The 58,390-nt window shown below is 37.5% G+C and overlaps 1 protein-coding gene and 1 long non-coding RNA gene across 2 annotated transcripts; one reads left to right on the forward strand and one right to left on the reverse strand.

Annotated features, from left to right (window-relative positions):
• Nucleotides 1–17,683: 17,683 nt before the first annotated feature.
• Nucleotides 17,684–28,468, reverse strand: LOC109259084 (uncharacterized). The gene is made up of 3 exons (XR_002076552.2): nt 28,074–28,468; nt 24,798–24,884; nt 17,684–17,830 (listed from the first exon to the last, which is right to left on the reverse strand). It is a non-coding gene; the product is annotated as an uncharacterized LOC109259084 (long non-coding RNA).
• CD69 (CD69 molecule) lies at nt 27,535–36,029 on the forward strand. Its single transcript, XM_019436412.2, has 5 exons — nt 27,535–27,695; nt 31,847–31,969; nt 33,259–33,458; nt 33,800–33,903; nt 34,912–36,029. The coding sequence occupies exons 1-5, from the start codon at nt 27,632–27,634 to the stop codon at nt 35,018–35,020; spliced, it is 600 nt and encodes a 199-aa protein (XP_019291957.1). The 5' UTR covers nt 27,535–27,631; the 3' UTR covers nt 35,021–36,029.
• Nucleotides 36,030–58,390: the final 22,361 nt, after the last annotated feature.

The following is a 58,390-nucleotide window of genomic DNA, read 5'->3' on the forward strand; positions in this document are numbered from 1 at the left end:
GGCAAATGCAACTGCTGATAAGATGAAATATGAACCTACATACTCTGATCTCAGTAAATAGAACCATTTTCGCTTTCCTTTCGTAGGAGTAATTTTTGTGGCTTCTGCAAATATGATAGGTTTCATGCAAAAGATTCATTTCCATGTGTTTACTGAAGAGCCAAAATATTCGTTATAATTATCCCTCCAAAATGTCACAGTCAAGGAGGGAGTTGGAAAAGCGGCTGTTGTCAAGATAGAGGCTGCAGAAAAATTCTACATTTGCTCATTCCTTTGTAGCACTAGCTCCTAAGGAGTAAAGATTGCATGCATCATTCAAAAATTTAATAGATCAAGGATGGAACTCTACTTTTTTGCGAGGATATGTTCCTGCTATTTCTTCTGATTGTGGTGTAGGTAATGTTCCTCAAGAGCCAGACTCTCAGATAGGGGTGTGCATGCAGGGTGTTAATTAGGGAGGTATTTCAAAATCAAAACCTCTGTCTGGGCGGAGGAAACCTTTGAACTGCGATTCAGTCCCAACAAAAGCTTTAGCGGACACCACAGGGAACTCTGGAGCCGAGAGGCCCCTTTCAATTTGTCCCGGCATAAGGCGGGAGGTCCAAGCGTCTGTAGTCTCACATGAACCGGTCATTCGCTTCAGTCGGTCCTGACAGAGGGTATGACTTTGAGAAGGTGGGACCCTTTGACTGAAAGTCATACCACAGAGGTTCAGCTAAAGCCTTCAGTTGCCAACTCTTGGGCAGCGGAGGGAATGAGTGCCTTAGCCCAGAATGAAAATACACCACTGCATTCACTGCGGATGAAAAGTCACTTTCTAAACCAGAAGTTAGAGAAGACAGGCCCTTGCCCTTTTTTCTTTTTTTTTTTTAATTAAAATCCAAGTTAGCATACATAGTGTAATAATGATTTCGTATATAGTGTCATAATAATTGTCAAGAGTACAATTCAGTGATTCATCACTTGCATATAATATTCAGTGCTCATCCCAACAAGGGTCCTCCTTCACGCCCATCAACCATTTAGCCCACCCACCCACCAAAACCCCGCGAGCAACCCTCAGTTTGTTTTCTGTATTTAAGGGTCTGTTACCTTTTGTCTCCCTCTCTGTTTTTATATTATTTTTGCTTCCTTTCCCATACATTCTTGTTTTGTTTCTTAAATTCTATATATGAGTTAAATCATATGTGTCTTTCTCTGACTTATTTCGCTTAGTGTCATACACTCTAGTTCCATCCATGTTGTTACAAATGGCAAGATTTCATTCTTTTTCGTGGCTGAGTAATATTCCTGTGTTTATGTATGTGTGTGTGTGTCACTTCTTCTTCATCCATTCGCCTGTTGATGGACATTTGGGCTCTTTCCATACTTTGACTATTGTCAATAGGGCTGCTATAAACATTGGGGAGCCTGTGCCCCTTTCAATTAGCATTTTTATATCCTTTGGATAAATACCTAGTAGCACAATTGCTGGGTCATAGGGTAGTTGTATTTTCAATTTTCTGAGGAACCTCCATACTGTTTTCCAAAGTGATTACACCAGCTCAATTATTTATAGATTTTTGATACTAACTGTTTATCACTTATGTCATTTGTGAATATCTTCTCCCATTCAGTTGCCTTTTAGTTCTGCTGATCATTTCCTTTGCTGTGCGGAAGATTTTATCTTGATGAGGTGCCGGTAGTTCATTTTTGTTTTTGTTTCCATTGCCGCAGGAGACATGTCTAAGAAGTTTCTATGGCTGAGATCAAAGAGGTTGTTGCCTCTTTTCTCTAGGATTTTGATGGCTTCCTGTATTATGTTTAGGTCTTTCATCCATTTTGAGTTTATTTTTGTGTATGGTGTAAGAAAGCAGCCCAGGTTCATTCTTCTGCATGTTGCTGTCCAGTTTCTCCCAACACCATTTGCTGAAGACAATGTCTTTTTTCAACTGGATATTTTTTCCTGCTTTGTCAAAGATTAGTTAGCCATATGTATGTGGGTCCGTTTCTGGGTTTTCTCTTCTGTTCCCTTGATCTATTCTATGCGTCTGTTTCTGTGTCAGTACCATACTGTCTTGATGATTACAACTTTGTAATATGTCCTGAAGTCCAGAATTGTGATGCCTCCAGCTTTCGTTTTCTTTTTCAACATTATTTGGCTATTTGGGGGTTTTGTGGTTCCATACAAATTTTTGGATTGTTTGTTCTAGCTCTGTGAAAAATTCTGGTGTTATTTTGATAGGGATTGCATTGAATATGTAGATTGCTTTGGGTAGTATCAACATTTTAACAATAGTTTTTTTTCCAATCCAGGAGCATGGAATGTTTTTCCATTTCTTTGTGTCTTCTTCAATTTCTTTCACAAGCTTTCTGTAAATTTCAGTGTATAGATTTTTCACCTCTTTGGTTAGGTTTATTCCTAGTATTTTATAGTTTTTGGTGCAACTATAAATGGGACCGATTCCTTGATTTCTCTTTCTGCTGCTTCATTACTGATGTATAGAAATGCAACCAATTTCTGTACATTGATTTTGTACCCTGCAACTTTGAAGTCATGTAACAATTCTAGCGGTGTTTTGGTGGATTCTTTTGGGTTTTCCATGTAGAGTATCATGTCGTCCGCAAATAGTGAAAGTTTGACTTCCTCCTTGCCGATTTGGATGACTTTTATTTCTTTTTGTTGTCTGATTGCTGAGGCTAGGACTTCCAACACTATGTTGAATAACAGTGGACATCCCTGTCACGTTCCTGACTTTAGGGGGAAAGCTCTCAGGTTTTCGCCATTGATGATATTAGCTGTGGGTCTTTTGTATATAGCCTTTATGATGTTAAGTTATGGTCCTTCTATCCCTACTTTCTTGAGGGTTTTTATCAGGAACGAATGCTGTATTTTGTCAAATGCTTTTTCTGCATCTATTGGGAGGATCATGGTATTCTTATCCTTTCTCTTATCGATGTGGTGTATCACATTGTTTGATTTGCAGATATTGAACCAGTTCATGATCCCATTTGATCATGGTGAATAATTCTTTTAATGTATTGTTGGATCCACTTGGCTGGTATCTTGTAGAGAAATTTTGTGTCCCTGTTCATCAGGGAAATCTGTCTGTAGTTCTCCTTTTTAGTGATTTAGTGGTTTCTCCTTTTTTGTCTGGTTTTGGAATCAAGGTAATGCTGGACTCTTAAAATGAGTTTGGAAGTTTTCCTTCCATTTCTATTTTTTGGAACAGCCTCAAAAGAATAGGTGTTAACTCTTCTATAAATGTTTGGTAGAATTCCCCTGGAAAGCCATCCGGCCCTGGACTCTTGTTTCTAGGGAGATTTGTGATTACTGATTCAATTTCTTTACTGGTTACGGGTCTGTTCAAATTTTCTATTACTTCCTCTTTCTGTTTTGATAGTTTATATGTTTCTAGGAATTTGTACATTTCTTCCAGATTGCCCAATTTGTTGGCATATCATTGTTCATATTATTATTTTTGTATGTACTTCTGCAGTGTTGGTTGTGATCTCCTCTTTCATTTATGGTTTTATTTATCTGGGTCCTTTCCTTCTACTTTTTGATCAGTCTGGCTAGCGGTTTATCAATTTTATTAATTCTTTCAAAGAACCAGCTCCTAGTTTCATTGATCTGTTCTACTGTTTTTTTTTATTTCTCTATCACTGATTTCTTCTCCCATCTTCATTATTTGCCTCCTTTTGACAGTTTTGAGTTTTTGCTGTTTTTTTTCCAGCTCTTTTAAGTGTAAAGTTAGGTTGTGTATTTGAGACCTTACTTCTTTCTTTAGAAAGGCCTGGATTGCTATATACTTCCCTCTTATGACCACCTTTGTGATATCCCAGAGGTTTTGGGCTGTCGTGTTTTCATTTTCATTGGCTTTCTATGTACTTTTAAATTTCCTAACTTCTTGCTTAACCCATTCATTCTTTAGTAGGATGTTCTTTAATATCCAAGTATTCTTGGTCTTTCGACATTTTTTCTTGTGGTTGATTTTGAGTTTCATAGTGTAGTGGTCTGAAAGTGTGCAAGATATTATCTCAATCTTTTTATACTTGTTGAGGGCTGATTTTTGACCCAGTATGTGATCTGTTATGGAGAACGTTCCATGTGCACTTGAGAAGAACGTGTATTCTGCTGTTTTAGATGAAATGTTCTGAATATATCTGTTAAGTCCATCTGGTCCAGTGTGTCCTTCAAAGCCCTTGTTTCCTTGTTGATTTTCTGCTTAGATGATCTGTCCTTTGCTGCAAGGGGGGTGTTGAAGTCCCCTACTATAATGATATCATTATCAGTGAGTTTCTTTATGTTTGCGATTAATTGATTTATATATTTGGGTATTCCACCTGGGGGGGCATAAATATTTACAACTGTTAGATCTTCTTGGTGGATAGACCTCTTAATTATGATACAATGCCCTTCTCCATCTCTTGTTACAGTCTTGGTTTGAAAATCTACTTAGTCTGATATAAGTATGGTTACTCCAGCTTTCTTTGGATGATCACTAGCATGATAGGTGTCTCTCCATCCCCTTACTTTCAATATTCAGGTGTCTTTAGGTCTAAAATGACTCTCTTGTAAGTAGTGTACAGATGAGTCCTGGTTGCTTATCAATTCTGCTACCGTATTATCATTTTTGATTGGAGCATTTAGTCCATGTACATGTAGAGTGAGTACAGAAAGGTATGACTTTAGTAAGATGTCTATTTCCAAATATCTGTTAAAGTACTTGTTGAACCTTTATTCTCGACTCTATTTAAGGAATGCTACCCCGTGAATCAAAACATGGGGATGACTCCTGACTCTGACTCTGTACCTTCTCTCCTTAAATTCTCTCATCCAATCGATCAGACTACTTTTATCAACAGGTCGTTAATTCCATGACATTCCTTCATCTCTACTGCCACTGCACGAGTCTTGAATATAATAATCTCTCTATGGTAACAGCTCACTACAACCACACTGGATTAGTTAGCCTGCCTGAATGATACTTCTAAAAATGAATATCTGATCTCAGCCACCAGTTTATAGCATGTTAGAGACTTCCCACTACGGTTAGAATGATTCTAGATTATTTAGCAGTATTTATTTGGTTCTTTGTTTCTTGCTTCATGCTTGAGTCCTGCTTTCATCCAGATTCCTGAATTTTTGTCAGTTCCTTGACTGGACCATCCTTCCTCTCATCTATGAGACTTATACCAGCTGTCCCTATCTAAAAAGTTTTTGGGATACCTGGGTGGCTTGGTCAGTTAAGTGTCCAACTTCAGCTCAGGTCATGATCTCATGGTTTGGGGGTTTGAGTCCCACATTGGGGTCTGCACTAACAGTGTGGAGCATACTTGCGATTCTCTCTCCCCCTCTCTCTCTCTCTCCCTGCTCCTCCCCACTTACAGTTTTTCTCTTTCAAAAATAAATAAATAATTTTTTTTAAATAATGATAATAAAAAGGCTTTCTCCTGCCTTATTCACCTGGAAGCTTTCTGCTCATTTTTTTACTTTTCATATTAATGTTAATTTTTTCATAGAGCTACATTGACACTAAAGCACATTCCCAATATATGCTTCTATAGCTTTTTAAAATTTTTTCCTATCAAAATACTAAGCATATTTTATCATAATTATTTGTTTAATTTGTCTGGCCAGATATCAGCAGGGAGGGTGGCATTGAGACATACAGAAAGCTATCCCCTCACAAAATCAACAAGACCAATAACAAAATTTGTTACCAATACCAATTTTTTCAAGATGCTGGGAATTAACCAAAGAGTGACAAAAACCTAAAATAATTTACTCAAGGAAATAGATGAATCTCCTAAAGAACAGTGATATTTGGGGTGTTTTGATTTGTTCTTTTCCCATCTCTTTCTTCTCAGCCTCACAGTAATCTTGAAAACCAACAGTCTTTCAACTACAATAGCTGGGGAAAATAGTAGCCTAACAAGAACCAGAGGGGACAAGAAGAATTTGGAAGTCCTCAAAAGAAAACTTTCAGAGTAGTCATTCTTTGAACTATCAGGCATTTTTCTGGAAAGTCCTGCCTATAAGGCATGTCTTTATTTGACTTGCAATCATCACACAGAGCTTGCTTAGTGCAAGCAGATATTCTCCAGGGGCATTTGTCAAAAACCATTGAACCCAGTTGCTGAACATTGTTGCTGCCTGAGGTGGCAGTAAGAGTTAGGGCAAAGGAAAGATTGACAAAAAATTATGAGTGAAATTTGGGGGATAGAGGGTCTTGGAAAGGTCAAACACATTGCTAAAAACATAGAATTCTGTACACATGTGTAGGGTTGTGAAGACACCCAAGAAAGACCCAAGAAGACCCTAAATTCTTCCATCTGACTAAACTTAAGGCTCTGTGAAAGCAGAGATTAAGGGCAAACATTTTAGATCAGATGTTTTAAATATTTTCGAAGGAGAAAAGCAAACATATTTAAAGAAATAAAAGAATTTTGATTAGCTGGTTTCTCACTAGAAAACATGGAGGCCAGGGGTGCCTGGGTGCTTCAGTCCGTTAAGTGTCCGACTTCGGCTCAGGTCATGATCTTGCAGTTCGTGGGTTCTAGCCCCATGTCGGGCTCTGTGCTGACAGCTCAGAACCTGGAGCCTGCTTCAGATTCTGTGTTTCCTTCTCTCTCTGCCTCTTCCCTGCTCGCCCTCTGTCTCTCTTTGTCTCTCAAAAATGAATAAACATTAAAAAATTTAAAAAGAAATAAAAAAGGAAGAGAAAACATGTAGCCAGAAAAACAGTGCATGACATATTCAAAATCCAAAGTGCTAAAAGAAATTTCAACCAAGAATTCGATATCCATAAAAACTATCGTTCAAAAATAAAGGAGAGGAGGAAGACATTGCCAGATAAATAGAAAGTAAGAGAATTGGTTACTATCAGACTTGCCACACAAGGATGCTGAAGAGAGTCCTTCAGGCTAAAATGAAAAACACTAGATAGCAATTTGAATTCACACGAAAAAAATTAAGACCATTGGTAAAGGTAACTATATAGATAAATATAAAAGGCAGGGCATAAATATATTTTTATTATAATTCTATTTTCTCCTATCTGAAACAAAAGATTTGCATATACGTATAATTTGTAAATTTGTGCAGATGTGTAATGCATAGCGATGTAACTTTATGACAGTAGTACAAAGGGAGGGACAGGGAACAGAGCTATGTAAGAGCAAAGTTTATGGATCCTATTGAAAGTAAGTTTTTATTTATTTATTTATTTTTTATTTATTTATTTTTTTAACGTTTATTTATTTTTGAGACAGAGAGAGACAGAGCATGAACAGGGGAGGGTCAGAGAGAGGGAGACACAGAATCTGAAACAGGCTCCAGGCTCTGAGCTGTCAGCACAGAGCCCGACGCGGGGCTTGAACTCATAGACCGCGAGATCATGACCTGAGCCGAAGTCGGCCGCCTAATTGACTGGGCCACCCAGGCGCCCCGAAAGTAAGTTTTTATTAACTGGAACTGGATTGTCATTAGTCAGGATGTGAATAATAAGCCCCAGGGCAACCACTAAGAGAATTACTTGGAAAATGCACAGTAAAGTGAATCAAAATAATTAAATTGCACACTAGAAAATATCTGTTTAACGCAAAAGAAGACAGTAATGGAAAGTAGAAGTACGATAAGATCTGAGACACATAGAAAACAAATAGCAAAATAGGAGACCTAAACCCTAACAAACAAGTTATTACGTTAGATGTAGCTGGATTAATTAATAGTACTATATTGTATATTTGAAAGTTGCTAAGAGAGTGAATCTTAAATGTTCTCATCATAAGAAAACTAACAATTGTGTGGTGGTGATAAATGTTAACTAGATGTATAGAGATGATCATTTTGCAATATTTACAAATATCAAATCGTGATATATTCCTGAAACGAATATCATATTGTATGTCAATTATGTTTGAGTAAAATATTAATTCAGTGACAAAAATTGGAGATTTCAGTGTCTCAATTTCTGTAATAAATAAGACTAAACAGAATAACAACCAGACGGTGGAAGATTTAAACAACACTATAAGCCAGTTAGATTTAACAAACATCCATAGAACTTTTCACTTAATGACAAGAATTATTTTCAAGGGGACATATTCTCCATAATGACCATATGTTAGGTCAAAACACATTAAGACAAGTCTTAATTGATTTAAAATGACTAGAGTCGTATAAAGTATGTTGTCTGACCATAATGGGATGAAATTAACAATTAATAACAGAAGGAAATTTGGAAAATTCATAAATACGTATAAACTAAACAACACACTCCTAAATAACAATGGGTCAAAGAAGAAACCACGTGATGAGTTAGAAAATACTGTAATATGTACAAAAATAAACATACAACATCAAAAGGAAAAAAAAAACCCTTATAGGGTGCAGTGAAAGAATTTCCTAGAGGAAAATGTATTGCCATATAGCCAATAATTTAAAATAGGAAGTCCAGGGGCGCCTGGGTGGCTCAGTCGGTTAAGTGTCCGACTTCGGCTCAGGTCATGATCTCGTGGTTCGTGAGTTCAAGCCCCGCGTCAGGCTCTGTGCTGATGGCTCAGAGCCTGGAGCCTGTTTCAGATTCTGTGTCTCCCTCTCTCTCTGCCCCTCCCCCGTTCATGCTCTGTCTCTCTCTGTCTCAAAAATAAATAAACGTTAAAAAAAATTTTTTTTAAATAAAATAGGAAATCCAATCAACAACCTAGCTTTCTACCTTAACAAACTAGAAATAAAGGAGCCAACTAAACCTAAAATAAGAAGAGGCAAGGGAATAAAAAATTTGAGAGAAAAATAGAGAATAGACAAACAGTATAGAAAATCAGTAATATCACAGATTTGGTCGCTTTTTTGTGTTTTTTTTGTTTTTGTTTTTGTTTTTGTTTTGTAATCAACAAAATGTTAAACCTTTAGCTAGAATGACCAAGAGAAGAAAAAAGACTAAATTACTAATGGTCTGGTGTCCTTGCTAGACTGCACATTCCTTAAAAGCACAGATATCATGGTTGTTTTGTCCAGTTCTGTGGCTCCAGTACCTATGTCGGTGTTGGGCAGAGTGGTTGTCCGTTAAATATTTGTTAAATAAGTGAATGAATAAATGAATTAGTGGAATAGAACTATTTCCCAAAGTTTATACATCATGAGCAGTCAATCTTCACATCGCATCTATTTTTGATTTCCAACCCAGGATTTTACCACACGCATCACAAGATATGTAAAGCCTCTTCATTTCAAGTTTTTGCCACTGATGTGCACCGGATCTATTTTGTTTCCTTTTTATCTGATCTTGCTACTCCCCACGCACTTCTTTAAATTCTGTATCGTAGAAAACCTCTATGGTGTTGGACAATAGCACTTAATTCTTTTTTTTCAAATTACCTGATGTGGTTTTCAATTTCCTGTTAGGAGACTAAGATCAATGTAAGCTAGGGACATAAAGTTCCAGAGCTTGAATCTGAAGATCACTAACAAAGATTTCTTTTTAGCAAATCTTTTTAAATAATTGTTGCAGGTCATAATGATTTTCTACCCAGAAGGCAATTGCTCCCTGTTACTTTTCTAGTATGAATTAAGAGTCTGTTCAGGCATTCACTCTCTTCCATGTGGCCAAGGCATTTCAAGGATCAGTAAATACAATCATTTAACTGAGGAGATGAATCCCAATTGGTCTCAATAGTCATGGTAACATCAATTCTTTGCCAGCAATTGGGTTATGAAAACGAGTGAGTTGTAAAAGCTAACATTTGTTAAGTACCAACTTTCAGTCATGCACTATTTTAAGTGTTTCACACGTAGTGACTCATTAAACCTTTGCAACTACCTTATATTATAGTTACAATTATTTCCATTGTAAGTAATATAATTGAGGGACAGCTAGAATACCTTGATAATTATTCAGATGTGACAACCCTTAATAAAGAGGAATTGGGCAGATTACCTAAGTAAACTTTCTCAGACACATATAACATCTAGTCTAGAACTTTGGGATCACTAAAGGTTCTGGACCTGTGTAAATAGCTCAAGGGGAAATATGCTAAGAACTAGAATGTGAAGTGTCTCCAATCAGGAAGAAGAGTGTGAAACAGGAAGACGTGGAAAAGAAGGTTATTTCAAAGGCTATGGTATTAACAACAACCTGAGTGGTATGAGAATTTGATCAGACAGGAAAACAGAAATGCTTATAAATCCTTGTAATCTCTCATTGACAGACCACTGACACTTTATCCAACAGCATACGCAAAAGATCACATATTATAGAATATACACTCCTCGTCTCCACTGGTTGCCTTTATGTGTGTATGTGATCCTTGGAACAGATACAGCCATCTTGTGACCATTAGTGAAAATAATTCAACCTAATCCACAAAAATACCAAAACAGGTAGACTGCTCTTAATACTTGAACTACTGAAATTACCCTCTCTGAATCTACCTCCAGATAATGTTTAAGACATCTTGGGTCAAATTCCCTGTTATGTACATCCAGATGATTGTATTTAATACCGAAACCTTACCTCTGACTATCTTGTTTCAGGAGACACTGATTCTTAATTGTTTTAGTCAATGGACACATAGTTTTTGTTGTTTCTTGCAACTAAAGTCACCTTTGTTTTTCTTGGAATGTAAATTCAGAGATATTAAAGATGAAGGGTAAATAGACACAAAACCATCCTAAAGAGGAATCTCAATGTCTAAGAAGTGATAGGTTGAATATTTAGACATTTCTGCTTCCATTATGTTAATGTTACCCAATCCACCTCCCACACATACAGACCCATACTTTTGCTCATTAAATTATATGAACTGTACTAAATTTAAAAAAAAAAGGCTAAGTATCTATTAGAGTAATTAGTGGCGATCATACTGTGGAAATAAATCGCAGCTTGGAGAAGATACTAACATGAAGATGAGTTTCTCAATGTTATTATGGTTTTGTCTCTGGGCATGCAGCAGATTGTCCGGTATGGGTGATAATCCTAATAGAAATTATAGAATTTTTCTGATTAGAGGATCCAGGGAAAGTATGTTAGTTTGGCTAACAAATTCTTAGAAGCAAATTCTAAGGAAAAACTAGACACGTAATAGGTTTGTGAGAGAAAATGCAGGTAAAGACAAACAGGGAAGATCCAGGGAAAGACAGTAGGGTCATTATATTCTAGCATGTAAAGAAAAGAAGGAAGGAAAGTTGAGTGGAAAAAAGCTAAAGACTGTAGTATAGTTCAAAAAACTAAAACACAAAAAACCAAAAACAAAAATGAAACAGCAAGTCCACCCTGACCAGAATTCTTCAAAGCAAAGTTGTCTCTCAGAGAAATTCCACATCTCCTGGGAATACACTTCTTTCAGTATCTCTCTAAACTCATTCATTGGCTGAGAGAAGCCTGTGAGAAGTGTGGCTTTGGTATAAATGTGATGATAGATTTCAGAGGGGAAAATATGATGTCATCAAATGACTAAAGATGAAGATTTGAAAGGCCCACTTTTATGACTGCCACAGAAAGGAATCAAAGCAACTGTGGCTACGAGAGAGAGAGAGAGAGAGAGAGAGAAGGAAGAAGAAGAAGAAAGAAGAAGAAGAAGGAGGAGGAGGAGAAGGAGGAGGAGAAGGAGAAGGAGGAGAAGGAGGAGAAGGAGAAGGAGAAGGAGAAAGAAGGAGAAGGAGAAGGAGAAGGAGAAGGAGAAGGAGAAGGAGAAAGAGAAGAGAATCCCAGAAAGGAGAAAGCCAGAAAATGCTTTTTCATAATCTATGTATAAGCATCATAAAATACCCAGGCTGGTCCCTGAAATTGGCATGTGCAGGACATGTTTACATACTTTAAATATGAATGAGCTTAATAACATAGACAATTCAATAATCTTCACAAATAATTTCAACTTTCCTTCTATCAACAATTGATAGAACAGCTAGTCAAAACATCAATAAAACATTGGAGATTTGAACAAAACTATCAGCCACCTCGATCTGATAATTATAGAACCATGCATCTAACAATTTCAGAACACTCTTTTCCTCTTTCTTTCTTTCTTTCTTTCTTTCTTTCTTTCTTTCTTTCTTTCCTTCCTTCCTTCTTTCTTTTCTTTCTTTCTTTCTTTCTTTCTTTCTTTCTTTCTTTCTTTCTTCCTTTCTTTTAATGTTTATTTATTTTTGAGAGAGAGAGAGACACACACACAGAGTGCTAGTGGGGGAGAAGCAGAGAGACAGAGAGACATAAAATCTGAAGCAGGCTCCAGGCTCTGAGCTGTCAGCACAGAACTCTCCGCGGGGCTTGAACTCTCCAGGGGTGAGATCATGACCTGAGCTGAAGATGGGCATTCAACCTACTGAGACACCCAGGCACCCCAGAACACTCATTATTTTTTAATGCACATGGCACATTCACCAAGATATATCATATGTTGGGCAATAAACAAGTCTCAGTATCTCCCCTGCAAAGTGAAAAACCCATATTTGCAAATTTAACAACTTTCTTCTGGATAACAGATCGTCATAAAGCAGTTAAAAAATAGTTTTCCTTAAAATTGGGGAGATGGATTTAAAGTAATTTTTAGAGGTGGGGCAGCTGGGTGGTTCAGTTGGTTAAACTTCTGGCTCTGGATTTCAGCTCAGGTCATGATGTCACAGTTCATGAGTTTGAGCCCATGTTAGGCTCTGTGCTGGAACTGCAGAGCTTGTTTGTAATTCTCTCTTCTTCCTCTCTCTCTGCCCCTCCCCTCCTCATATTCTCTCTTTCTCTCAAAATAAACTTTAAAAAATAAAAATAAATAAAAATCAATTTTTAGAGGCAAATTTCTAATTTTAAATCAAACATCCACAAACTTTTTGGTATAAAAAGCCAGATAGTAAATATTTTAAATTTTGAAGGACATATAATCTTTGTCACAAAAATTCAGATTTGCCTTTCTAGCTCAAAAGCAGCCATAGATAATAGGTAAAAAGAGGGCATAACAGTATTTCAATAAAACGTCATTTATTAAATGAGGTATGAGATGGAATTTGGCCCACAGGCCACAGCTTGCCAGTCTCTACTTTGCGTATGATTATAAAGGAAGAAAATAATTCTATAATCAATGACCAAAAGTACTACCTTAATGAGCTAGAAAAATAAAAGCAAATTTAACTCTAAGTGTGTAGAAATAAGGAAATAATAAAAAGTAGAAATCAGCAAAACAGAGAAGAGAAAATTGACAATATAAAGACCTATTTATTTTTTTAAAGATAGGCAATTAGTTAGACTAATAAGAGTAATAAAAAAAAAAACGGAGAGAGAGAGAAATGAAGAGAGAACAGAAATCATCAGTATCCTGAGTGAAACAACTATTACTACCTATTATGTCAACATTAAAAGGATAATAAAAGCATATAATCATATAATCAACCAGCAAAGTCAACAACTTAAATGAAGTGGCCAAAAACTTGTTTGTTGTTTTTCTAAAGATTGCTTTGGCTATTCAAGGTCTTTTGTGGTTTCACACATATCTTAGGATAGTTTATTCTATTCCTGTGAAAAACGTCTGTAACTTGATAGGAATTGTATTGAATCTGTAGACTGCTTTACGTGGTAAAGACATTTTCACGTTATTAATTCTTCTGATCCAAGGCTATAAAATATCTTTCCGTTTATTCAAGATTTCTTTAATTTCTTTCATTAATGCCTAGTAGTTTTCAACGTACAGGTTTTTTTCTTGTAGTTTTCAATATATAGGCTTTTTACCTCTGTGGTTATATTTATTCTTTAGGTATTTCATTATTTTTGATATGATTGTACATAGGATTGTTTTCTTAATTTCTCTTTCTGATAATTCATTATCAGTGTAGAGAAATGCAATAGATTTTTGCCTATTGATTTTTATATGAGAAAAGACAATAGCTGCAATCACTATGATAAGAGAGAATAATCTTAAAGTTGTTAGATGCTAGAATTATCTGACAAGAAGTTTAAGGTAACCACCATACAAAATCTTCATCCAGTGATTATGGGCACATTTGAAACAAATGAATAAATGGAATGTCTCAGTAAATAAGATATAAAGAAGAAGTAAATGAAAATTTTAGAACTCAATATTACAATAACCAAAAAAAAAAGCTTTGTTTAAATGAATAAATAGGATCAACAGCAGAATGCAAAGGACAGTGGGAAAAAAAACAGTGAACTTAAAGACAGAAAAAGAGAAATTAAACTGAACAGAGAGAAAATAGACCAGGGGCATGGGGGAAAGCTTTAGAGATCTGTTGGGCCATAACAAATTGTGTAGCATCCATATCACTAGAGTTCCAGAAGGAGAGAAAAAAGGGTAGAGCTAAAAATGTATTCTAAAAATTAAAGGTTGAAATCTCAAATTTGGCGAAAAATAGAAACTTTCATATCCAGGAAACTGGGCAAACCCTAAAAAAAGGCAAATACAAAGAAATTCACAGCAAGACATATCATAGTCAAATTTCTAAAAATTAATACAAAAACAGATTTTGAAAGCAATGAGACAGAAACAAAACCTTACCCATAAGGAAGAAAACTTGAATGACAGGATATAGGACTACCATTATATTTTCCAAGTGCTGAAATAAAGGACAGAAAATTCAGAATCCTATACCTAATGAAAATATCCTTCAGGACAGAAAGGGAAATCTAGACATTCTCTGTTAAAGGTAAACTTTGAATTCGTCACCAAAAGACCTATCCTAAATAAGTAGAATAAGGAAAGAAGAATTAAAAGAATAGTTAAAGGAAGTTCTCTAAATAGAAAGGTAACACTTCAAGAAGGAACATTTGATCATAAGGCAGGAAGAAAGAACACAATAAGAAAAAAATATGGATAAATGCAATAGACTTGACTTCCCATCTTGTGTTTTCCAAATCACTTGATGGTTGATGTGGTACTAAATATATTTAGAGGGAACGTTTTTAAATTATATTTAATTAGGGGAGGACAAAGAGAAATAAAGGGAGGTACATTTTCTACACTTTACTCAAACTGGTATATCAACACCAGTAGATTGTGGTAAGTTGTGCATATAAAATGTAATACTTAGAGAAATCACTAAAAAACACATGCATTCAAAAATATTATAGAGAAACCAAAAGGCAATTCTAAAAAGAATGTTCAAGTCATCTACAAAAATACAAGAAAAAGAAAACAGGGAAACATAAAACAGGGAACAAACACATATCAAAAAATAAAGTGACAAAGCCCTAACATATCAGCAACTGCACTAAATGTATATGGTCTAAACACTTAGAAAATAGAGATTGACAGAGTGGATTAAAAACTATGACACAAATGGGGCACCTGGGTGGTTCAGTCACCCAGCTCAGGTCTTGATCTTCAGCTCAGGTCATGATCTCGCACTCCGTGACTCACTCTGTGAGTTCAAGCCCCGCGTCGGGCCCTGTGCTGACAGTTCAGAGCCTGGAACCTCTTTCAGATTCTGTGTCTCCCTGTCTCTCTGCCCCTCTCCCACTCATGCTCTGTCTCTCTCACTCTCAAAAATGAATAAATGTTAAAAAAAATTTTTTTAAAAACCGTGACACAAATATGCCGAGAAAAGTTAATTATTTTTAGTTATAATGTTACACCTAGGTTGAGAGAAAAAGAACAGTGTTAATAAAAAGAAAGCAAGGGCAGCTATTTAATAACAGGTAAAATAGCCTTATGAGTTGAAAAAATTATTGCCAGAAATAAGTTAATGATAAAAGTTAATTTACCAAGAAGACATAACAATCTTAAATATAAATGTTACAAAAACAGAGCTGTGAAATACGTGAAGCAAAATTTACAGACATGAAAGGAGATGAAAGCATATCTACAATCATAGTAGAAGATATTAACGCTTCTTTTTCAATAATTGGTAGAATAACTAAACATATAGTGAATGATAATATAGAAACACTCAACACCACCATCAACCAACAAGACCTAATAGACACTTATATAATACTCAACCTAACAAGACTAGGATATACTTCCTTTTCAAAAGCCTGATAAACATATATCAAAGTACACTATATCCTGGGCAAGTAAACAAACTTCAATAAATTGAAAAGTATGGAAACAGTACAAAATTTGCTCTGACCTCAATGGAATCAAACTAGAAGCTGATAATGGGAAGATAAGAAAACCTCCAGGTACTTACAAATGAAACAACATATTTCTAAATCATCCCTGGATCAAATAGAAAAAGAAAATGGGAAAAGATATTGGACAGAATAAATACAATCTATCCGTCTCTGTAGGATGCAGCTAAGGCAGTGGTAAGAGGGGGATTTATAGCACTAAATGCTTTTATTATAAAACAGAGAGAGTGAAATCAATGACCCAAACTCCTATCTCAAGAAATAGAAAACGAAGAGCAACATAAACCCACAACAAACAGAAGGAAGGACATAATAAATGTAAGATTAAAATTTAATGACATTGAGGGGTGCCAGGGTGGCTCATGCAGTTGACCATTTGACTCTTTATTTCAGCTTAGGTCGTGGTCCCAGGGTTGTAGAATCAAGCTCCACATAGGACTCCACATTGAGCATGGAGCCTGCTTCGGATTCTCTCTCTCTCTCTCTCTCTCTCTCTCTCTCTCTCTCTCTCCTTCTACTCTGTCTTATTCTTCCCCTCTCCCCCACTTGCACTCTTCTCTCTCTTTCTAAAAATAAAAATTTAAAAAAATTTAAAAATTAATGAAACTGAAATCAGAAAAATAATACACATTCAATAAAAATGGCAATTAAAACTATTGCTCTGTAAAAGACTCCATGAAGAATATGAAAAGGCAAACTGCAGAGTGGAAGTAAGGGTGTTAAAACTGGCTTGTGAGCATAATTGGCTCCAGAAACGTGCTTGTAATCCGAAGTGCTTGTATATCAAAGCAGATTTCCCCATAAGAAATGGTAGAAACTCAGATGATTCATTCCACAACCCCAAAATATTTATGTAAAAATGACTGTGATACTGGAATAGAATACAAAATAATAAAAGAAATACAAAATATAAAGAAAAATAAACAAGTTAACTGCACTTACCTTTGAAAAGCTTTGTGGCTGGTGTGAGCCTTCGTGACAAGGGAGGAGGGTTATCGTGTGGGACAATTTTCATTATCACTCGTAGAATCACTGCTATCTATTGGCTCAAGGGAATTTTTTTCCTGTCATGCAACTTTAACAAGAACCTATTCAACGACACTTGCTTTTGCCTCCTTTTGAGGATTTCGCAGAACTGTGACGTTGCATTGTCATTAAACCGATTCATCACTTGCACTGCTACTCTTTATTCAGGTGGTGCTTGTCTACAAAATTTTGCACTGTTTCCCACATTTGACACATCTCCCTAATGTCAGTTGAAGTGAAGGTGTCTTTTGCCTTTTTCTCCTCCTCATGTGCAGATGAGATGCAGACGTAGACTCCTTATGAAATCTTGCAATTTCGGCCACTTGCTTACCTCATTCATACTTCTTGCTGATATTCTTTTTAACCTCCACCGTAATCATATCCTTTTTCTTACTGCCTTTCTTTTCAACCTTTTTCTGCATGGGGGCCATTGTATGAACTTGTACGGATGTTGACCCCAGTACGGTATTAATAAACTCTTGTCATATACTGTATTTAATGTACCTGGCAATAAGGCAGCAGAGGAAAGGGTCTATATCTGCAGGTAGCCTGACCTCGAATGAAACAAAACATTCCTAAGCTTATTCTTGTATGGAAAAACAAAGGACTGTCCGTAGGTGCTTTGAAGTGACAAAAAATACACGAGTTCCGGTTGGGGTCACCTTCCAACGTTCTGAAATATCACTGATTTCTGGCAAACACCATAGCCTGACTGAGCATCCAAGCCTGGGAGAGGATCACCCACTGTCCTGAAGTGAGAGAGAGAGAGAGAGAGAGAGAGAGAGAGAAGAATCAGTGGCTCGGTTGTGAGCACGTGACATTCGGCATCCCGTGCTACTCACATTGCAAGATACGGCTTGTTTATCGAGTGAAAATTTATTAGAAATGTTTGCTCATCTTGCAGAACACTCGCAGAGCAAGCTACTCGCAATCCAAGGTTTTACTCTATTTGTAAACACGTTTCGAACAATCTAATGAGTTTGGGCAAAAGACACAGACATTTCATTGCAGAAGACATACAGGTGACAACTAAGCACTTGAAAAGATGTTCAACATCCTTAGCCATTAGGAAAATACAAATTAAAGTCACAATAAGATGTCATCGCATACCTATCAGTATGGCTAATGGAAATGTAAAACGCAGCGCTAATGGGAACATAAAATGGTGCAGCCACAGTAAAAGAGTTGGAGAATTTCTCAATAAGCCAACACACAACTACCAAACCATCCATTAACTGCATTTCTGGACATTTATTCCAGAGTGATGAAACCTTAACTTCATACAAGGCTGTATACACAAATGTTCATAGCAACAATTTTATTCATAACAGCCCCCAAACTGAAAACACACCAAATGTCTTTCAAAGAGTGAAGGGTTCGTCTGTGGTACATCTATACCATGAAATACTATTTAGCAATAAAGAAGAAACTATTGATGCTTGCACCTACTTGGATCAATTCACAGAGAATTATGCGGAGCAAAAAAAAAAAAAAAAAAAAGGCCAGCCCCCAGATGTTACGTACCATATGATTTCATTCCTATCACATTCTTGGAATGACAAAAACATAGAGATAAAGAATAGGTTAACGGTTGCCAGGGCTTATGGACAAGGGCAAGGGCAGATAGAAATAAGGGAGAGGCAGGAAGGAAATGCATTTGCCTCTAAAAGGACAACCAAAAACAAAACAAAACAAAAAAATCATAAGGTAATGGATTTGTTCTATATCTTAACTACATTTGGTGTCAACATCTTGGTTGTGATATTATATTATAGTTTTTCAAAATGTTGCTATTGGTATGAATTGGTTAAAGCTTACAACTGCATTTGAATTTAAAGTTATCTCAACATTTTAGAAAACTAATTAAAAATGTTTGACTCTTCAATTTTTACGTTTATTGTATATATTTATTTATTATTACTGCATTACTATATCATGTCTCATTTCTGATTTCACAGGAAATCTTGTCAATTATTTATCCTTTAGTATGATATTTGTAAATATCGTTCCTCTCTAATCCATACATTAAGGAGGCTCATATAATTCTTAGTATATTATAGGTATCAATCACAAATTTATGGTTAAAATTTCCGTTTTTAAATATATTTTTAATGTTTATTTATTTTTAAGAGAGAGACAGAATGTAAACAGGGGAAGGGGCAGAGAGAGAGAGAGAGACACAGAATCTGAAGCAGGCTCCAGGCTCTAAGCTGTCAGCACAGACCCTGATGTGGGGCTTGAACTCGCAAACTGCAAGATCATGACCTGAGCCAAAGTCGGACGCTTAACTGACTGGAGCCACCCAGGCGTCCCGTGGTTCAATTTTTCAAATACTTGATTTTATACTTTTTGAGTTAGTTTTTTTCCTTTTGATTTGTTAATGTGGTAAATTCAGTTGATTGATTTTTGAATGAAAAACTAGCATTGTTTTCCTGGGATGAAACCAATATTCTTGTGGTATATTATTTTTTACGTATCATGAGTTCAGTTTTCTAAGCTTATTTTTTAAAATTATTCATCTCTCTTCATGAGTAAGATTGACTGGCCAGGTTTTGATTAGTGTTTTCCTGATTTGATCTTTTTATCTTCTTTGGAAGAATTTGTAACTTCTTTCTTTCATATGTGTTTGGTAAATTGGAACACAAAATTATCTGGGCATGGAGTTTTTGTTGGTTTTGTTTTCATGATTTATTTATTTCCCAAAAGGATGTATTTAGTTATGGATTGAATTTATTTAATAGTTACAGAAGTATGCCAAGGTAGAAATATCTTCTTGTTCCAAGTTTGGAAGAGGTGTTTGTCTGGGATGTGTCCGTTTTACTTAAATTGTCAACTATGCTGGTCTTAAATTATTCGTAATACACTATTATGATTTTTCGCGTCTGCCTTGACTTCTCCTACTCTTGGCAAAATTCCCTTTTAGGGGCTCCATTTTCCTTTCCTAAGATCTTGCCTCAGTGAAGACCAATCCAATTCATCACAAATATTTCAACTTCAAAAAAAAATTACTTTATATATATATATAGAGAGAGAGAGAGCACAAGTGGAGGAGAGGAGCAGAAGAAGAGAGAGTAGGAGAGAAAGAGAGAGAGAATCTTAAGCAGGATCCACGTTCAGCCTAGAGCCCAACACAGGGCTCGATCCCACAACCCTGGGATCTTGCCTGGAGCAGAAATCAAGAGTTGGACGCTTGATGGACTGAGTCATCCACATGCCTCAGAAATATTTTAATGCATTTAAACTTCAAATTGATTGGGCAGAAGAATGTAATAATCCCTGAGCGTCTTCTACCTGGAGGCTCTTCTCTCAGTACATAAGTACGTGCAAATAGAGCCATAGGAGGAAGGATAAGCAGTTCTGTTCAAATTCCTTACGCATCTATCAAGATTCAAAGGCAAATGGATACATTTTAAATCACTCAGTGACCCGGGCCCTGGGCTGCCTAAAATTTCTATACGTTACATTTGGTATTTCCACACCATCGTCTTTGAGAATATTCCCCCCAAATGTTTGCTACATGTCAAGAAGCCTGGGATTAATTTCTGTAAAGTACCAAGGGATGGTGAAGCACTAGATCTCATCTTTGTTATCATTCTTCTACATCTTTTCCTTTCAAAAAGTGTCAGATTTTTCATAGTCCAGGTTTATGTATACGTGAACTCCGTATTTTACCTTCACTGTCTCAAGTCAGGGAGAAGAAACACAACAGCTCATACTTTCCAGACCAACTCATTTCTGGTGTTTAGGAGTTATTCCACCAGAGAAGAAAGGTAGAAAGTTCAAAGAGTAAATTCAAAGAGAAGAGCAGAAGGTTGGAAAGTGTTTAGAACGGGAAATTCCCCCACTTACTCATGGTTACCTGCGTTGACTCTGTAGAATAAGCAATCAGAAGGCACACACACATCTGTGACTTAAAAATAAATGTGACCAATTTGCATAATTTATACGAATTTGAGACCAAACAGTAAAAACTGAAGTTTTTGATTCCTGAGCAGATTAAAAGCCATTCAGAAACCTAATTCACCCATTGAAAGAAAAAAAAATGTTTCAGACAAAAAAAAAAAAAAAAAAGAAGAAGAAGAAGAAGACGAGGAAGAAAAAGGATGAACACTCTGTCTCCGGAAATTGTCTTAGGTCGGAAGTTTGCGGTCTCTGTGACCATGTGCTACCAAAAGCATCCTGCTGAGCTGCTGTCTGATAAGGACTGTATATCCTGTCTTCTCTGCATCACTTTGCATGTAGCTCACATTACTTCATTTCCTGTTGGGGACCTTGCCCCGGATTCTTCATATAAGGTCAAACACGACAGAGGCTCTGCTGCTCTGACTCCTGGTGTCCTGAGTGGCTTCTTCCAACTTTGCCCAGGCACTCCTTTCTCTAAGCCCCAGTCTATGAAATATTAATGACCATCTCTGCCTTCGGCGTGTATGTATGAAATAAGATATACAGCATCTCTGAGCGAGTATACACCATTATGTGTATTTTACTAAGAGGTTGAACAACGTTTAGTTGTGCTAGTTTGGTTGCTTTAGTTTCCTATGCGATGCTTTGCTTTAGAGAGTTGAATCCCTCGGGGCTGACCACACAGGAAGCTGGCTTCCATATTTAGATGAGTAAGGGGTAACTGAAAAACCTGACCCCAGAATCTCTCCCACACTTCATCCTGACCCTCTACACTTTGCTTTGTCTTCTTTCCTGCAATGCCACATACAGAGATGCCTTTCTTGGATTTACCAAATACTGATTAGCAATATGAGCATGTAATCTATTGTGTCTAGCAAGACCCTCTTGCAAGTGAAATGGCATGCCTTTTTAAATGTTTATTTATTTATTTTGAGACACACAGAGAGAGAGAGAGAGAGCAGAGTAGGGGCAGAGACAGGGGGAGAGAGAGAATCCCAAGAAGGCTTCGCGCTGGCAGCACAGAACCTGGTGCGGGACTCGATCCCATGAACCATGAGGTCATGACCTGAGCTGCAATCAAGAGTGAACACTCGGGGCGCCTGGGTAGCTTGGTCGGTTAAGCGTCCGACTTCGGCTCAGGTCATGATCTCACGGTCCTTGAGTTCGAGCCCCGAGTCGGGCTCTGTGCTGACAGCTCAGAGCCTGGAGCCTGTTTCGGATTCTGTGTCTCCCTGTCTCTCTGACCCTCTCCCGTTCATGCTCTGTCTCTCTCTGTCTCAGAAATAAATAAACATTAAAAAAATTAAAAAAAAAAAAAGAGTGAACACTCAACCAGCTGTGCCACCCAGGCACCCTGAGATGGCACACTTTTAATAATTACATCAGGACAAGTGTCAACCAGATCTTCAGGGCAAACCCTATTCACTGTTCTTTCACTCTTTTGCATACATTTAGGTTGACTGCTTCCTCAAACCTAAGGGAGATTTCTTACACTCAAAAAAACAAGGACTGTGGAAGCAGAGGAGGATTAATGGGACAATATTAATTTTGTAGTGAAGTTCAGGTTATTATAAAGGACTTGCTTAGCAGGAGGTCCAGTAAATACCTAGAAGGCCCACTGATGACATCCGTTCTCAGTAATCTGACTGGTTTTCATGTTTGCAGAGGCTGTCTGCTGTCACCTATATACTAAGTGCTGAACTCAACAGAATACTTGGGCTGCTCCCATAAAGACAGAGGCAAAATGACTCCAAAAAAGAAATAGCACAGGTCTTGATCATGGTTATAAGGTTTACAGATAATCTTTTTCCTCCTTTTTAAGTTTAGTTATTTATTTATTTGTAACCAATTGAGCCACCCAGGTGCCCCCAGATATTTATTTTCTGAAAATAAGATCTCTGGTTATCATTTCTTTTCTCTGTCCAATGGCCTACTTATAGATGCGTTACATAAAAATAACATCAATAGTAGATGTCACATATATATATATGCATGTGTTTATAAATGTAAGCGTATCTAAATGTATACATATAGCATCCATTCACTTGACTACAGCTGAAGAAGCAAGAAACCTCGAGCACACAGGCAAGCATCTCCATATTATGAGCGCTGTCTGAGGTGGAAGTAAGAGAAGGCAGCTTCCTGTCTGTATCCTAGGCAGACAAGAGCCACGTTGCATCCCATCAGCAAGAATGCTGCGACTTCTCAGCTTTGTCTCTTACCACAAATGAAAAACTCTCCCCTTTTAGGACTTCTATCAAAGTGATTCCTTCATACATCATTCAATGCCTAATATGTCCCAAACCCCATACTAGAACACTGATGTTTTTAGTTTATAATTTTCTTTCCTCACCAAACCGTGTAAGTTGGATGTTAGTACTTTAAGTCTACAGATAACAAAGCCAAAGCTCAGTGGAGTTGTGCACTTTCCCAAAGCCATGCAGTTAGCAAATGCTTGAGCCGGTATTCGCACACAATCTGTTGTGTGTCTGCCCAGTAAGTATTTTGAACTCTTTCTATATTCTAGGTGCTGTTTTATACTAGAGATTCATTGTTGAATAAGTCAGCCATGCCCCTGCTCTTAAAGATGCTATTTTCTAGAAAGGGAAATAAATGATAACAGTGAATTTTCAAAACTAGATATATATACATTTACATTATTTATTTATTCATTTATATATGTATTCGTTATATATATATATATATATATATATATATATATAATGAACTACAAAATTTCAGAGGAGAATATATTTTATACCATTCTTCTTCTTTTTAAATGTTTTTAGTTATTTTTGAGAGAGCCAGAGCTTGAGTGGGGGAGGGACAGAGAGACAGAGAGAGACACAGAATCCCAAGCAGGCTCCAGACTCTGAGCTGTCAACACAGAGCCTGATGTGGGGCTCTCAAACTCATGAACCGTGAGATCATGACCTGAACTGAAGTCTTATACTAACTGACTGAGCCACCCAGGCACCCCTGAGAAAAGATTTTATAAAAGAAGAGAGTGAGGTAATATTGTGGCCAATGGAAGGTAAATTCTACAAGGGGTTGGGGAAGGTCTTGCTGAGAAGGTGACATGTGAGGTAACATAAACAAGAAGAAAGTGTTAACCATGGAAAATCTGAGAGAACAAGGGCAAGAACACACTCCATAAAACCAAAATAAGTTTAGCTTTTCTCAAGGAACACAAAGAAGGTCACCATAGCTGACCTATAGGGAGTAGGAGAGAAAATCGCGGGAGATGATTATTTGACTGTAAAATCTGTACTTTTTTTAAATAATGCTAACCAACTTAACTTTTCTGGAATATTCAAATTTCAAAAACGGTGTCCCACTAAGAAAACTGATTTTCACACTTACGTGGGAGTCATCAGAGGGGAAAAGGCACGTTAGTAAGTGGTAAAACTGGACCAGGATTTCTGTGGTTGCCCAACGAACTGCTAGAAGTCGCTTTGTAGGTGGGAAACACACATGGCAAGGATTATTAGTGTGTGTAAGAATATTTGCTTTCTCCCCCCCATCATACCCCACAGACTTGGAAGGGTTCAAATACTGTTGTAGATTTATAACTGTTATATTATCCCGTCACCCGAGCCCCAAGACCAGGTTCTTGAGTAAGAATGTCATAGATATGAACACTGAACTTAAGAGAAAGAAAACAGCTGGAGTTTATCAGAGATAGCTTGCATACAAGGGAGCCAACAAGAAAGAGGAATGCTGCTCCCCGAAGGGGCAGCGTGCAAGGCTTATAGAGAGGTACTCTTCCAAAGAGTGAGGCGCTGGGAGTGGGGAAGCATCCTTCAGTCCTACCGTCATTATCTTGTGGTCTTTACTTTTCAACGGACATGAGACAATCACAGGCTGACTTTCTCCATGGTCCACCTCCTTTCAGGGCTCCTGAAAAACAGAAATCCTTGTGCAAGCAGGTTTTAAGTTGTTATTTCTAATTTTGCCCAGACTACCATTACTCCCTAACAGCTGTTATCTCTCATTTGTTTGCTTTCCCAGAAGTAGGTATTTGTCTCTAAGAGTATGGAAACTTTCAACCCTTGGCCCAGACCAGGAGTTTCACAGGAATTAAGTCCCTCTTGCTTTCCCTACACTGTCTCGACCCCATACATTCTTCATGATACAGTGTGTATAGTCAGTGCCAAGGTGTGGACATTAACCCAGGTCTCCCAACTTTAGGAGAATAAACAGAGGACCTAAGTTGTTTTAACACAAAGAAATTAGTGAACGCAGCAGATGTTTCCCTTAAATACCCAATTTGCCTCCTCCATCCCTCATCTGTAATATTCAAGGGTGTCCTTGCTACCCAGTGGCAGTCTACAATCCCCCACACCTCCCTGAGTGGCACTCTGTATTCTGGAACTTTTACAGTTCTTTAATGTTTATTCTACTTTAGAGAGAAAGAGAGCTCAAGCGAGCCCGATATGGGGCTGGAACTCACAAACCGTGGGATCGTGACCTGAGCTGGTGTCGGACGCTCAATCGACTGAGCCACTCAGGCACCCATGGAACTTTTATGACTTTTATACATATTCTTTCATTAGTTCATATTTATTTATTCATGCACTCAACAACTCTGTGTAGTAAGCACATACTAGGTTCCAGTTGTTATGTCAGGTGTTAGAGCCATAGAGGGGGTAAGCCAGAAAAAGTTATTGCCCCCAAGCAGCTTACTTAGTCTAGAAAGGAAAGTAGATGATAAACAATGATATAATGTCAGCTGTCACCATGTGATATAAAGAAAGATAAAGGTATACGGTGGCATAGAGCGTGAGGTTCTATTTTACATATAGAAAGCACATCGAAGACCTTTCTGGGCAGATCATAGTTGAATAATAAATGAAATGAGTTAAAGGAAGAGAGAGACATGCAAGCAGATGAAAGAAGAACGTTTCAGAGAAAATGCACAAATTCTGAAGTGGGAGTATGCTTGACATTTTTGTGGTATAGCAGAGGTTACAGTTGGAGAGGGCAGTGACTAATAGGGAAAATGGCAGGAGAGGTAGCCAAGGGCTAGATCAGAGACCTTCTCAACTATAAGAAGGTCTTTGGATTTTTATGGTGATTTTGATAAGAAGGCTTTGCGGGTAGGAGTGGGGAGGAGATGAACATCTCAACAAAGTGATAGGACTTAACTTTAAACAACGCTTCTTGCTGTCGTGTGGAAAACATACCAGGAAACGGACTGAGAGTGGAAGCAAAGAGAACCCTTAAGACCAACGTGTAACTCTTAACGTCTTAGGTTAACAAATAAATACAATGGCCTAACTTAGCCACAGTCGATGAGAATTGCCAACCCATCTAAGCATAATACTTTCACGAAGTCTTTCTTTTGAAACCAGATTGTCTTTAAAGAAGAGGTACTAATGACAAAAATTGTGGCAGCAAGATTGGTAACCAGAGTGATATTTTGATCCCCTCTTTAAGTCACCACGCACAGACATTCTGGCTTCATTTTGTGTTGATCTTAATAGCTTAGATGGTATTAGATGCCATGGCAATATATTTTTTATAAATCATACTCCTTGGGGAGCCTGGGTGGCTCAATCAGTTAAGCCTCTGACTCTTGATTTCAGCTCAGGTCATAATCTCGGGGAACACGGGGTCCATGATGACAGCACAGAGCCTGCTTAAGATTCTCTCTCTTTCCCTCTATCTCTCTCTGCCCCTCCCTCACTCGTGCTTTCTCTCTCCTTCTCAAAAATAAAATACATAAAATTTATGACAATCATACTCCAGATGTCTGACACCTCAGAAATACATGAAAAATAATCACATAAAAGAGGAGAAAATTAGAGAAGAATAAGATACTAGGGGGAATAAGGGCAATCTAGATGACAGTAAAATGTGGCAAAAAATTAACAGGAGGTAAATGAAACAGGTAATTTAAGACAAACAATTTTAGACTATCGGAAGTTCCAGACCACAAGGTTTCTATTTCTTGAATTAAAAGCAAGCGTGTACTAAATGGTAACGTAGAAGAACTGGTCCCTGGGGAAGCGTCAATGATACCCTTCTGACAGCCGATTTATAGCTTCCTAAGTAAAATTCTTCCAGAGTGGAGAGAGATTCATGAGGACAGAGATCTTAAAATTCTTACTTAACAATGACCCCTCTAGCCCCAAACAGTGTCAGGGTCAGAGTGCATGCTCAATAAATATTAGTCGTTCATTAACTAAATGAATCAGAATCTAGGGGAAATATTACTCTCCAAATTATTTCCACCTCAAAGATAAGAAGCCTTAACCGTTCTCTCCTTACTTAAATACACCGTCTCCTAAACTATCTGTGTTTTTTACAAACTTAAAGAAGGATGTCTCAGATGCTGGAAAAATCCCGCTTGTCGCTTCATGCTACACCTACGGTTGTGAGAAAGCACATTTCAGACAGCAGGGAAAACCCGCAGCTCACCACCACAACACGGTGTGAATTGTCTGGGCCGCTGGAGCATAAATTAAAGAGAACTGATGTAGTCGAGCGGGTATAGGTGGCAAGAGGAAGGGGGTGGAGACAATATAACAATATAAACGCTGAGGTACCTCACAGACTCAGAGACGGGACAAGAGGTCTAGCAAAGACTTTTGCTGTAGTTGGCTTGGCCTGGGATTAGCCGGGGACTCTTGACTAGAGCAAAGATGAATTCTGAAGAGTGTTCCATAACAGAGAACAGCTCCTTGCATCCGGAGAGAGGACAACAAAGTAAGTCAGACCTTATTTGTTATATCCTTGTAACAAAACTCCTTTTCCCTCTCTGTCCCTCACACACACATACATCTATCTGTCTGTCTATCTATCTATCATCTATCTATCATCTATCTATCTATCTATCATCTATCATCTAGCTAGCTAGCTTATATATTACAGTACTTTAAAAAATGAGCCTTTGTCTTTAGAAAAACTTGGTTACATTTTGCTTCAGTCCAGGAAAAGGAGAATATGGGAACAAGTAATTATTTCTCTATCTACCTGAAACATGAGAGGAGACCACAGCGTTGGATTTCAGAAGGCCTTTAAAGACCTGTTCCTTTGTTTCAATGTTCAATGTTTCAATGTTCCATATCAGTTCTTCAGATTTACCTGGAAAGCTCACTGGCCCAGTGCATTCCGCATCCTTTTTCCATATCCATCTGTAGGCACTTCAGGAAGCACAGCCTCTCTTTACAAAACTTTTCTGGGCCTTCCACATGAACAATTACATTCTTCGTTGTCTTCACCTGTGTCTTTGTAGGCTTTCTGTTTGCTTCGTTGTATTCTCGTGACAGCATCCTCCAGTTGCTGGCAATGAAGGTTTCCAACCTTTGAGAGGATAGACGGACGCATATCTGAACATTTACCGGGCCTGGTGGTAGTTTCTTAGGAGAAGGTCACGAAAAGTTCTTGAAAGGGCAATCTTCTGCTTCTGCACCCTTCATAGAACTCTTCCTCTATTTCATCATTCTGCTTCACCCTCTAATCACTGGCTTCAGATTCGACATGAGTCACACATGGTTCTTCCTTTCTTCTGTTTTTCATCTAAATACATCAAAATGTGATTATCTTAGCTATTTACTTTTTCCCCTCTTCTCTTTGCCTATTCTGTCCACAGAATTTATTCTCTTTCCTGTTACCAGAACGCTCCCATTTTTTTTTTCTTATAATGTGTTTCTGTGAGGCTTGTTTGTTTTTTTTTTTTTTAATTTAGCCTTCTTCCTCTCCAATTAATGAGGTGCCCCCCAAACTTACTTTTAGGCAAAGTTACCTGGTAATCAAGGGGTGCATTATAACATGAACAGCAGAGCTGAACGGTCTGGAGAGTGGGATTGCTTTCTGAGCCTGTGTCTGCTAGACTGGTTTATGTTAGGAAGACACCAATCGCTTCTGATAAACCCATCTTGTACTAAGTACACACAATCAAGTGTGCATAAGAAGTGCAAGCCGCAAAGATTCCTGGTAGCTAGGTAACCATAATGTTATGGCCCAGTTGAGCTGCTGAAAAGAAATAACGTACATAATAATAAAATCACCCAGTAAGTAGAGATCATAGTTGCACAACGAAGGACCTAATTCAGGAATCCGCAACTTTTCCCGAGTTCTCCAATTTTCTATTGAGTGTTTAGTTTATGCTGCCCTTGTAGTTGCTTTATTACTGTAAGCCATCATTGGGCATCACCTTTGGATGACTTGGTATTTAATCGTGGATTTAGCTTCAATTTCTTCATTAATGAACAGGGCCCATAATCAGAGCGGAAGTATCCTGTAAGGGGAGTGTTTTGTTGCCTAGGTGATAAATCAAACAGTGAGTAACAATAGCCCTCACTAATGGAGAAACATACAGTCTGAGAATCACCTCCACCTTTTGCCTGTGGATAAGCCAATAGACTGAGCTAGGCTGGCTCTGAGTTCGGGAGCTACATAGATGAGTTAGTGTTTGCCGAGGAACCACAACTCTTGCTGCATTGAGTCTAAACAACATGATTGACTCTCACATGGGGAGAAGTGAAACTAGACAGACAGTTCTGAACTTGCTACCCTATCTACCAAGGGCAGCTTCCGGTGATAGTTGTATGCTGGTAAAAAAAAAAAAAAAAAAAAAAAAAAAAAGGAAGATTTGCTTTGAGAAGCTGAGAGAAATAGAGCTAGAGAGGAGTGAAGTAAAAGCTTCTCTTGCAAAACCCCAATGCAGACCTATGCTGGGAAAGAACAATCCCCAGAAGCAAAAATGATAACCAGTGAACAATGAAAGAAAACACACCTCTGTGCTCAGTTTCACTTCGGAGAAATGTTTTTAGGAAAAGAAATACAAGAATCTCAAGATATGTCCTCTTTTAGTATGCTTTTAATTATGGAAATCATAGCATATAGAAAAACATGATATGTTTGCATTCGATGCTATTTTGTATGGTAATTTCTAGTATCATTCAAGTGGCCATTTTACGTTTCAGTTTTTGAGAACCTAATAGGGAACTATGTATCTCTTGTGAGGCCAAATTTTAGAAACCCTGAGGGGTCATCCTAGCAAAAATCAAATTCAATCACTGGTCACAAAATCTTCTTCTCTCCGTTCTTGATTACTTATTTATATTCTAAAGCAGATATTCTTGTAGTTTTTTTTTAAACTAAGAATCATCATTCACATCATGTTCATATTCCACAAAATTATTTCTTATTGGTGAAATCAAGTCAAATTTTTGCTTCGTTTCAGCATTATACAGAAGGTACATGAAAAAAATCAACTTCTACCTAACATTTGCTGTATAATATTGTTATGTTTCCTCTACTATCTTCTCTTGAAAAATTCAAATATTTTGCTCTTCACTCAAATATCATTTTAATTGAGGCATAATTGACATGCCACAGACGCACAAATCAAAAGTATGCCATTTAATGAGTTCCATAACAACTCCAATCAAGATTTGAAATTTCACCCTAGAAAGTTCCCCTGTGTTTCTTTCCAGCCAAATTACTTTTCCTACACACATAAAAGCAATTACTTTTCTGATTTCTGTTGCCATAGTTTAATTCAACTTTTTTTTTTTTTGAGTATAGGTAACACATAATGTTACATTATTTTCAGGTGTACAACATAGTAATTCTACACCCCTTTATGTTATGCTATGCTCACCATAATGTAGGACCCTCTGTCACACCATGCTCTTACACTACCACGGATTATATTTCCTATGCTGTGCCTTTCATTCCCGTGAATTATCCATTCCATCGCTGGAAGCCTGTATCTCCCACTCTCCTTCACCCATTTTGCGCATACCCCCATTCTCCTCCCCTCTGGCAATCTTCATTTGGTTCTCTGTATTTATGGGTCCGATTCTGCTTTCTGTTTGTTCCTTCACTTGCTTTGTTTTTTAGACTCCACCTATAAGTGAAATCATATGGTGTTTGTCTTTCTTGGTCTGACTTCGTTCAGCTATCCTTGCGTGTCATATAAATGGAAATCTATAGTTTATAGCCTTGAATGTCATATAAATGGAAATCTATAGTATATAGTTGTAGCTGCATTTTTTTCACTCGACATTTTTTGAGACCAATGCATTTTGTTGCATTGATGAGGTTTTTTGTTTGTTTGTTTTTGTGGGTTTTTTTTTTTTGTTTTTGTGTTTTTTTCTGCTGAGTAGAATTCAGATATGCCATATCTTGTTTATCCATATTCCTACTGATGGATATGTGGATTCTTTCTAAGATTTGGCTGTTAAGAATAAAGCTGCTATGAGCATTCTTGTTTTGTACAAGTCAAACTCTCAATCAGAGGATAGGTATATATTTCATTGTATGAAAAACAGCTTTCCAAATTATCTTTACATTTTACTCCCCCATCAGTAATATATGAAAATTTCCATTGCTTTACGTATGTACTGACTTCACCAAAAAGTACCACCAGTCTTTTTTTTTTTTAATTTTCAGTCATGGTACTTGTAGATATTTATATATCAATTCAATATTTTTTATTCATCATCCATATTTATTACATTTAAGTCAACTTTCTTAAACAGGAACTACAGAGAGGTTAAGGGATTATGCTTAGGATGTCCTTTTTATGTGTCTCCTAGGGTAATCAGATATTTAATAAATGTTTTTGTGATTCAAACAATAAAATCATCATAAACTTAGAATTTTTGTAGGTACTAAGTGCACATATTAGGCAGATATTTTATGATCTCATTATTATCCCTGGATCGTTTCATTTCTAGCCAAAAATAAACTGTCCAAAGTCACTCAAAATTGGGGGGAAATTAACTTATAAATTTCATCTAAGAAGATAAGGAGGTATTGAAAAGCTAATGCCTCAGGAGAATATCAAATGTCCCTTTCTTACTTCCACAGTTGACCTGAATTCATCATGAACTTTCTCCCTGCAGGTACCACCGCCAGCCCTCAGTTTGCAACACAGCATGAAGGGTCCCTTCAAGTTCCTATCCCATGTGCTGTATTGAATGTGGTCTTTATCACTTGTTTAATCATTGCTCTCATCGCTTTATCAGGTGGGTCTGTACTTCATGAATTCATTCTGCTGTTAGCATTCCTGTCCAGCTGAAATCAACAGGGATTACTGGCACTAATTAATCTGAAATTCTGATTAATTTAGAATCACCCCCATTTTTTTTTTAAAAGCATCATTTTTGTTTTATTTGTTTGCTTTTGCATGGAACTTAATCTAAAAGCCTTTGGTTTAATCTTAACAGTAAAGCCTTTAGGCAAGGGAGGGTCAGGGATTGTTAGCTGCCATTGTACAGAAAGTGAAATGTGTAACATGCCCAACTCTAGCCCCAGAACCCTCACAGAGGAGGATATGGTCTCACATGAAGGAAAAAAAAGCGGTGTGTGGGGGGGGGGGGGGGGGGACTCTCATACTTTGGAATCTAGAAATGGTCTCTCTCTCTCTCTCTCTCTCTTTTTTAGAATCACCCCCATTTTTTATACATGGCTGATTTCTTTGAACATCCCAAATATAATTCCATATTCTTTAGATAATCAATGCAACGCTTTCTCAGTTGCCTAGAACGTCTTTAGAAGTATTAAAGGTGTCTATGATTTAAAAATTATTGTGGGATGGGGGAAGGGAAGGAAAAAAAATAAGTTAAAAATTATTGTGGGAGAAAATTACACGAGCAGATTTTTAAATCTGAAGTGAAAGGGACTGATTTAGATTCTAACTAAACAGACATTTAGCTAGGGGGAAAATGTGGGCTTCACATTCATTTTTGATAGAAAAAAATAATATCTAAGCCATAGATTAATCAGGAATTGACCAGTCTTTTGTTTTTTATCTCAAGGGCAACAGAATGGTGCTTACGCATAATTAAAATATATATATATCTAGAAGCTCCCAAAGAATTAATTGGGATACGGTATTCAAAACATAGCAATACCAAGACATTTGCCTTTAACAAACATGAAATCTTACAATTTTATGAAATGTCCCCAGCCATAGTTCTTTCTGTATTCTGAATTATTTCCCTACAAATTATTCTCTCCTTCTCCCAATTTAGTGTTTCGTTGGCTGCATTGGAATTTATAATGCCCTTTACCCTTTTTAGTCCAAAGACTACTGGCAGGATTTTTCTATTTTCCTACCCCTTTCGGAGATTATGGCCCAAAGGACACCTTCTTATTTCTTGCATCCTGACAGTGGTAGTTAGGCACAACAGGAAATTAGATAAAGTGAGAACCTGCCTTCTTGCTCTTCTCAGAATTCACTTCTTGCCTCTCATCCTTGTCATTGTCAGCTAGTTTCTTTTATTACTAAAACAAACCATTTTCCTGTTCACAGTTGGCCAATACAACTGTCCAGAACAATATTCACACCCACTGCCATCAAATAGCCCTGTTTCTTCATGCTCAGATGATTGGATTGCATACCGGAGGAAATGCTACTTTATTTCCACTGTAACAAAGGACTGGAAGTCAGCACAAAACTTTTGCTCTGAACATTGGGCTACTCTTGCCTTCGTTGATTCTGAAGAGGACATGGTAAGATTCAAAAACAATTTCCTAAATATTTGCTATTTTTTGATAGAGATAATCTGTGATTTCTTTGAAGACATTGTACCTATCTCCCTTGTAGGGAAATTTAGTTACAGAAAAGCATGAGATCAGTCTGAGGTCATAATCAGGGTTCCGTTTAACCTTGTAAATTTGATTTGATTATTTAGCTTCAATGGCCAAAAGTTCAAACGAGCTGGTCCCAAATAGAGCTAATAAGTGAGCAGCTTAGCCATCATGCCTTGAATTGCAGCTTTTGAGAAATGTAATTTATTACATACTTACCAGAGGGGTTGTTTAACATATGCCTTCTTTGTGCTTTCTTCAAGATCTTTTTAAAACGATTTGTGGGTAGAGCCGAACATTGGATTGGGCTGAAAAATGAAGATGGCCGGACATGGAAATGGTCAGATGGCAAAGTATTCAATAACAGGTAAGTTTTTAGATGTCTCTTCATCCTCCCCAGAATGGCAGCTCAGGGAAGCCATTTTCCTTTCAAATCAAAGGTTGTGCCCTTTATGAGCAGAGCTTTACCAGTCTGTTTTGTACGCTTATACTCTTTCAAATTCTTCAAAGAACGGTTTTAATATTGCCATTTTTCTCTTTTTATCTATTTGGAAATCATACAATAAATGCTTCTAGCATGTTTATCTCAGCAAATTTCAGTGTGAGTGACAGACTCAGAAATTTTCCAGAAATAATTGCAATGCTGCAAAAAGAAAAAAATCCAACATTTCCAATCTCGTATATATATTTTCCTGATAAGCTGGAGTTTTTCTTTTTTCTTTTTTTTTAGAAAATAATTCCCTTTGCCCTCTCCCAATTCTCATCACCACAGAGATAAAGAACAATATTTCTAATCATGAATTAGAAGCTTCTGTGAACCTAAGAGAAAACTTGCCTCAGAATGAAAGATATTGCCTAATTTTATTACCTGTAATTAATGTACATTTTAAAGTTTAAAGGACATTTTATATGTTTAGTGTTAATCTTTTCATCTGAAAACTCAGAATTGAATAAATCTCTAGGTATCTAAATAGTTTCATGATAATTACTGATATGGAGAATAAATTTAAAAATCTCTAGAAAAAGAATTCTTAATATATGTCCTATGGGACTATACATGCAGATGGGCTTTAGGGGCCATAAACCTAACTCAGCAACAACCAAGAATCACTCTTCTGGTGGTATGCCAACCGAAGGAATGGAACTGTTACTCTCTGCTCTGTATCCACCCTCCACATAGTATTTCTTCCAGTCTCGGTCTACTGTCTTTACAAGTTAGTTTATGGTCAACTTGACCAGCTGACATGCTTCATGAGGTCCTACCAAGCGAAAAAAAAAAAAAAAATCACAGACTACCCTCACAAAGTTCATTCTCCTGTAACTGAATGGAAATAATGAACTGAAAATAATGCTGACTTTCTTTATTGTTTGCCAGGTTCAACCTTACAGGATCTGAGAACTGTGCATTTCTGAATAGCACAGGGGTCATCAGCACAGAATGTGAAAAGAATTTATACTGGATATGTAGTAAGCCCTTCAAATAATGAGGAAACATATTTGCTTCTAGACTATGGTGACTTGGAACTCGAGGAAATTTGTGTTGATGGATGCTGCTTTATGGTCAGAAATTTTCCATAAAAACTTTGTGGGAAAAAAAAAAACTTTGTATTATTTTGGAAACCTTCTTCCAAATGAGACTATGGAAAAAAGGAAAAGAAATTCCAGGTTATCCAGCCATGAGCTGAAAAAGGCACAGGTTGCCTGACCATTCATTACGCGCAAAAATGAGAATGACTTTAAGCCTTATGGATGCACTTTATATTTTAAAATTCAGAAATAGTAAAATAACTAGGCTTAGAGTTATTATTTATTGTTGAATGACTACCGAAACTGAGTGTGCTCCTCATATTTGCACTATTTGAAGATGTTAACTGATGGTATTAAAAACCAAATGTCAACATAAGAAATTTTAACCAGTAGTGCAGACATTTAGTCTAAATGCATTTTTTGAGAAAAAAATCAGAGAACATTTCTAAGTGGACAAATGCTTATGAAACTAAGCTTCATAATATTTTTCTCTTTATAGAGAAGTTTGCCAAGTTACTTTGTCATTTTCCTGCCAAAAGAGTGGGATAATCATGTATTTATATGGTTTGTTGGTTTTTGTTTTTGTTTTTGTTTTTTTAGTTCTACGTAACTCATCTTTTCCAATGGTACATACTTCATTGTCTTAAAAATCTTACATGTAGCATTTTACAGAGACACAGACAAAAGCAAAGACTATAACGGATATTTGTGAAGCAGATGAAAGTGTTGGAAAATGTGCAATATGTGATGTGGTAAATTTCTACCGGGAAAAAGTCTGTATTCTTCAAACCTGGAATAGTCAAGTCTTATCTGACTATAAATTTGTACCTTTCCTAATCAATTCTCCCACGTGCAATGCTTCATATGAAGTATTTTCTGAGTGCAATAGTGTTTCTTTGTCTTTTGTATTCACTGCCATTATAAGCTGATTTTGTGTAAGTTAAAATAAAAGTAGAATCCACAAAACGGTTTCTAAGAAGTGTTCATTCCTTCAAAATACACTAATATATGTCATAGTATCAGAAAACAGAACATTAGAACATTTTTTAAACTTATGTACAGTAGAAACTTAGCTTTATAGCACAGTTTGTACTTTTGGTTTTTGGAATTTTTTTTAACATCTATTTTTAAGACAGAGAGAGACAGAGCATGAGCCGGGAAGGGGTAGAGAGAGAGGGAGACACAGAATCCGAAGCAGGCTCCAGGCTCTGAGTTGTCAGCACAGAGCCCGACGTGGGCTCGAACTCACAGAGCGCGAGATCATGACCTGAACCGGAGTCAGATGCTCAACCGACTAAGCCACCCAGGCGCCCCTAGTTTGTACTTTTTGAATTGTTTTCATATGTGCTTCCAAAAGGGCTCTATTTATTTTTCTGTAGAGCAGATGTGCAGTGAACATTCAAATTGACTTGAGAGGAATGTAGGTCATTTAAATTTCTGACTCTGTTATTTTCTTCCTTTCTGTTGTTATTCATCACCCTCATACTAAAGAGACATAGAGAAATTAGGAGACATCTAGAGTTATTTTGCAAGGGCCTATTTATAAAGCTCATCTTCTCTCAGACCTGGTGCTGACAGCTCAGAGCCTGGAGCCTGCTTCTGATTCTGTGTCTCCCTCTCTCTCTCTGCCCCTCCTCTGCTCATGCTCTGTCTCTCTCTCTCTCTCTCTCTCAAAAATAAACATTAAAAAAATTTTTTTAAATAAATAAAGCTCATCTTCTCTCCAATAAAAGTATAATTGGCCCTCATAACTGATGCTCTGTATTTTAGTCATTTACACAAAATAATCCATAAAGTAGAAACAAGGCGCTATGTTAATCTCTACGAGATACTCGAGTCAGGAAAAATTCTGTTACCTTCAAAATTGTTTGATGAATGCGTTTCACAATATGCTTCTCCGAAAGCTGCAATGTATTTCATCATATTCTTCTCTGAAGGCTTCTCTGAATGCCATTCTGATATCTCTAAACTGTTATCACTAGAATGCCATATTGGAAAGAAATGTGGGTTCCAGACACTGCCTATAGTGATAAAAAAAAAAAATAGAGGTTTCTTAATTTCAGTGTCCTTCAGTTCCCACAGCTGCAAAATAAAACAAATGGCTTTCAAACTCTAATATCCTATCGTTAATAATAACAAAGCACTCTTGAGTCACGTTAGAAAACAAAGTCTTGTGATTTACCTGTTATGAAATGTGTAGGCGGAAAGTGTAGCTAAAGGCCAAAGCACAGGACAAGTATTTGTTTCGCTTCCGCCCCGCACCGTCACCGTCACCAGTTGTCCAGCTGTTTTAGTTAGCACTGGTCAGAAACTTACTTACAATTGGGTAGAAATTAAATTAGTTAATACATGGAAACGAACTTAGAAGAGTCCCTGCCTCAAAGTGAACCCCCAGGATGTATTAACTTTGAATGATGATTGTTATGTCATTAAAGGTCCAGTATTGACATAGAGCAGCATTTCTACATAATATGTTTATTTCTACAGCATGTTTTTTTTTTAATTTTTAATATTTATTTATTTATTTATTTATTTATTTATTTATTTATTTTTGAGATGGAGAGAGACAGAGCACGAGCAGGGGAGGGGCAGAGAGAGAGGGAGACACAGAATCTGAAGCGGGCTCCAGGCTCCGAGCTGTCAACACAGACCCCAACTTGGGGCTTGAACTCAAGGACCGTGAGGTCATGACCTGAGCTGATATATATACTCGATTTGCTCCCGCGTTCAAGCTTTTACGTAATTTTTAAAATGTTGAATTTGCAGGCTATATTCATCTTGGATAATTATGTTAATGCGTGCTGAAGGCACCTACCAATTATCTGTGTTTTATTTGGCATTTGCAACACAATTTCAATTCCTTCCTCTGGAAAGAGGAATAACAGTTCACCTGCTTATTTCACATAAATACAGGGACTCAATAAAATGACAACTACTTTTAAAATGATAGAATGCCATTGAAATGCTGGATCCTATAGTCAGTATTGAACTGATTCAACATTTTTATAATTCTAATATAGAAATGATCTTTCTAAGCTTGCTCTCAGTTTTCATAAATTTGACTAGATTTTAACACATGAAAATCTATGCTAATAAAATTCTAGAGAAAATGTTGGAATATATATGATTGGAAAGATTGCTGATGATCATACACATTGGTATAGTTTAACCTTTGGAATGCAGTTTTTAAAACACTTACCAAAAACCCTAAAAAGATTCCATGTTTCTGTTGATGTGACCATTTTGGGGGGGAGAGAGAAGACTTTAAAGGAATAATCTCTGATGTTCAAGATATAACCACAAAATGTTATCAAAGAGCTATTTTTAATAATGATAAATTAGAAACCACTTAATGGTCCAAAATTAAAGATTTAGTTAAGTAAATATGATTCTACTACATGATGAAATAATATGACGACAATGAAAAATAATAATAAAAAAGAATGTTTAGGTATATGGGGGAATGTGCAAAGTATTATTGTTAGGCCAGGTGAAATATATATCCAGTAAGATTTTATCCTGTTAAATATTAAATAGAAATACACACATTTTGTGTTTCTATATCTTAAAGACAGAAAACTACAAAGGTGAAGACAATGGTTTTCCCTGAGTAATAGGAGTATAGATAACATTTGTTTTCTTCTTTATGTTTCTTCATAGTTTCAAGATATTCTATAAGAGAAATTTATGTTAATAAGCCCTAATATAGTATCATTAAAGTAGCAATTTTATTATTTAAAGTATGACTCTATTTCCTAGTGACCAATTGCCAATATTAAAAATGAATTTGGGGGCACCTGAGTGGCTCAGTCGGTTAAGCATCCAACTTCAGCTCATGTCATGATCTCACCATTCACGAGTTCAAGCCCCATGTTGAACTCTGTGCTGACTGCTCGGAGCCTGGAGCCTGCTTCATATTCTGTGCCTCCCTCGCTCTCTGCCCTCTCCCCCCTTGGGCTCTGCCTTTCTCTCTCTCTCTCTCTCTCTCTCTCTCTCTCTGTCAAAAATAAATAAACATTAAAAAAATTTAATAATGAGTTTGTTTGCGGTGCCTGGATGGCTTTGTTGGCTGAGCATCCAGCTCAGGTCATAATTTCGTGGTTCCTGAGTTTGAGCCTTGCATCAGGCTCCTGTTGTCAGCGCAGAGCCCCCTTTGGGTCCTCTCCCCCCAACTCTCCCCCCTCTCCCATCCCGTCTCTGTCCCTCCTCCTCCTCTCTCTCTCTCAAAAATAAATATTTTTAAAAAATGGGTTTGCTTTGAAACAGTCCCATAAATACAGAGAATAAGCTAATAGTTGCCAGAGGGGATGGGAATGAGGGGATGAGAAAAATGGGTGAAGGAGCATGGGAGAAACAGGCTTCCAGTTATGCAATGGATAAGTCTGGGCATGAAAGGCAAAGCAAGCACAGGGACTATAGTCAATGATACTACAATAGCCTTGTATGGTGACAGATGGTAGCTACACTTGTGACGACCCTAGCATAATGTATCGACTTGTGAAATAACCCTGTTGTACACCTGAAACTAAATCAACACTGTGTCAACTATACTTTTTTTAGTATGAATTTTTGAGAAAGAGAAAGAGGGAGAGAGAGAGAAACAAGCTGGGGAGGGGCAGAGAGAGAGAGGGAAACAAACTCCCAAGCAGACTCTGCGCTGTCAGTGCAGAGCCCGACGTGGGGCTCGAACCCACGAACCGGGAGATCATGACCTGAGCTGAAGTTGGACGCTCAACTGGCTGAACCACCTAGGCATCCCTCAACTATACTTCAATAAAGAAAAAATAATAATAATAATAAGGTTGCTTCAAGAATCTCCTCTATCCTAATTTAACTCAAGTTCCCCCACTCTTATGGGCACGGCATGGTGCAGTGTCACCTAGTGGCGGGGCAAAGTCACTACACTTTTGTTTTGTTGGGTTGTTTCTTGGCTCGGAAGATGTGTTTAACGGGAGAGAAACTGCAGGTTTGTTTTTCTTTTTAAACGCAGTTTAAACCCGGTTTAAGTGTCATGGGTAGTATAATCAGCTTTACGTATTTCATTATAAAGACATTGCGTCTAGTTTCTGCTCCACAGTGCAGACCAAGGAGATGATCTACACCACAAATAATGCTACCTAACGTGTAGCTTTGTTTTAGTTTGTTTTGTTTTCTAGATTTATTTGAGGTATGATTAGTATGCAAGAAAATGGCACATAATTAATATGTACAATTTGGTGCCTTTGGTCACATGTACATATATGCTCATGTTACCATCACTACAATCCAGGTGATAAACATATCCATCACCTCCCAAAGTTGTTCTCTTGGATTTTGTTTGCTTGTTTGTGTTTCAAACTCACAACATGAGGGGGGTCTGGATGGCTCAGTTGGTTAAGCCTCTGACTCTTCGTTTCGGCTCAGGTCATGATCTCCCTGTTCATGTGTTTGAGCTCCGCATCAGGCTCTATGCTGAGAGCACAGAGACTGCTCAGGATTCTTCCTTGCTCCCTCTCTGCCCCTCCCCCCACTCATTTTTTCCCCCTCTCTCTCTCTTTCAAAATAAATAAATAAACATTTAAAAAATCACAGCATGAAATCTAACCTCTTAACAAAGTCAGTAGAGTTGCAGGTTACAAAATCAAAATACAACATCACTTGCATTTCTATACGCCAACAACAAACACTAGGAAATTAACAATCCCATTTCAATAGCTCCAAAAAGAATTAAAAAAACCTTAGAAATAAGCCTAACCAAAAAAGTGAATGACTTACATGGTGAGCGCATTAATAAAAGAAATTAGAGCAGATACAAATAGCTGGAAAGACATTCTGTGTCCACGGATTGGAAGAGTTAATACTATTAAAAGGCCATATCACTCAGAGCAATCTACAAATTCAGTGCAACCCCTATCAAAATCCCAAAGATATAGTGTATAGAAATAGAAGAAAAAACAATCCTAAAATTCAGATGGAACCACAAAAGACCCCCACATGGGCAAAGCAATCATGAACAAGAACAAAGCTAGAGGCTTCATACATCCTCATTTTAAAATATATTACAGGGGCGCCTGGGTGGCTCAGTCGGTTGAGCGTCCAACTTCAGCTCAGGTCATGATCTCGCAGTCTATGAGTTTGAGCCCCACACTGGGCTCTGTGCTGATGGCTCAGAGCCTGGAGCCTGCTTCTGATTCTGTGTCTCCCTCTCTCTCTGCCCCTTCCCTACTCATGCTCTGTCTCTCTCTGTCTCAAAAATAAATAAAAACATTAAGAAAAAAAATTTTTTTTAAATAATAAAATATATTACAAAGCTACAGTAATCAAAACAGTATGGTACTGGCATAAACACTGACCTAGAGATCAGTGGAACTAGAGAGCCCGGGGGGTGGGGGGAAGCATGCATATAGAGTCTTTTGATCTTTGACAAGGGTGTCAAGAAAACACAGTAGAGAAAGAATAGCCTTTTGAATAAATGGTGTTGAAAACCTGGATATCCACATCTACAAGAATGAAATTGGATCCTTATCTGACGTCACCATACATAAAAATTGAGTCAAAATGGATTAAAGATGTGAAAATAAATCCCAGAAAAAAAAAATTAGGGAAAGTCTTCTTGACATGGGTCTCCACAATGATTTCTTGAATGACACCAAAAGCACAGGCAGCAAAAGCAAAAATAGATAAGTAGGATTACATCAAACTAAAAGCTTCTGCGGAGCAGAGGGAATGGCAGAATAAAAACGTAACTGGGGAATCTGGGCGTCTCAGTTGGTTCAGCGTCTGACACGGTTTTGGCTCAGATCGTGATCTCACGGTTCGTGGGTTCAAGCCCCACATCGGCTCTGTGCGGATTGTGCAGAGCCTGCTTGGGATTCTCTCCCTCTCCCTCTCTCTCTGCCCCTCTCCCAGTCATGCTGTCTGTCTCTCTCAAAAATAAATAAACTTAAAAAAAATTTGAAAAGGTAACCTATTGAATGAGAAAAAAATATTTGGAAAACATACATCTGGATAAAGTGTTATATGCAAAATATATAAGAATTTTTTTAATTCATAGCAAAAAGATAATAATAGTGATAACCTGATTTAAAAATGGGCAAAAGACTTAAATAGACATTTCTCCAAAGAACTCACTTTTTAAAACCTTTTTAATGTTTATTTATTATGTAATATGTGCAAATATGCTAAAGTACTTTGTATATGCTAAAGCCTCTACTACCAAAGTCTATATTACCAAAACATACTTCAAAATGTCTAGTTTTTGAGACCTGAAAGTCACCTTTTTCTTATTATATAATATGACTAATTATCATTATTAATATAATGATGAATATTATATAAATGTGATTATTAATAATATATACTATAGTGAATATTAATATCTTATTTTATACATATGTTATACGTGTTTAATAGCTTGCAATGAACACAATACTGTATTAATTAATATTAATGAAATATATTTAATAACTTGTAACCAACATACAGACAAGGGTACAACACATAAATGTAGGTTTAACAATTTTTTACAGAACAAATATCCATGAAAACTGTACCCAAATCAAAAAGCAGAACATTGCTAGCACCAAATGACACTTTCTTGCCCTTTTTTTGTCTCTACCCCTTTCATCTCCCCCAGAAATACAGAGATACCTGTTTTCATAACTTCTAAAATTGATGTTTGCAGTTTGTTTTTGACCTTTGTATGAATGGAATGAAGTGGTGAGTGTTCCTCTGTGTCTAGTTTCCCTCAGTATATCTCAAGCTCAAACTCATAGCCAACATCACGTGGGTGAGTTTCATCCACGCTGTTAGGTGTACCTGTTGTTAATTACTTTTCATTCTTATATGTTGTTTCTTGTATGAATAGGCAGTATTGATTGATATTTGGGTTGTTTTCTGTTTTTTACTGTGGACGGGGAAAAAGAATTTCTTTCTACCCTTCTAACCTCCTTGGCAATCAAATTAACGTTAGACAGAGTAACAGGAGAAAAACTAATTTAATTGCAAATGTGCAGGGACCCCATAAAAATGTAAGACCCAAGGACAAGCCGGGCAATGGAGACTTCTATGTCATCTTAAGCTAAGGCCTGGGGCTTCAAAGGGAGGAAGAATAATTCACAGACCAAAGAGAAGAACAGAGATGTTTGATAAACAGACATTTGACCTGCCATGCAAATAAGTCATTCACGTAAAAATGTTATCTCTTGTTAATGGCTCTCTTTCTGAGCCAGGTCCCATATCTAAATATTTTTTAGATAGTTTAAGGGAGAGGTAAAGCTATTCTTGAGTCTGTTGGGTCTTGATTGACTTCAGCTTGCAACAGTCTGCTTGCCCACGTGGCACATTTTGGAGAGACTTGTTCTGAACCCCTTTACTCCTATTTAAATAATGTTGTGATTGGCAACTACAGGCTTCTTATGTCGGCTGTTTCTCAACCTGTTCTGCTCTCACAGGAGAAATGGAGACATGTGGATGTGAACATTATCGGTGGCAGAGGTCATGAGATGTCCCAGACTTTCAAAATTTCAACTTAATCTTGTCCATAAAAATCTCCTTATGTTATGCGGCAACAAAGCATAAATGGGGTTCCTAACTACGTGGTCAGGACAATGTGATCTTGGATATCTGGTTCCTTTCTGTGAGTTAGCACTCCAGCTAACTGCCTGCCAAATTACAAACCTGTGCTCCTTTGTTCCTAAAATTGTGCCCCATAAACGCGTCCCTCAAGAAATCATAGAAAATCCATTAGTATATCACAATTCCAAATTCTATTCAGCACTAAAGGTCCCATTAGTCAAATTTGGGAGATAATCAGTCAGAAAAGCAATCCTAAGTCTCTCCATGGTCATGGAACCGGAGTTCAATACCACAAAGTGAACTTTATAAATACTCAGAAGTTAGGGGAAAGTGGGTGATGGGCATTAAGGAGGGCACCTGTTGGGATGAGCACTGGGTGTTGTATGGAAACCGATTTGACAATAAATTTCATATTAAAGAAAAAAAAAAGAAATACTCAGAAGTTAACAGCTCAGCCTCTATGGTACTCCAACGCCATCATGCAAAGAGGAGCTTATGCCATCATCAGTGAAAAATGTTGCTTCTCTGTAAACAAAGCAGGACAAATAATATCTAATTTAAATCTGTTAAAAGAAAGAATTAATATTTTTTTGTCAGATAGAAGAAGTACAAGTATTCTATAGACCTGATCTATTTCTGGAGCTTGGACTGGCTTAATGGGATATGGGAAATGGGCTCTGATTTGTTCTTTTCTGTTTATTCATCCTCAGTCTTTTTTTTTTTTTCAGAGAGAGGCAGAGAGAAAGAGAGAGAGAGCACAAGCAGGGGAGAGACAGAAAGAGAATCTCAAGCAGGTTCATACCCAGTGTGGAGCCAGACATGGGACTCCCTCCCATGACCCTGGGATCATGACCTGAGCCAAAATCAAGAGTGATGCTTAATTGACTGAGTCACCCAGGCTCCTGTGGGTGCTCCTGACAGGCGCCCCTGTCAACTTCATTCTAATCTATGTTGTTTCTACTCTCTGCAGATCTCTTCCACGCATTTACTAATTCCATTTCTCTCTCCACAGTCACCAGATCAGCTTTTAGTGTGGAAGTTTCCAGGGAAGCTAGAAACTGTAGGGGCCCAGGGCAGGAACTAGAACTGTAGAGGCCCAGGGCAGGCCATCCCAAATGTGCCACAATGGCATATTGATTGTTTTGAATTGAAGCTATTTGGAAAACAACCAACACGAGGACACTTAGACCCTCCCTTGTCCCCCTGAAAGCAGGAAATAAATCCCCCATGTGAAAAAAATGCCCTCCCCATGATAGGAAGGAAAAAGACCTCCTTATCACCAAAGACAGAGACTTTGAAGTTGAGAAATTTGTAGAAAAAAACCTCTCATTACTCTTTTACTGTAATCTATGACCTCAGCCCAAATTCCACATAGAATTAAAGCTACTAATTAAAGCTCAATGGAATACTACTTGGCAATGAGAAAGAATGAAATCTGGCCTTTTGTAGCAACATGGATGGAACTGGAGAGTGTTACGCTAAGTGAAATAAGTCATACAGAAAAAGACAGACACCATATGTTTTCACTCTTATGTGGATCCTGAGAAACTTAACAGAAGACCATGGGGGAAGGGAAGGAAAGAAAAGAGAGGGAGGGAGCCAAGCCATTAGAGACTCTTAAAAACTGAGAATAAACTGAGGGTTGATGGGGGGGTGGGAGGTAGGGGAGGGTGGGTGATGGGTATTGAGGAGGGCACCTGTTGGGATGAACACTGGGTGTTGTATGGAAATCAATTTGACAATACATTTCATATTTTAAAAAAAAGCTCCCAAACACCTGTTGTTTTCTCCTTCTTCTTCTTCTTCTTCTTCTTCTTCTTCTTCTTCTTCTTCTTCTTCTTCCTCTTCTTCTTCTCCTTCTTCTTCTTCTCCTTCTTCTTTCTCTTCTTCTTCTTTTGAGAGAGAGCACGTGAGCAGGAGAGAGGCAGAGAGAGAGAGAGAGGGAGAGAGAGAGAATCCCAAGCAGGCTCCATGCCCAGTGTGTATGGAGCCCATCAGGGGGCTGGATCCCATGGCCGTGAGATCATGACTCGAGCTGAAATCAAAAGTCAGACACTTAACTGACCCAGCTATCCAGGTGTCCCTATGTTTTCTTTATCCGGTCAATTCCTATTGTCTCTTTTCTAAAATGTGTAAACACTGTCTGCCTTGGTCATTTCTTGGCATCTCAATGTCATAATTGAGTCTCCGCAGACATGTTATAAAACTTGTGTCTTTTTTTTCCTCCTATTAATCTATCTCATATCAATTTAATTCCTCACTAGCTAGAAGAACCCTGGGGGTGGGGAAGAAAAGGAAATTTTTCCTTCCTCAACACTGGCAATCTGGCATCATTTCCCTTCAATTTTAGTGACTGAAAAGTTTGAAGTTGACCTTCATCTCCTTCAAAGACCAGCCACTCTTCCTTGGCCTTACTCCTAGCGCAGTGTTTAGAGGTATTTTTGGTTGTCCAACATGGTGGGCAGTCAATGGTGGGGAAAGCTTGATACTGGCCTCTAGAAGGGAGAAGTAAGAGACGCTTCTAAACTACACAAGGCACTGAACAGCTCCCGACAACAAAGAATAATCTGATCCAAAATGTCCGTGGTATCCAGGCGAGACCATCTTGTCCTGGGGTGTAGCTTTCTGGTGAACCAACGAGATGTACTGATTTTTCAATGTCCCTACCCCTGCCCAAGCTCTTAGACTGCCCCAAACCCTCTTCTGCTGCTCTGATTCTGTCTTTGAGAATCTTGTACAGGAAAGGCAGCTCTTCTTTCTGGGTTTTAACTTTCTTTTGGACTTGCCTGGGGTTACTTACTAATTTGCTATCTCACTGATGCCGTTAATATATTTAGAATATTTTGCTGGCTCGACACGTTTTCCTTTGTGGAGAGAGGATCGGTATTACCTAGTGAGAAAATCACCCTGTTTCTTTTGAATAACCAAATGAAAGTACTGGAAGTCTCCTCCTGCTTTTAAGAAATCTTCTGAGAAATTCTCAGACTCAGTGCTCAAAAAGTTACTTGTTGCTTAATACCTCTCACCCTTAATTGTTGTTGCCGGCTTCTCCAAGAGTCACATTTTGCTGGTTCATACCTGCATCCACGTGGCACAGCCTTCGACCCCTACTACTTTGTTAAATGTGACGATACTCGCTCCCTGCATTATGCAAAGCACTCAAAAATATAAAAGTAAGGAACGTTTGTATTGAATGACGATATGATGATTAATAAGGATAATAAAAACATAGCAATAATTATAACCAACATTACATCGTGCTTCTATGCTTCTATCAGCCAGAGACTAAACGCTTACCATACAATTAATTCATTTAATCTTCCCAACAGCCCTGTGCCTTAGGTGTTATTAATGTCTTATTTTGTATATAAGGAAACCAAGTTACATAGAGAGTAAGTACTTTGCCCAAGGCCTTAAAATTTTAGATCGAGTATTCATACCCAGGCCGTCTGACACTTTGGGACATAGCCATTGAGAATGTGTCACGCTGAGAGTCACGGGTCACTGCTGTCAAAGTTTATGGCAACCACAATCACTTAGGGCCCCCTACCGACAAAACAGCTCCTTTTCCTCCAGGTTACACCTGCTGCGAAAGCTTGCTTAGTCATCTTCAGACAAGACTTCGTCAAAACCGTCTAGTCCTTCCCCATTTCCTGCAGGTGTTTGTTCAGAACTTCAGTGGCAATTGTTTTGCTTCCAGTGGCAACAATAACAATGGGCATGAAAAGCTGACCAAAACATCCAAGCGAAAATTTTGTTCATTAGTAGAGTTTTGGTACTTGTTTTGCTGCATGTGGGCTTTGAACACCTGTAGCGGACTTTGAGAAGTGGGCTTTGAACATATTCCTGGGACCCTAAAAGGTTATACACATGTGTAGGGTGCCAGGCCAGGATCGGACGCATGCCCAGGAATGACCTGGGGGGGCGGGGGGGTGGGGGACTAAGCTTTCACCTCTGACTGACCTTGAGAGTCTGCACAAACAGGAAGGGAAGGCTGAGAAAAGTTGTAACCTGCCTGCCCGAGTGTCGAAGATGCGTCTCGACAGGCACACAGGCTCCCTCAGCGAAGACTGAAAGATTTGTAGATGAAGAGTTGAGAAATCAGCAAGAAGGAAAAACACGCACATTTTTGAATGGGCAAAAAGACTTGAAAGGTCATTGCGCGCGCACACACACACACACACACACACACACACAAACTGACATGGCAAATACGCTTATCAAAATCGTCATCAAATAGAAATTAAAACTAAAAGGAGTTATTGTAAGACCGACTACAATGTCTAATATTTTTTTAAAAAAATAAACAAAAACAGAGACTAGCAAGCATTGGTGAGAATTTGTATCAGTTGGAACTCATGTACAGTTGACCTTTAAACAACATGGGTGTCCACTGTGTGGGTCCACTTACACACAGATTTTTTTTCAATAAGTATAGTACAATATTATAAATGTATTTCCTTCCTTTTGATTTTCTTAATAATATTTTCTGGTCTGTGTTGCTTTACTGTAAGAATACAGTATAGAGGCGCCAGCGCAGCTCGGTCAGTTGAGTGACCCACTCTTGATTTCGGCTCAGCGTATGATCCCAGGGTCGTGGAATTGAGCCCCACGTCTGCCTCTATGCTGAACTTGGGGCCTGTTTGAGATGCCCTCTCTCCTACTCTGCCTCCACTCGCGTACACACACACACTCTCTCTCTCTCCCAAATAGACAAAAAAAAAAAAAAAAAAAGAATACAGTATATAATGTATATAACACGTAAAATATATGTTAATTGATCGTCGATGTTATTGGTAAGGCTTTCTGTCAAGAGTAAGATATTGGGAGTTACGTTTCTGGGCGTTCAAAAGTTGTACACAGATTTTTCAACTCTGTAGGGTGGTCTGTCCCCCTAACACCTGTGTTGTTCAAGCTCCTACTGCACTTGTGGAAGGAGATTAAACTGATAGCTACTATCTTGGTTGGCAGTCTCTACCAATGGGACACCTTATGACCTATTAATTCCATTCATCTGCTAACACAAATAAACGTGTATGTGCATGCAACGAAAGATACAAAAATTTCAGAGCAGTTTTATCCATTCTAGCCCTGAACTGGAAACAACACAGGTGTCCCTCGACTGGAAAATACATTGTGGTGCATCTATACCATAAAGCACTGTATTTATCACACCGGCAGCGACACAAATATGTATCCAAAAAACCGATGATCAAAGAAGCTGGACACAAAAGACTCCAAATTGCGTGATTCCGCTTTTATGAAGTGTTTTAAAAAGTCTGGAGTGGCAGGGAAAACCATCCTAACACCAAAGGCTGCGTATCCTGAAAATATTTGACGGCACGTTGCAGCGTGACTAGGGCACTTCTTCATTAGCTTTGTTTCCTAAGAAAATAAAAGGTTCTTTTCTTTCAAAATTCACCCCTGCTTGTGAGTGTCAGTTCCTTTCTGGTGTATTTCTAGGTGGCAGTAGAACTTTGTGCATACTCTGTGGCAGAATTCTTTTGCTTTATATATTAATTGTTAGCGAATGGTTTGTCTCACTCACTAGAAAATTCACTTCCTATAGGGAGGACACCATATTCAATCTCAGCTTCTAGTTTCAGAGAAGCAGTTAAGTTTAGTTATTGAATGTATAGGCTTTGATGTCAAATAACCTGGTTTAACATTTCTGTGTACTTTGGGTAAATTGCCTTGTGTGCCTCATCAGTAAATAGGGGTAGTCAAAGTACCTAGCTCTTATATTTCTTGTGATGCTGTGAGGTTTAAGTAAGTTAATATCTGAAGTATATAATAATCTTAATAAATGTTAGCTCTTTGCTAATAAAATCATCAGAGTATTTTGTAGGTTTCATGTAAATTTAGGTTACTCCCTTTCTGCGAATATGTTTACCTTAAAATTGTGCAAATTTCATACAAATACTATAAACTTTATATAACATTTTTTGAAAATTAATCTATCAATACAAATAAACCCAATGTTTCCCTGAATAGAAAATGTTTTGGTATATATACATATGCATACCACCTATATATATATAATTTAAGGTCTGTATTTATACTTCTATAAATTTATAATATTATATAAATATCATATAGGATTCAAACCTAATTAAGTAATTAGTATTAATTAGTATTAGTAGTAATACTACTACTAGTAATACTAGTAATACTACTACTAGTAATACTAATTAGTAGTAATTAGTATTATAATTAATTAATTAAGTAATTAGTAAACTAATTAAGTAACATCATAAGTTATTTGCCCTTTAATAAAACTAAATGAAGCATTAAGTGTAATGTGTCTATGTTATTCTTAAGATATCATGGATTTTTGTTGTTGTTCTTGTTGTTTTTGGTTTTGTTTTTTTTTTTTTTGGATTTTTGTTTTTAATTGCTGAACAAAGTTTACTTAAAAATTCAGTAGAGGACTTTCAGGTGTATTCATAATATTGAACAGCTGTATTTGTTTCTGCTTTGTTCAAAAACTCCATTAAAACAACATTCATTGAAAAACAAGAAATGGACTGGAAAGGATTAGGAGGAAATGAACACAAAAGATAAATATTTATACATTTTAGAATATGTCAAGTGACTTAAGCCATAGAACTCTGAATGCTATGAAATTATAGAGACTATGCATCTCTAAAGTTGGATGTGGTGGGCAGACTGTAGGATAGCCCCACAATCTCTCTGTTGTGGTCTTTGTGCCCTTGCGTGATCCCCTCTCCTTAAGTGTGGGTGGGAACCATGACTTGCTTCTACCCATAAAATAAAGGAAAAATACATGAAATATAATAATGTTACATAAGATTGTTAATGCCTGTCTTGCTGGAGGAGACTCTCTTTATTGCTGGCTTTGAGAAAGCAAGATACCATGTTGCAAAAGTCTTTGTGGCGAGAAATTGAAAGCTATGGTCAATGAGAAATGGAGGTTCTAGTCTGACAGCCTACAAGGAACTGAATGTTGCCAACACAAGAGGTTGGAAGTAGATCCACAGTTGAGCCTCAGATAAGACCACAGCCCCAAGCAACACTTGAATTGCAGCCTTGTGAGAGGTTGAAGCATAGGACCCGCCTAAGCCATGCCTAGACTCCTGGCATAAGCAAAATGAGATAATAAATAAGTGAAATTATTTTAAACCACTAAGTTTATGGTAATTTGTTGGTCAGAAGTAGAAAACAAATACCGTAGGGGGAAAACTGGAGTATTAGTTGAAAATACGCATAAGAAACGTTTCAGTCTTTTGAGCTCCTTTCCACCTTGAACAATCAAACTCCAATCTGATATCTCTGCAGGAGATTGGAAGTTTGCTGCCTGGAATGACTGAACCAAAAAGAAATCTGAATTCAGGTTGGGAGTCTTTAGGAAAGGCTAAAGGAGGAGGTATTTTATTAAAAAGAGAGAAATTAACTGCAATTATGAATAATAAGATCAGAGACTCTTTCATTAGTTTCAAGATCCTTAAGATCCAGGCTTAATACAACCAGGCTGAAAACCAGAGAATTGTACCAGAGAATTATACCTCTAATTGAGGTATAATTGACAGATAACATTATATTAGCATTAGGTGTACAAGATAATGACTTGATATGTGTATATACTGTGAAATCATCGCAATGTCTAGTTGACATCTCTTACCACACTTAGCGACAAGCTTTTTTTTTTTCTCGTGATGAGAATTTTTCAGCTCTACTATCTTAGCAACTTTCAAGTATACAATACAGGATTATTGACTCTAGTCACTAGGATATAAATTACATTGCCAGGACTTATTTATTTCATAACTGGAAGTTTGTATCTTTTGACCACCTTCACCCACTACGCCCATTCTTACCCTTCACCTAAAGCAACCACCAATCTCTTCTCTATATCCGTGAGTTCTTCTTCTTGTTGTTGCTTTAAAGATTCCACACAGAAATGAGATCCTATCATATTTGTCTTACTCTTTCTGAGTTATTTCACTCAGCCTAAAGTAGAATTGCTCTTTGAGAAAAGTGACGAATACAAAAGACCTATTGAGAATAAGAAGACATGAACAGTCTCTGCCTTAATATCTGTAAGGATGTCGGCGGGTTCCAGATACATAATGTTCTACTGTTCATTTAGTATCTCACCCTCACATATTAATAGGCACTTATGGGACACTAGATATTTAGGAAAGTCCCTTAAAAGAACAGAGACCAGGGGCCGCTAGATGGCTCAGTACGGTAAGCACCTGACTCTTGATTTCAGCTCAGATCGTGATCTCACAGTTGTGAAATTGAATCCTGCATGGGAGTCCACGCTGGGCATGAAGCCTGATTGGGATTCTCTCTCTTCTCTCTCTGCCCCTCCCTCCTCCAAAACAAACAAACAAATAAACATAAAGAGGCCAAAGCAAGCACATATCAGATAACATTCGTGTAAAAGTTGATGGCAAACAACAAGAAAAATTCTAAATGTTCTTATAATTAATATATTTGGTGGGGGAAGTAGGGGAAAAAAACTTCATTACATAAGTAAGAAGAGCAAACTGAAAAGAGGACATTTAAAGAATAAGAAAGAATGCTTGGAAATTAAAGTTATAATAAATTCAGGAAAGGAGATTCTATGAAGAGAGTGGAGGAAAACTTGAGGAACTAGCCTAGCTAGTAGAATCTAAAGAGAAACGGATTTTAAAAAATGGGGAAAAGTTTAATGATATTAAAAAATCAAGGGCGCCTGGGTGGCTGAGTCAGCTGAGCGTCCTACTTCAGCTCAGATCATGATCTCGCAGTTCGTGAGTTCTAGCCCCACATCGGGCTCTGTGCTGACAGCTCAGAGCCTGGAGCCTGCTTCGGATTCTGTGTCTCCCTCTCTCTGCCCCTTCCTCGCTCATGCTCTGTCTCTCTCTGTCTCTCAAAAATGAATAAATGTTAAAAAAGAAAAGAAAGAAAGAAAGAAAGAAAGAAAGAAAGAAAGAAAGAAAGAAAGAAAATCAACCCAAGAGCACCAATATCTCACTAATAGGAATTCTAGAAAAAGACATGAGGGAAAAGTTGGAAGAAAATTATAATAGAAATATGAAAGAAACTTTCTCAGAAACGAAGGACTGTTTCCCATTTAAAATGTCCCATTGAATGTCCGACAGAAAGAGGGAAAATAGGCTGACAGGGCACCTCATTAGAGAATTTCAGAATTCAAGGGACAAATTAAAGGTTCTTAAAGTTTCCATATGGAAAAGTTAGGCTACAGGAGTGCCTGGGTAGCTCAGTTGGTTAAGTGTCCCACTCGATTTCAGCTCAGGTCACGATCTCATTGTTCCTGGGTTTGAGTCCCTGGTCCAGCTCCGTGCTGACAGCAGGTGGCGCTTGCTTGGGCTTTTCTCTTTGTCCCTCCCCTGCTCGCTCTCTCTCTCTCTCTCTCTCTGTCAAAAGAAATAAACTTAAAAAAAAGAAAAGTTAGGCTACAGACACAGACTCAGAAATTGGAACAATAATTGTAATTTTTAATAACGATATGCCATCTGACAGAAAGTGCCACTAAAATTCAGAGGAAATGTGATTACTAATCTTAACTTTGTATCTAAACTGTATTTCAAGTTCACACGTATAATAAAAATCCATTTCAAACAAACTACTGAAAGCTGTAATCTCTCCTCTCTCTCTCTCTCTCTCTCTCTCTCTCTCTCTCTCTCTCTCTCCTCTTTCTCATATATATCTCATGCTTGGCAAACATCTCTTAACCCTAATGTGAACAAATTTCTGTGCTGATAAGTAAATGTCTTTGAGTTACTTTCAACATCACGTTAGACAATATTGCTCCCTCCACTGATGATTAAACCTAATTTTCTTATCTGCATTCGAAGTTAATAATTCTATGGTTTCTCTGAAGCTAAAATTTTACTCTGTTTCAGAACATTCTTCCTCTTTTTGTAACTGTTTAACACTCCTGATTTCACAACTTCTCTTTTCTCAGACTTCCCCCTAAATGTGGTTACTTACTTAGCACACTATTTTTTGATGTTTTTGACATTTCAGCACTATTGACATTGGATCTTTTATTGTGATGCTGTATCTTATTTTTCTGCCTTGTACTTTAAAGACACTGGGAGAGAAAGGGAACTTTACAAATTGTTACGATGTGTTAGAATAACACTATTTTTTTAATAACTATTTTTTATTAAATATTCTTCCTTAAGTGTTACTATGTTCAGTCTTTTTTTTTTCTAAACACAAAAATGCCTCTTTGAGAACATTAAATTAATGAAAGAGGGAAAATGAAATAAAGCACCAGAGCTTGAGGGAGGTCTTTAAAAACTACTAGAATAAATGTCACAGAAAGTCAGTTGTGTGGACCCAGGGCAAGAAAAATTTGCCACAATGGCATATTGATTATTTGAATTAAAGCTATTTAGGAAACAGCCAGTGCAAGAAGGACATGCTGACCCTCCTTTGTCCTGCTGAAAACAGGAAATATTTCATGTGAAAGGTACTCTCCATGTACCGGAAGGTAGAGGGATATCATTATCATTTATAAATAAACCTTGTAACTGTTTACTAATTTACCGCCTTAGCCCAAATTCTGTTTAGAGATCCTTATTAATTGAAGTTCCCAAACATAACATTCTTTGTTCTGTCAATTCTTTACAAATGTATTGCCTCTTTATCTGAAATATATCAAAACTGGCTGCCTCGGTCATTTCTTTGGGTATCAATTTTGTTATTGGGTCTCTGTGTGCATTTAATTAAACTCTGGGTTTTTTTCTCCTATCAAACTGCCTTATGTCAATTTAAGTCTTACACTAGCTGGAACATGCTTAAAGGGTAGAGGAAAATTTTTCCTTCCTCATAGTAGTGAGCAAGAGAAAAACAACAATATTTGTATAGTTCACTAACGGTTACAATGTTGCATATGTTACAACAGTGCTTTAATATTATTATATATCTGTTGTAGATAGAAACATTGGCATTAAAAAGATAAATTTGCCCAAAGTTGTTTACCTAAAACAATTTGAAGTCAGGACTCAAGCTCAGGTGTTTTGAATTCCAATCTCCCTAGTCTCATAATGGATTATGTGGAAACTCAAAAACAAATCACAGAGAAAATAAAAACAAAATATTAGCAATATAATAGTCATCTTTTCAAAAAATTTGTTTATTGGGGCATCTGGGTGGCTCAGTCGGTTAAACGTCTGACTCCTAGTTTTGGCTCAGGTCATGATTTCATGGTTTGTGAGATTGAGCCCTGCATCAGGCTCTGCACTGATGGCATGGAGCCTGATTGGGATTCTCTCTCTCCCTCTCTTTATCTGCCCCTCCCTCCCCTAATTAAGTACGTAAATAAATAAATAAATAAATAAATAAATAAAATTTGCTTATAGAATATAATGTGAATGCAAATATGTTTAAAAAGTATAACACCACTGGCCATGATGGATTAACAAGAATCATTCTTAACCTCCCATTGTAATCAAGTAGAAAATTCAGCAAACCTACCAAAAAAGGCTTTCAGAAATTGTACAACAGATAGCTCAGATCGTGTCAGAAAAGGGAAATAAGTAAGATGGGCACTAAGATGACTCCAGATTTCACTGGGAATAATCTTCCATAATGCAGGCACAGGAAAGAGCATCCAAAGGAAGCTAGCAGTCTCACTGAAATTGAGGACACACAGATACAGAGTAGGACTTTGAGGCAGCTGGAAGTTGCAGGCAGAATTTCAAAAAAGAATCTCCCTTGATTCTGCTGAATACTACGATGCTTATACATAACATAAAAATGCACCAATCCGGGTAAAAAACAACAAAGCGGTTATCTGCAGACCAATTCTCAGAGCCCAAACAGGGTGAGGAGACATTCAAGCTCTTACTTGCCCAACTGGAGAGTCATTAGTATTCACCAGGGCCATCACTACAGAAGCCTCAGACCTTAGTGGTAGGAATAAACTAACCCTGACATTAGTTCGTACCTAATCTAACAACAATGAAAAACAGGTTTCAAAACTGTTAAACTTATCTGCAGGTAACTTGACCCATGAAAGGAGGAAGAAAGGAAGGAAGGGGAAGGGGAAGGGTCAGCTCAGGTCATGATCTCACGGGTTCATGAGTTCGAGCCTTGCATTTGGCTCTGTGCTGACAGCTCAGAGCCTGGAGCCTGCTTCGGATTCTGCGTCTCCCTCTTTCTCTGACCCTCTCCCATTCGCACTCTCTCTCTCTCCCTCTCTAAGATATATAAACATTAAAAATAAATAAGTAAATAAATAAATTCTTATTAATGTATAATTGACATATAATTCTATATTCCTTTCAGGTGGGCAACATAATAATTCACTATTTGTATTTATGGGAAAATAATCATCACAATAAGTCTAGTTAGCACTATTGCCATGCATAGTTACAGAAATTCTTTTTCTTTGCGATGAAAGCTTTCAAGATCGACTACCTTAGCACCTTTCCAATATGCAATACAGTACTCTCACTGTAGTCACCATGCTGTGCATTACATCCCTGTGACTCATTTATTTTTTTTTTTTCGTGTCTTATTTTCATTTCTTGTTCTACTAATAGGAGTGAGATAGATTGAAGGCTTTGTTGGTGATACTTTTCATTCATTTTCAAATTTATTTTTATTTCAATTTATTTTTTACTGAAGTATAGCTAACACACAAGGTTACATTTGGGTATACAACGTAGTAATTTGACACTCCTATGCTATGTGTAATTACCAGTGAAGTTACCATCTGTCACCACACAACACTATTGCAATACCACTGACTGTATTCCCCTTGCTGCACTTTTCATCCCCATGATTTATTCATTCCATAACCGGAAGCTGGTATCTCCCACTCTCCTCCACCCATTTTGCCCCCTCTACCACCCTCTCCCCTCAGGGAACCATTGGTTTGTTCTCTGTACTTTGGGGTATGTTTCTGTTTTTCATTTGTTTGTTTTATTCTTTACATTCCACATATAATTGAAATCTTATGCTATTTATTTTCCTTTCCGGACTTATTTTACTTAGCATGAATCCCATTAGGTCTACCCATGTTGTTGTAAATGTTGCAAAAGGCAAGATCTCATTCTTTTTATGGCTCAGGAATATTCCATTATAAATAGATAAATATATACATATATAATATATCGCATCTTTTATATCCATTCGTCTATCAATAGGCACTTAGGTTGCTTCCATCTCTTGGCTACTGAAAAAATGCTGCAATAAACATAGAGGTGCATGTAATGTTGCAAAGTATTTTTTTTTTAATTTTCTTTGGGTGAATACCCAGCGTAGAATTATGGAATCATATGGCATTTTTATTTTTACTTCCTTGAGGAATCTCCATAGTGTTTCTACCATGATTGCACCAATTTATATTCCCACTAACAGTGCACAAGCGTTCCTTTTTCTCTACATCCTCACTTTTTTAAGGCTTTCCAAAAGTTTTCAATGTTCAGACAAGGTTAAGAACCACTAACCCGGAATAATTAGATAATTAGATAATTGTTATAGATTACTGAAAAAGGGCAAAAGGTGTCATTTTCATGTAAAATGAAATCTTTTCACACACTTTATAAAGTGTATATATATGTGTATATATATATATATATATATATATATATATATATATATATATATAGTTGACCTTAAAAATATGTATGTGCACACACACACACACACACACACATAAATGGATACAAATATATCATAGAACAAACAATTATTTCCCTGTCCCCATGCCCCAGCCAACCTGCAAAATAAAACCTTTTCCCCCCCAGAAATATTCAGAGAAAACATGTACATTTTTCTGTTTCTCACTCTTACCATCACAGGAAGAGTTACTTATCTGACTGGTAAGCTTTTAATCATTCTCCAGATTTACCTCCCTGCCCTCCCACAGCATTATATTTCTCTGAATATGTTCTCAATCCCATGCTTGTCTGAGGTGAAGAGGACATTTTCATCTTAAATGAATAAATTATTATATACGACTCTCCATCACTCACCCACGCATGCACACTGGAACGTGACAGAAGGAGGTATACAAAGGGGAGATATTAAGTCTGAGTTTATGCAAAAGTAATGGGGCCACCAAAAGAAAGAGGTGACACGGTGGAAGGAGAGGTGAAGTTGGATTACTTTGGATCATTTTGAGTTTGAGATATTGGAAGGCAGTTGGAAATGAGGACTTGCACTCCAGGAAGTGAGCCAAGATGGAGGATTCCACTTGGAATCCAGGCCTGGAACCATGATTAATAAAATTATGGTTAAAGTTAGGACAGTAATAAAACATATTTCAAATGCATACTACTTAATTACTTAGAACTGGCATCTATCAATAATGGTAACAGAAGGAGCGCCTGGGTGGCTCAGTCGGTTAAGCATCTGACTTGGGCTCAGGTCATGATCTCCTGGTTTGTGAGTTCAATCCCCGCATTGGGCTGTGTGCTGACGGCTCAGAGCCTGGAGCCTGCTTCGGATTCTGTGTCTCCCTATCTCTCTGCTCCTCCCTTGTTCATGCTCTCTCTCTCAAAAATAAATAAACATCAAAAAAAATGTTTTTAAATAACAATGGAAACGGAACAACTCAACATTCAAAAAAGTTATAGCCCAGGGAAGTTGTCACCAAGTTTGAGAACATCATCGTACGCGTATAATTTTCTTTATACGATACAGCAGCCTAACTAGATATCTGTTATGCTTTCACATCTTTACTGATGAATATTTCATGAGTCTAGTGTACCTAACTGAATAGCTCTATTTTGTTTCCAGACATATTTCTATTATTTAATCACATACACCACAAGACA

This window comes from Panthera pardus, unplaced genomic scaffold (genome assembly GCF_024362965.1).
Source record: "Panthera pardus isolate Hobbes unplaced genomic scaffold, ASM2436296v1 HiC_scaffold_6, whole genome shotgun sequence".
NCBI lineage: Eukaryota > Metazoa > Chordata > Mammalia > Carnivora > Felidae > Panthera > Panthera pardus.

What these genes read in the sequence shown, in the direction of transcription:
- CD69 (XM_019436412.2), top strand. Translation starts at nt 27,632, where the DNA reads ATGAATTCTGAAGAGTGTTCCATAACAGAGAACAGCTCCTTGCATCCG. An exon ending in TCCGGAGAGAGGACAACAAA is followed by an intron (nt 27,696 to 31,846) that starts GTAAGTCAGACC and finishes TTCTCCCTGCAG; the next exon opens with GTACCACCGCCAGCCCTCAG. An exon ending in TTGATTCTGAAGAGGACATG is followed by an intron (nt 33,459 to 33,799) that starts GTAAGATTCAAA and finishes GCTTTCTTCAAG; the next exon opens with ATCTTTTTAAAACGATTTGT.